Raw genomic sequence first — 71605 nt, 5'->3', positions numbered from 1 at the left:
ATCAACTTATAAATTGAAATTTTGAAACAATACATCGATGAAATTGTTTCATATATTTTAAAATTGAATTAATGTATTGGTACTTCGGTTTCATATAAGGGCATCTGGTTCCATACATGACTTACTTGGATCCATATATCGAAGATCTGGTATCAAATAATGTGATAATCAACTTATATATTGATATTTTGGTTCAACACTTTGATAAAATGGAATCATATATTGTAAAATGAATTTATATATTGATAATTCGGTTTAATATAAGGACACATGGCTCCATATATACATGGCTACTTTGATTCCATATAGTGAAAAAATGCTATCATATTATGTGATAATCAACTGATATATTGCTACTCTGGTTCCATAAATTGATTAAATGTTTTCATATATTGTAAAAATTAATTAATATATTGATAATCAGTTCCATATAAGGACATCTGGTTCAATACATGGTTACTGTAGTACCATATATCGGAGAATTGGAACCATATAATGTAAAATCAACTTATATATTGATACTTTGGTTTCATGCATTGACGACTTGATTTTAAATATTGAAAAATGAATTATTATATTCATAATTCGGATTCATATAAGGATATCTGGTTCCATATATGGCTTCTTTGGAACCATTTATTGAAGAATTGGTATCATATATTGATAAAATAAACTTATATATAGCTACCTTGGTTTCATACACTAGCGGCATTGTTTCATATGTTGTACTTTGGATTTATATAATGGTTTCTGATTTAAAAAGAAGGTGTTTTCAATTCATACATTGTCGAAGTGAACTTATATATTATCCACATGGTTAAATTAATTGAAAAAGAATTATAAAAGACAGCCATGGCTTTCCATAGCCTCACACAGGGTTAAACGGTTGTGGCAATTCTGACTGCGAGCATGAGACATGTTAGAGTTCCCATAATCTCACATGAACAGATTAAATAAGGCCAGTTCAACCATTACTTTCATAATATCCTTTTTTTATTTCCAACTATAACTTCATACGATGGCATAATTTTAAATATTTCAGGTCTACTGGTTTAATCGCTGGTGTCTGTGTAGGTTGTATTGGTGTGATAGTGACCGCAGTTGCTGTAGGTGTGTATGTATGGTTGACGTTAAAGAAGAAGCGTAAGTCAGGAATTGAACCTCAGTCAAATGGCAACGCGAACATAGAACTTCAGTTAAACAACAATCCTGTAGGTCATTCTAGAATAAGTATTAGAAACGTTTCTCCCTGTAAGTATACATTTAAGTATGTATGAGTGTGTAATAAAAATGTTAAGATCACTACAGTGAAACTGTTCAATGATTATGTCTGTTTGAACATTAAATGAGCCGTGTCATGACAAAACCAACATAATGGGTTTGCGACCAGCATGGATCCAGACCAGCCTGCGCATCCGCGCAGTCGGATCAAGATCCATGCTGTTCGCTATCAGTTTCTCTACTTAAGCGAACATCATGGATCCTGATCAGACTGCGCGGATGCGCAGGCTGGTCTGGATCCATGCTGGTCGCAAACCCATTATGTTGGTTTTGTCGTGACGCGGCTCAAATTTTCATCAATCAAAACCTATCAATCTGTTATATGTTTAACAGGACACCAAGTTCATTAACTTAAGGTTTGTGTTGTTAAAAGTTACGCTACAATTTTTTAGGCTAATTGTTTCTTTTATTTTTAACATTGAATACATATAGTTGATTACATGCATATACAGTATGTCCCGAACAATGCGCTGTTAATTTAAAATAATTTACCTTGAATATTTTCATATAACCTAAACATCATATCTGCATGTTTTTTTATATGAGCGAGCATAAACATGTAACAATTTTTGTTTTAAAGCGCTGTCACATAACAGTCATGATATGCCGCCACCGTACAGTCCAAGTTTGACTAGACCAGCACAAGGTCCAGGTTTGAATCCTACAAGACCAGTATCAGGTCACTCCCAAACATCGCAAGTTTCGTGTATAAATGAACCTGACAGAATAGGAAAACCATCTCTACAGCCACCCCCATACAGACAGAATAGGAAAACCATCTCTACAGCCACCCCCATACACTGCACAAACAATGAGGTCACCGGCACGTGCCGGGCGACTAGCTCCGCGTGTATACACGTTTCAACCATCACCGGCAAGAAGTCTTGCACCGTCAAGGGCTTGGTAGATAGTTTATACGAGTATATTATACAAAAGTACCAGTGTGCCTGTAACGGAGTTTATATGACTTTTATCAACAGATTACAGTAATAGAAAACGTCTAATAAATTACTATTTTGTTACAATATGTTAATAGGAAGACCAGGTTTTGGCAATTGCTATAAAACAGTACTAAGAAATCATTTTAAATTTGTTATCATTCAGCTATAGGGAACATCATCCTGACATCATCCTCACAATCCAGTTATACTGTAGTTTCGCCCAACTGTGTGGCAAAGATACTTTCCTATATTAAATGTAATATTTTCCAAAATCAAATGTATGACATTGCCCCTTTACACGGACCTGACTTTATTGGCTGAAGATTTACATATCACCTTGAAAATAAATGCATTTTGAACTCATTTTTGGTTATAAATCGTACTCTATAGTCTGTCTCATCCCTAATGAAAATGAACTTTTTCCTGGTATGAAATAACAAAACGTGGTTGAATGATGGCAAAAACCTATCTTTGTTAACTAAAAAAAGATTGCATTTGTGAAAAAATGCTTTGCCACCGCAATATACAACACTAATTCTGGAACTGTGCATTGTGCATGTAGTAGAAAATTATACATGTAGCTCTTACTACAAAAAGACCCTGGGTCAAAATTAAAATCTAGGTCAAAGTCCAATTTTACATCTGAAACTGTGATATAAGTCCAAATATTATAAGTTAAGCTGTGTTTACAAAATGTATGTCACTTGGTCAAAATCTAGATCAACAAATATTAAAGTTCAGTTGTGCTTCCAGTTCCTTAAAAGTTGTAGATTAAAAATAAAATAGGGATAATGACCCCAGGGAAGTGCGCTTATTCGACCCCACAAATTGTAACACTTGGTAGAGATTTAGTAGACAATATTTCATGTCAATATCTTAGCTCTAGCCCTTGCTGTTGTGGAGGACAATATCTTCGTAAATTTTACTATATGTATAAAACGAAAACGAGGAACCCCAAGGAGGGACATCAGGGCATTATTTCAGCAACCTTGTTAGAGGTCAATTAGTCTATGTCACATGCCAAATATACACGCTTTTGTAGATTTTGAGGAAAAGATTTTTTTTATTTTTACTATAAATATAGATATCACAAAGAGAAAATCCATGAAAAACAAAGGCAGGGTCAATAGTGACAGAGATCCATAAAACAATGTTTCATGCAAAATATCTAAGCCCTAGCCCATACAATTTTGATGGAAAATGTCTTCTAAATGTTCATTATATATACTATAAGGAAAACACGTGACCCCGGGGCAGAGCCTGTCGATCTATTTAGTATTACGCACGAATCTAGGTCCCTGAAATAATATATTTTAGAAGTGCGCATTATGTCAACGTTAGAAAATAATTGCTTTTAATACTTTTGTCTCAACTTTACTCATTCAAGTCTCATTCGATATATTCATGTTATTATATATGTTTAATATAAATAAGTTATAAAAAGACTCGCCAACCATAAATCTTTAGTCATTATCTAACGTCATTGAAAATAAAAGAATTGGGACACAGTATTTGTCATTGTTTATGTTTTCTTTATACTGTAGTGCTATATTTTGTAAATATTCTATTTGACTGTACTATAAGATAAGGTAAAAAATGCTATGGATCTGGGCAGAGATCTTACTCGTAGGGTACAAAATATTCTATACGATTTCAAAATTTCAAATGAATGTAAGATGAAATGAAAGTAAATAAAATACAAATAATGTACTGACAAATAACTAAAAGATGAACTATTAAAAGGTTTACCATGGTTATTTTAGCGTTTGTAATAAATTGGACATTTTCGTATCATGATACGGATTTCTACGAGGTTTTGAGCAATAAACATTGATTATTCAAAGCATAATTCTATTTGAAAGAGGACGGGAATTTTCCAAACAATATCTGTGTGTGTGTTTTAGTTTTTATTTTAGCTCGGCGTCGGAAATTCCATATGTCCGAGATCTCAGCGTCCATGCCGGTCCACTTTAGGGACTTCTTTTTCAAGCCGATCTTCCTTATCCTGTTCTTCGTTCTTTGGAGGAAAAAACAAATACTGGCACAGTATCATGTTCCGTGACGGCAGCATACAGGTGGTTAACATAAAACGGCTCTTGTTAGCGCCACCCTCCCGAGTTAGTCAATCTCTGGTACTTAAGACGACTTGACCTTGACCTGCCGTGTGCCTTCTCCGCGACGTGCACGCCTCGGGAGGGATTTGGAGAAGAAATAATATCTTATATGTATACATGTTATAATATACTTGCATGTTATCACCGCAGGACATTTAGTTTACTTTAAAAGGATCTGTATTGGACGGTATCAATTGAAGTCTAAAGACAGTTCAAACTTACTTACTTAAAAACATTGATAGATCGGATTCCAGATAGAAACAACGAATTAAACATACCTCTCCTGTGATATACATGTACTCAACGAACGTATTTTATTTCTCATCTTCTTTTATTTTCCAATGAATGCATAATAAAGAGAGTTCTGGAAGTAAGTTGCTGGTTCGAATCAGAGAAGCCATTGTACATCGCAAAAGAAAATACAACATTTTTTGTAATAACATTTATGCTCACCTGAGCTCTTTAAGGATCGTTGAATATCCGTCGTCTGTCGTCCGTCCACACTTGTTCGTTAACACTCTAGCGGTCACATTTTTGCCTCAATCATCATTAAAATTTGTCAGGATGCTTGTCTAGGTAATAGCTCGGATGAGTTCGAACATGGGTCATCTTGGATGAAAAACTAGAAAATAGAACATAATTGTTAACACTCTAGTGGTCACATTTTTGACACAATCATCATCAAACTTGGTTAGAATGATTGTCTAGGTAATTGCTCTGATAAAATTGAACATGGGTCATCTTGGATGGAAAACTAGGTCACAGGAGCTAAAAATAGAATAACCTTGTTAACACTCTAGTGATCACACTTTTGATTCAATTATCATCAAACTTGGTCAGGATGCTTGTCTAGGTAATTGCTCGGATGAGTTTGAACATGGGTCATCTCGGATGAAAAACTAGGTCACATTAGCTAAAATCAAGGACACTGAAGCTTAACATAGAAAAACCTTGTTAACATTCTAGTGGTCACATTTGTAACACAATTATCATCAAACTTGGTCAGGATGCTTGTCTAGGTGATTGCTCGCATGAGTTTGAACATGGGTTATCTCGGATGAAAAACTAGGTCACATTAGCTAAAATATAATAACCTTGTTAACACTCTAGTGGTCACATTTTTGACATAATTATCATCAAACTTGGATGCATGTCTAGGTAATTACTCGGAATGAGTTAGAACATGGGTAATCTCGAAAGAAAAACTAGGTGACATGAGCTAAAAAAAGAAAAATCTTGTTAACACTCTAGTGGCTACTGTTTTGATCCAAATATCCTGGAAATTGGTCTGAAAGTTTATTTTGATGATTTCTAGGTCAAGTTCGAACATGGGTCATCTGGGGTCAAAAACTAGGTTACATCGCCCAAATATGGAAAAACCTTGTTAACGCTTTAGTGTCACATTTCTGACTCAATTGTCATTAAACTTGGTCAGGATGCTTGTCTAGGTAATTGCTCGGATAACTTAGAACATGGGTCATCTCGGATGAAGAACTAGGTCACAGGGGCTAAAAATATAAAAATCTTGTTAACACTCTAGTGGCTACTGTTTCAATTCAAATATTCTGGAAATTGGTCTGAAAGTTTTTTTTTGTGATTTATAGTTCAAGTTCGAATTTGGGTTACCTGGGGTCAAAAACTAGGCCACACTGCTCAAATATGGATAATCCTTGTTATCACTCAAGTGGTCATATTTTTGACTAACCTGTCATGAAACTTGGTCAGAATGCTTGTCTAGGGGTAATTGTTTGGATTAGTTCGATGGGTCAGGTGAGAGATCTAGGGCCATTTTGACCCTCTTGTTTTATTTCTTTTTGCGAATAATTTCCATCTTGACTGGGTATAAAAACAATTTAAGAACTTTATATATACATACTATTTGCTCCGACAAAAAGAAAATTGCAAAATTAACACAATTAATATGCACCGACAACGGTTACACGTGTTATGTATCTCCGATATTTCACACAAACATTTGTGTTGTCCTTTGGGTCATATCATAGTGTTGCAAGAGCAAACGACAACGGTTGCATCAAGCAACTATTCGATTAGCAATTGACTGTAATTTAAGCACTCCGTCACCCAGCATATAACATTTGTCCCAGTAATGACGAAGTGTTGTGTGATAGTTGACTCCTGAAATGTGAAACAAAGCACAGCAGAAAAAAGGGTTGCGGAGGATGGAAAACTAAAAACCTAGTTTAAGATTTTTTACAAAAAAAATTAAAATATGATCAGCAGCTTCATTTCTCATAGAGTTCCAGAACGAAAAGTCGAGCTGAACAACCTTAATATTTTAAAAGATTGACTATATTGTATTATAATGCTGAATAACCAATATTTAGGGAAAAATCCGTTTGACACTTACCGCCTTGCCAATCCACTTTCAAAGGAATACCAATTGTGTTATATTATGTAATACATGGGTAATAAAATTTATCTTTAACACCCTGCTGTTTCAATTTAAATTACTGATGAAAAAGTCATTTAATGATACATTGAGCACTTGAACAGAGGATTTTAGGTAAATGAATTATTAGTCTCGCTAATTTTGTGTTATAAATATCAATTCATGTTTCAAGTACTAATCGCTTTAATTCATCCCAAAATTTCTGTTTTCTAAGTGTCATAACTTGTAATCACGTTTTTGAAATCCTTCATTTACGATAAATGTAGTCTATCTTTATTGCGCTTTTGCCTTACGCAAAGCGCATGCGCAAAATGCAACATCGGTTGCTATGGAAAATCGTACTGTAAAAAAGGTCTATAGCAGTAGTATTACTTTCGCAAATAAATGATAGATATGCAGCAGATTTATGAAATAATTAACTAATTTGAAAAGTTTCATAAGTATGTCTGGAATGTTTAGATTAATAGGAATATATAATCAAGTTAATTTACATTCCGTTTCTCCAATGGGAAAATGATTACGTTCAGAATAATTCAATTATAGCATTTATTTTAGGAAATGGGAGAAAAGAACGAATTGCAATAAACGAGTTGAAATAAACGCAATGAAAATCAAAGGGCTGCAAGCTCTGTGGTATTTTCTGATCTTTGTAATCTAAATCGTACTGTATATCTGTGTTTTCCTGTAAAAGTTCATTTTTATGTACTATAATTCATCTTGCAGGGCACCAGAGTTTGATACATACGGAATTTTGCATAACTAGAGTTGCATAAAAAAATCATATATGTTCATTTTTTATGATAGCCACACTTTATCCTTGCAGAGCGTGGCTATTTCCTTAACAAAGACACTAAATAAAGAATTTAAAAAAATGATGACTCGACTGGGATTTGAACTCCAGACCTCTCACACACTAAGCGAGCGCGTTACCCCTGCACCACGGTGAAGTTTTAAAATCAAAGGCTGAATAAAATCAAGTCATTCTAAATTTAGAATTTCCATTGCATTTCGGGTTTTTAAAGCAGCAAAGGCTGAATAAAATCAAGTCATATTAAATTTAGAATTTCCATTGCATTTCGGGTTAGGGTAATGTCGAGGTATTTTGTTCAAGGTGAACCTGTTGTTTAAAATTGAAGTAAATAACTTAGCAAAAATCTTCTCGCCCAAACAGTCCAGCATGTAGAAACTATATATTCAACTACTCGGCAGTCAGATTTATTTGTGTAGTATTCGGTAATCGACATCGCTAAAAATAGCATTTTCATTGATTAAAATCATATTCATCCGCGTAATTTGTGAGTGTGCATTTATTGACAATTCTATAAGCCAACGCTACTTTTAAAGTTTGAATGTGTAGTAATTTGTTGGACACTTGTTACAAAAAATTGTTCTTTCTTTTAAATTGCTGGTTTTTAAGCAGTTTTGAGTGACAACTAATTTGCGTTGTTAGGTCTGTTAGGAAATTTTGTGTTAGATCGTGGATGTTAGCTATGTATTTACTGATCTGCGATCAGAAAATACAAAAATCAAGAAGAAACTACTGTATACTGCGATAGGAAATCTAGAATGTTAGTGTACGAAAGACCGATAGGGGCATTTTAAATAAATGAATTCACGAATACACGATTTCAACTTCAGATATTCGGTATTTGTTTCCTGCAGTTGAAACCAAAATTGTAATCTCCAGAAGTTGAAATTGTGAATTTTGAACATTCGTGAGTTCGGATAGTTTAACTTAAAAATAAAGATCAATTTGTGAAGTTAAAAGCAATAAATCATGAGATGGATATCATGAATACATGAAGCTGAAATATCCCTATCGGTCTTTCATAATAAAATGGAATATGTTTGTTGCATGTAGCATTGTCATCATTAATATGTCACTATAATGTATGACTGGTTGATAAAAAATGCCGTATTTTAATTGTTTCATTTCAATTTATCACCTCAAGTTGTAGCATTGTCATCATTAATAAGTCACTATAATATATGATTGGTTGATTAAAAAATGCCGTATTTTAATTGTTTGATTTCAAATTATCACGTCAAAGTTATTTACGATAAGATTGTTTTATATTTTATCTATCTTTATGGTATATTATGATATTCAAAGAGAAAATTATCCAGAATATAAAAAGAAATGATAAAATAAGCGCATGTTCACTGTTGCACAATAAAATGTCATGATAGACAAGTGTTTATTAAAAAAATAAGTTTATGCATTGTTTATACTCCACTATAAGCATTGCGTTGTTATACTTTACATACCTGTAGGTCTGTTATTCATGGATTCAAGGTAATGCAAATGTGAAAATGATATAATATCTTTTCACTATTTTGTTGTTGTTTTCTCTTTGAAAACACAGGCTAGAAAATACCGTCTTATCTTATTACAGTTGAATGTTTTAATACGATTCATATCTTTACAATTATTTCTGCCTTATCGTAATTATTTTCAAATTCCTGTCAGCTATGCTTTACCCGACTTTAAACTTCAAAAAGTTTCTATTCGCCCCTCCCCCCCCCCCCCCCACCTTTCAATTGTTCAAAAGCATGATTATAGGGCAAATAATTATTATATGATGTGCTTGAAGACAGTTATATTGTGCACGAAAATCGGAGCACACTACAATTCAAAAATTAGATTTATTTTAAATTAAGTATGAAATAACAATTATCCGAGTTTTATTAAAGTATGTGAAACATATTAAGGTAAATGCACATTTGTTATATAAAGTGAAGTATCATTTAAACTGTGTTTGCTTAATTTCACATTTAATATAGTAAAATACCCGATAGAGTATAGAACATTTTACAATAATCGGTTATCACAAACATTATACGTTAGATTTTTATCAATACAAATGTATTTAATTAGATATAAAGCAAAGTAAACTTTGTATTGTATGTACTATTTAAAACATCACGCGGGGGATACGGACAAAACCCTAACACGTCAAACCCCAAACCTCAAAATTTTATAGAGTGGGAAAAAACACACAGCTTTCATTTTATAGAGGGGGCATAACCCCATTTCATTAAGTGGTAAATATGGCAGTTTCCTAATATGGATCATTAATCTCTGCCTACTGGAATGGTCGATTCTCATATGGTATAAAAATTTGAACACCATAAATATTGTAAAATTTCTGTATGTAAAAAAGCAAATTCAGGAAAGGCTGTAGAAAGGTCGGTTTTAGAAGTGTGACTCATTGTCTGTGCATGTTAATTACCAATTAACAGATTTGAGGAAACAGTCCAATGCCCACTGTTTTGTCTACAGAAAGGCAAATCAATTTTACAGACTGATATTTATCAAGAATATGATTTCGAATAATTCAAATATAATAAAGAGACTAATGTGATCCCAACATGTTGTAATCACAGATATTAGAAATTCATTAACACATGTGATTGATATCACCATTGATGATAAGCTATCGGCCGATCAAACATAGCCCCTTGATGTTTGGAAAATCGTTAAATCTCGCACAACATGTGTACAAATTGTTAAGACTAAAATCCTTTATATATTTTTTAATAATTCTCAACGCGAGACAGCCACAATTCAAGGAATGATACAGGTACGAGGGCTAATGAAAATGTTCACCATGTTTATTAAACTTTGGATAGAAACATAACTAGATTTCATGAAATCATTTAATCTTATAAATAAAGTTTAAGGCCCCATCCCCTCCCCCACAACCCCCTGTTTTACAAAGTAGTCCATGTGTAGATTATGTACTTCAAAGAGTAGTTTTTTCATTTTTTATAATTTTATAATAAAAAAATAATATGAAATGCTATTTTCATAAAGAGTTGTTGGAGAATGAATTTCAACTCAGCTGACCTATAAACAGTCGGCTGACACAGCAAAATTATTGTTAAGGTTTGTGGTTAGCTCGTTAAATCAATGTTTACTTCACTTCAGAGTTGATCATAACCTCTGCTTTCTTTTCAAAATTCTAATTTGTTTAGTTCCCTCCCATTGCTTTTTGTTCAAAGCATATGCATTCTTTTGCTTTACTACCATACATCGCTTTTCGTGGAACGATACTAACGTATAACATTGAAGGTTCCATGATAATAGCCGTACGAGTATGACCACATCTGTACATGTCTCATAATTCAAGATTTCACCATTTTCATGTTTAAATGTGAACAAATGATATCAAAGATCAACCCCGACACTTTTTAGCTGCCAAGTCGGTGCTAGGGACGTGAAAGGAAGCTTGCAATTATCACTTCCGTCCATGCGTTCTTTGTATGCCGCCTATCCTTATTTTCTATATTTCCACCATGTTGAACAAAGAGAAAGACAAGTCCACACTCCAGCTAAAGTTATAATGGTTCTTTTAGATGGTGATGATTTGCTTACTTGGAGTTTGTACAAGCTTAGGTAAAAGGTAGGGGAGAATAGAACCAAAATGAATGTAACTCGGATGCAGAAGTGATATGGTATGAAATACTACAAAGTACACCTAATTGGCGATCATAAAGTAAACGGGGCAATAGAAGAGATTCACCGTACAGTATGTGAATGCCAGTTGACGGCAAGACATTTCATAAACGGCAGACACTGATTAGGAGATAAGGAAGACGGCATATATCTGTCAAACTTATCACATTCCTCGAGATGAAACATGTACATGTAAATGACTGGAATTTGCCGGATTAATTTGTAAATTTTATTCTAGCGGAAATTCAAGCTGTCTTCAATTTTGGTCCTTTATTGTTCAATTTATCTCTCACTATTGAAAGTCATTAGATATTGTATAGCTTAGATGAAAGATCGTTTACAATACTATTGGATATTAACACAATCTGTCTGTGATTTTATTGAAACATTATATTCAACTCGTACAAAATACTTTTCATAATAATGTGACTGAAGATAAGGTTATATTAACATTGAAGCAAATGTCGATACAACTGGTGCTATTCAAAAAGTCCGGAAACCCGGAGGCTCTGAAAACAATCGCAGACTGGGTTGGATTGAGTGTAATCATGAGGCTTTAATAGCGGAATTTAGTCTTCAACATGACATCCTGGGATCAATGATCTAAAAGGGCAGCACTGATGTGAAGTAAAGTGCAATTGTTTATAGTCGTAGTAACTAAAAAATAAATAAATAAATTGAATATGTCAATGTGTAGTTATTCTACAAACAGCTCGATTTACTATAATTTCTATGTTAATGTTTTACATACTACGAAAAGGATATTGTACTCGTACACTTGGTTGCTAACTAGTGCCTTAAAATATGTGTTCGGGACGTTTACCTCAACGTTTCCGTTATCGAATAACATCTTTTGAACATTATTATGATTGGAATGCTTTTTTATGTGGTACATGGTAGGAGTTGTTATTATTATAATTGAAGGCATATAATAAGTTATTTTGGTAATCACAAAAACAGGCTCTCTAAATAGATTTTGAGTTTCTTGTATTGGATGTTCTGTTACGTGTGCCAAGAAACAATTATCAGGCAAAGTTACTTAACCAGGATATAGCAATTGCATGATTAAAAGAAAAATACACAATTACATGATCAAAACAATGAAAACAAACTGAAATGTAACAAGAAAGGCTATGTTACCACAAAACCTTTTTATCAACCCTCTTATATCAAAAGACATAGAGCTGTAGAAATTATTCATGATTTGTACTGCATCATAACGGATAGGAAATACGAGTGTAAGATAAAACTCTGGAAATGTAATGAAGGTAAATAGGTTTATACAGCATAATTTATTCATATTTATTAATTTTTTTATATAATTTTTGGACACTTTATTTGTCACTGAAATTTCTATTATTTACATTCATTATTCTTCTGAACTTTTCCAGTTTAAAAACTGTTGAATTATATAATTAATCTTTATTTTTGTCTTTCATGCGTATTGGTTTTCATTTGATAATCTAAATAAGTGTACAGGTAAAAGTAAAAATAATCTTAACATTTGTCGTAATTGTATCATACCAAAAACTCACGTGACTCGCGGGAACTTGTATAAATATCCTACGGAATATACGTATTGATGAGTTAAAAAACATAAATAGAGTGCGGCAGTCGTATTATATTATAGTTCTTTTTATTTTATCCTAAACTTTTTATTTTAAATATTGGTCAGTGACCATTATAATAGAGCATATTTCAATCACAACATACAATGTTCAAATTTCACAAAAAAAAGACATCAAGAAGAGCTAAAAGCCATTACGTTATCCCGCCTTTAGAAATATTATGTTAAAAAACTGAGTTATATAGATGTGACCATGACTACGTATTCGTGTTTATGAAGGTATAATATTTTTCCAGACCATAGATTTGTAAATCATTATAACGATCCTATTAAATATAAATGAATTATAACCGTAGTCTACGAACACGGCACATTTGCCATTCCAATAATGGTCAAATTAGCATAAAATTATCACCCCTTGAGCATCAAGAACAAAATTGCTATCCAGCAGCCGTTTACAATATAAAATAAACACAAGGTATATAACTCGCCGTAGCGTTTTCCCCCGACCACGGTCAACATTTTTCTCTCGTAGATTTTTTTTAAATAAGACATATTTTCATACTTAAACGCGTAAACATAGCGCAATTGATATAATTTTCAGTAACCGTTAACAATTTTGAGCCATCTATCATCATTTACGATAAATGAATTATCAAACGTTAAAAACTACCTTAAAATTCCCAGGTCGACATATTTTGTGCCAACAAAATTCCCAAAATCATCACCAAAGTCAACAAATGTTCAGCTGCTTGCCCATTGTAAGAAAAGTAGTTCATAAACATTCATCGACTAGGATAGGTTTTTATGTGGATAAAGCTCACTGTAGAAGCCGCGGTCCAGAGCATTGTGCGGCGTGTTATGTTGCTCAATCCGCTTTCTTTAAATCACACATTACTTTTATTTCAGAATTCCCACGGTCCTATACCAATGGACAGGAACATAAAGCTGGTGTCAACAAGGGACAATAGGTCGTTGATTTGATTACAGATGATACTAGAAGCACGTTCGACAGCACAACCAACTTGTAAGCGATTATTATTATAATTACACTAATTACACATATGATACGGCTTGTATGTCAAGTGCTTTAGATTTGATCACCATCATACTTTGTGTGTTTGGAATTGTCTGCAAACTGCTTGTCTATCGTATTGGTGGCTAGGATCCATCGGATATTGACTACTCATTTAAAACTGATCATCAGTTTATGTGTTGTCCGATGCACTTATTCTCGTTACGAATTTGTTGAAAACAATATACCTCATGACGAAAGGGTCAAATATTTTGTGCCAACCTTACAGGAAGATTTAATAAATAAGCCCTAGCACTAATTTGCAAACACTTTTAAATCTATTTGGAATCGCATGTGATCATTACTTTGCAATAATAAAACCATTAACGTACAGAGCCAAGATGTCTTCATTTCGTGCTAACTGTTGTATACTTATAATCTGGATTTTAAGTTCTGTTGGAGTTGGAATTGAAGTAGTGCATGGTATTATAATAGACAGGAGGGAACATGAAAACATTGTGGTCACGTTGATAGCTTTCGATGATGTCAATATCGATACTGCCATTGTTATTATTTATTATCCCTTGTCTTGGTTGTAATTTGTTTTATTTACGTCAGAATTTACATTCAAATTCATTTACGTAAATCATTACGTAGCAGACTGAAGCATAATCAGACTGACTCGAGCACTATAAAGGCTCTAATCACGACATCAATATTCGTCGGCACATTCATACTCTTCTGGACGCCTATTGGAATTTTTCAATATAGTCTTGTATAGTCACGTGATAGAAAATCTAGAATTGGATGACATTAGTCAGATTGGTGATATATTATATGTTGTTTTATTATTAAATGCCATCGCAGATCCTATTATATATACCTTTCGTTTGTCCAAAAGAAATGTATGTCCTCTGTTGCCACGCGCGTATCAACAAGAAGAACTAGATCAACTTTTGAGATGATCATATGAAAAAAAACAAACGACAGTTACTCATAGATGTATTGTTTTGTTTCTATACGACTAGTGTTTTCTTAAGATAGATTGAAAACGGTAATTTTATCTGTTACTGCATTTAGGGTAGGTTATTGTAATGTGTATACATAAAGACACCATGTCTTAAAAACCTAATATATTCTAGATCGCTAATGACTGAATGATAGATTTAGGTGTTCAGATTTATTTTCTTAGACCATTTTCTACAATTCTAGATAGTTTTTAGAACAAAATTCAACAAAAGTCGTTTTTATTTATCAGATGTTAAACAAAATGACGTCGTCAATGTGTTGATTTGAAAATACAGAGGAAGGAAATAAGAACGGCGAGTGTATTGTTGGGGAAATTTTAAACACCTGTCGGCCCCTTTTTTGTTTTAAAATTAGTGAAAATTTTTGATAAATATAGAATTTTTATTTTAAAATTTTTAAAAAAAAAAAATGAATTTAAATCGTTTTTTTACTTTATAAATTTTACATGGTGAAAAAAACAGGTTGCCCTTTCCCCGAAATCGAACTGGGACCCCCCAAAATCGTTCTGCCAAAATTCCATCGATTCCACTCCCTCAATGATAAGTAAACAATTATAAACCGTCATTTCTTTATTGTTAATTCGTTCTCGATTTCTGAAGGTTACAGAAAAGACCTCGAAATTACTTTGAAGCTTTGTTCCATCATATCATAATGTCACAAGGACAAGAGAACAGTCCAGCTTGACTGGATATAGAACAAGCCGCCTTGGAATATTGTAGCGCAGCACTACTGACCGAGGTATTTTCTCCAGCAGTTCTTTATTCTGACCATAATATCATTATTATCATCATTTTCAAACTGACTTAATTTTTATTATTTCAATTGAATTACTAGGCTTTAATTAGTTGTGATTAATGCTTCCGAGGGATCACTTTGTTTCCAGAATTTAGTATTATTATTATCATCATAATTATCAATCATCATCCTCAACAAAAGTAATAATAACAAAATTGACACTTGTCTAAAACAGGTGGTATCTAGCAGGAAAACAGCTTAATATTCAAAATGTAATCAATTATGCTGAACAAAATTTACTATTCAGTTCATTTGATAATACATGTACTACAGGAACAGAACAGAGTTTATTATATAACCTGCATGCACATAGGAACATCGTTATTGCAAGCATTTTGAAACACATATTTTACAATATAGGAAAAACAAACACAAAAGAAAACAAATCAATACAATACTGAGCAATGGGATATATAAAACATACAATGCAATACATCACATGTACTGACAAAACTCCATTAATCAATTATGTACATAAAGTTAGTTCCCTATTCCTTATTCCTTATTTCTTTTTCGAATAAGGAATAAGGAATCAGTTCCCTTTTTCCTTTTTTGAAAAGAAAAAAGGGAAAATAGTTTCCCGAAAATTTCCCTTTTTCAAAAACTAAAAAAGGAAAAAGCAAATTAGTATTTATTTAAAATAAAATTTATACCTCATTCAAATCATTGCATAAAGAATCTGCATAAATTATTTTGAAAAAAAATCGAAGAAGGAATAGGGAACCAGTTCCTTATTCCTTATTCAACTCCGAATAAGGAACAGAAGAAAATATGTAAAGAAAGACAGCAGTTGCAGTTATTTTTGATCAATCTGCATAAGGATGGCAAGGATCAATCATTAAAATCATGAAATAAAGCATCTACATAATCTTTTGTTTGTCAAACGTTAAAGTCGAATAAGGAATAGGGAACCAGTTCCTTATTCCTTATTCAACTCCGAATAAGGAACAGAAGAAAATGCGTAAAGAAAGACACCAGTTGCAGTTATTTTTGATAAATCTGCATAAGAATTCCAAGGATCAATCATTAAAATCATGAAATAAAACATTTACATAATTTCTTTTTGAAAAAAAAATTAAAGTCGAATAAGGAATAGGGAACCAGTTCCCTATTCCTAATTCAACTCCGAATAAGGAACAGAAGGAAACACGTAAAGAAAGACAGCAGTTGCATTTATTTTTGATAAATCTGCATAAGAATTGCAAGAATCAATCATTAAAATCATGAAATAAAGCATCTGCATGAAAAAATTATTTTGGAAAAAAAAAATGTTCAGGTTCATTCGATTCCGAATAAGGAACAGAAGTAAATACGTAAAGAAAGACAGCAGTTGCAATTATTATTGATAAATCTGCATAAGAATTGCAAGGATCAATCATTAAAATCATAAAATAAAGCATTTACATAATTTTTTTTGAAAAAATGTTAAAGTCGAATAAAGAAAAGGGAACCAGTTCCTTATTCCTTATTCAACTACGAATAAGGAACATAAGTAAATACGTAAAGAAAGACACAAGTTGGAATTATTTTTGATAAATCTGCATAAGAATTCAAAGGATCAATCATTAAAATCATGAAATAAAGCATCTACATAATTTTTTTGAAAAATATGTTAAAGTCGAATAAGGAATAGGGAACCAGTTCCTTATTCCTTATTCAACTCCGAATAAGGAACAGAAGTTATTACGTAAGGAAAGACAACAGTTGAAGTTATTTTTTATAAATCTGCATTAGAATTGCAAGGATCAATCATAAAAATCATGAAATAAAGCATCTGCATAAAAAGTATTTTGGAAAAAAAATGTTCAGGTTCATTCGACTCCGAATAAGGAGCAGAAGTTATTACGTAAAGAAAGACAGCAGTTGCAGTTATTTTTGATAAATCTGCATAAGAATTGCAAGGATCAATCATTAAAATCATGAAATAAAGCATCTACATATTTTTTTTTTAAATGTTAAAGTCGAATAAGGAATAGGGAACCAGTTCCTTATTCAACTCCGAATAAGGAACAGAAGAAAATATGTAAAGAAAGACAGCAGTTGCAGTTATTTTTGATCAATCTGCATAAGGATGGCAAGGATCAATCATTAAAATCATGAAATAAAGCATCTACATAATTTTTTGTTTGTTAAATGTTAAAGTCGAATAAGGAATAGGGAACCAGTTCCTTATTCCTTATTCAACTCCGAATAAGGAACAGAAGAAAATACGTAAAGAAAGACACCAGTTGCAGTTATTTTTGATAAATCTGCGTAAGAATTGCAAGGATCAATCATTAAAATCATGAAATAAAGCATTTACATAATTTCTTTTTGAAAAAAAATGTTAAAGTCGAATAAGGAATAGGGAACCAGTTCCCTATTCCTTATTCAACTCCGAATGAGGAACAGAAGGAAATACGTAAAGAAAGACACCAGTTGCAGTTATTTTTGATAAATCTGCATAAGAATTGCAAGAATCAATCATTAAAATCATGAAATAAAGCAACTGCATAAAAGGTATTTTGGAAAAAAAATCTTCAGGTTCATTCGACTCCGAATAAGAAACAGACGTTATTACGTAAAGAAAGACAGCAGTTGCAATTATTATTGATAAATCTGCATTAGAATTGCACGGATCAATAATTTAAACAATGAAATAAAGCATCTACATAATTATTTTTGAAAAAAAAAATGTTAATGTCGAATAAGGAATAGGGAACCAGTTCCTTATTCCTTATTCAACTCCGAATAAGGAACAGAAGGAAATACGTAAAGAAAGACACCAGTTGCAGTTATATTTTATAAATCTGCATTAGAATTTCAAGGATCGATCATAAAAATCATGAAATAAAGCATTTGCATGAAAAAAATATTTTGGAAAAAAAAAATGTTCAGGTTCATTCGATTCCGAATAAGGAACAGAAGTAATTACGTAAAGAAAGACAGCAGATGCAATTATTATTGATAAATCTGCATAAGAATTGCAAGGATCAATCATTAAAATCATGAAATAAAGCATTTACATAATTTTTTGGAAAAAAAAGTTAAAGTCGAATAAGGAATAGGGAACCAGATCCTTATTCCTTATTCAACTCCGAATAAGGAACAGAAGTAAATACTTAAAGAAAGACACCAGTTGGAATTATTTTTGATAAATCTGCATAAGAATTCCAAGGACCAATCATTAAAATCATGAAATAAAGCATCTACATAATTTTTTTTGAAAAATATGTTAAAGTCGAATAAGGAATAGGGAACCAGTTCCTTATTCCTTATTCAACTCCGAATAAGGAACAGAAGTTATTACGTAAGGAAAGACACCAGTTGCAGTTATTTTTTATAAATCTGCATTAGAATTGCAAGGATCAATCATAAAAATCATGAAATAAAGCATCTGCATAAAAAGTATTTTGGAAAAAAAATGTTCAGGTTCATTCGACTCCGAATAAGGAGCAGAAGTTATTACGTAAAGAAAGACAGCAGTTGCAGTTATTATTGATAAATCTGCATAAGAATTGCAAGGATCAATCATTAAAATCATGAAATAAAGCATCTACATATTTTTTTTTAAATGTTAAAGTCGAATAAGGAATAGGGAACCAGTTCCTTATTCAACTCCGAATAAGGAACAGAAGAAAATATGTAAAGAAAGACAGCAGTTGCAGTTATTTTTGATCAATCTGCATAAGGATGGCAAGGATCAATCATTAAAATCATGAAATAAAGCATCTACATAATTTTTTGTTTGTTAAATGTTAAAGTCGAATAAGGAACAGGGAACCAGTTCCCTATTCCTTATTCAACTCCGAATGAGGAACAGAAGGAAATACGTAAAGAAAGACACCAGTTGCAGTTATTTTTGATAAATCTGCATAAGAATTGCAAGAATCAATCATTAAAATCATGAAATAAAGCAACTGCATAAAAGGTATTTTGGAAAAAAAATCTTCAGGTTCATTCGACTCCGAATAAGGAACAGACGTTATTACGTAAAGAAAGACAGCAGTTGCAATTTTTATTGATAAATCTGCATTAGAATTGCACGGATCAATCATTTAAACAATGAAATAAAGCATCTACATAATTTTTTTTGAAAAAAAATGTTAATGTCGAATAAGGAATAGGGAACCAGTTCCTTATTCCTTATTCAACTCCGAATAAGGAACAGAAGGAAATACGTAAAGAAAGACACCAGTTGCAGTTATATTTTATAAATCTGCATTAGAATTGCAAGGATCAATCATAAAAATCATGAAATAAAGCATTTGCATGAAAAAAATATTTTGGAAAAAAAAATGTTCAGGTTCATTCGATTCCGAATAAGGAACAGAAGTAATTACGTAAAGAAAGACAGCAGATGCAATTATTATTGATAAATCTGCATAAGAATTGCAAGGATCAATCAATAAAATCATGAAATAAAGCATTTACATAATTTTTTTGAAAAAAATGTTAAAGTCGAATAAGGAATAGGGAACCAGTTCCTTATTCCTTATTCAACTCCGGATAAGGAACAGAAGTAAATACGTAAAGAAAGACACCAGTTGGAATTATTTTTGATAAATCTGCATAAGAATTCCAAGGATCAATCATTAAAATCATGAAATAAAGCATCTACATAATTTTTTTTGAAAAATATGTTAAAGTCGAATAAGGAATAGGGAACCAGTTCCTTATTCCTTATTCAACTCCGAATAAGGAACAGAAGTTATTACGTAAGAAAAGACACCAGTTGCAGTTATTTTTTATAAATCTGCATTAGAATTGCAAGGATCAATCATAAAAATCATGAAATAAAGCATCTGCATAAAAAGTATTTTGGAAAAAAAAATGTTCAGGTTCATTCGACTCCGAATAAGGGGCAGAAGTTATTACGTAAAGAAAGACAGCAGTTGCTGTTATTTTTGATAAATCTGCATAAGAATTGCAAGGATCAATCATTAAAATCATGAAATAAAGCATCTACATACTTTATTTTTTTTAAATGTTAAAGTCGAATAAGGAATAGGGAACCAGTTCCTTATTCCTTATTCAACTCCGAATAAGGAACAGAAGAAAATATGTAAAGAAAGACAGCAGTTGCAGTTGTTTTTGATCAATCTGCATAAGGATGGCAAGGATCAATCATTAAAATCATGAAATAAAGCATAAACATACAAATATTTTGAGAGAAAAAAATGTTCATGTTCATTCGACTCCGAATAAGGAACAGAAGTAATTACGTAAAGAAAGACACCAGTTGCAGTTATTTTTGATAAATCTTTATAAGAATTGCAAGGATCAATCATTAAAATCCTAAAATAAATCATTTACATATTTTTTTTTTGAAAAAAAATGTTAAGTCGAATAAGGAATAGGGAACCAGTTCCTTATTCCTTATTCCACTCCGAATAAGGAACAGAAGGAAATACGTAAAGAAAGACAGCAGTTGCAGTAATGTTTGATAAATCTGCATTAGAATTGCAAGGATCAATCATTAAAATCATTGCAGCATAAACTATTTTGAAAAAAAAATGTTAAGTCGAATAAGGAATAGGGAGCCAGTTCCTTATTCCTTTTTCAACTCCGAATAAGGAAAAGAAGACAATACGCAAATAGAGACACTATTTTCAATTATTTCTGATAAATCTGCATAAGAATTGCATAATTACATAATTTAAATCATTGCATAAAGCAGGCGCGTGTTAACATAATGAAAAAATGGTCAAGTAAAGTAAGAAATAAGAATCAGTTTGTCAGCATAAATGCATATTCTATATGGTTAAAACAACGAGTACTTCTTTCTGCAAAGTTTAAACAAAAAGCTGTATTAGAACTTTGTTGTCGAAAGTTGTAAGTTGGAAATGACCAGGGCATTTAGGGGCGTGTTATTAAAATTTCCTGATTTGTGTTTTTGATCTATTGAAATGATTAATTTTGTTTTCTGAAAACAGTACAAACTCGGAAGAGCATGTCATTTTCGATGACTCCTGTAATAAACTCATTCAACATGATCACTTACGGAAGATCCTGTAATGTTCTTATTCTTTGATTATCAATAATTAATGAACAAACAGTTCTTAGTTCATCTTGGATATTGTAGAATAAGGAAAAGGATATTTTTTCTTAAATGATAGAATAATAACAATAATCAACTTTTTGTAAACCATTTATTCAATACATTTACATTAATTAGAAAAATATGTCATAAAAATATCAAATCATATAAAGTATCATGCACTCACGTTGCAAAAACGCATACTGTAGTTTTGACGTTAATAACTTTATGTGTTCTCGAAGTCAATTTGAAAACAAAAACAAGTGTAAAACACACAAAAAATGGGGTGGGCTATGAGAAGGGAGAGTTGTGCCTACGCAACAAAGAAGTTCATGTGACCAGATCATGGCTGGGGTCCGATGATGGGGTAGAGTATTACCTTCCCATCCCATGTAAGTAAATAGTAAAGTTATAGACTTTGTGTTTCCAATCTATAAGTCTATGCATTACCAAGTGCCCCTAGGGTGCAGCTTATTTTTATCCGAAGTGCATAATATGAACATTCTTGGTAGAGGTCTTCTTGAAGACGCCTCACATCAAATTACAAAGTTCTGTTTAAATCGGTTTTAGAAAAAAATATTTTTCATTTTTTCCTTAATAACTCTATACAAGTCTCAAGGGCGGGGGCCGACTTTAACCTCTGATTTAGATATGAAACATCTTGATCTACACACCAACATATCTAATAAGCCTTACGATTTTTGACTAATCAGAATCATCAACCATTGTATTTTTTCTACGACAACAGGCGTACAATGAAGGTTAGCTAATGCTATCGTTCTTAAACACTGCATTTCTTGCCATTCCCTTCTTTATTCCCATTATTAACTAAATGCATTTAATAGTTTAACAGTTGTGTCTACAGCAAGCAAAATATACTTAGCTGTGAATGTGAGAAAACTAGTCAAGAAGAGTTATGGTTTTATGCACTGCACTGACTCTGAATATCAGTCATCATTTTATGAAATTATAAGTAAATCTCTTCAGTTTTTGAATTATTCTCCGGAAAAAATCTGACAAGCATTAAAAACATAATATAGGGAGATAATTGTAAAATGCGGCAAAGCACAGTTATAATTTTTCAACACTGCACTCCATGTATACACTCTTCACAAATATGTTAAGAATAAACTAAATCCTATACATAAATTTAGAGTTATGCTTTTAAAAAGCATTAAAACATAATAACCCAACTTATAACTAATTAAATGGCACCTAGAGTTATTGCTCTTTAACAACGCACTTTCTGTCATTCACCTCTATTTATGCGCCAAATATCAACTAAATGCTTTCATAGTTAAGGAGATTTGCTCCGGGCAATCAATAATCATGAAACCTATAAACCCATCTGGATGTTTAGGCAAAAGTCAAAAATAACTGCAACTGGTGTCTTTATTTACGTACATGTATTTTCTTCTGTTTCTTATTCGGTGTTAAATAAGGAATAAGGAACTGGTTCCCTATTCCTTATTCAAGTTAAACATTTTCTTCAATACAAAATATGTAGATGCTTTATTTCATGATTTTAATGATTGATCCTTGCAATTCTAATGCAGATTTATCACAAATAATTGCAACTGCTGTCTTTCTTTACGTAATTACTTCTGTTCCTTATTCGGAGTCGATTGAACCTGAACATTTCTTTTCCAAATTCTTTTTATGTAGATGCTTTATTTCATAATTTTTATGATTGATCCTTGCAATTCTAATGCAGATTTATCAAAAATAACTGCAACTGGTGTCTTTCTTTACGTAACAACTTCTGTTCCTTATTCGGAGTTGAATAAGGAATAAGGAACTGGTTCCCTATTCCTTATTCGACTTTAACATTTTTTTTCAAAAAAAAATATGTAGATGCTTTATTTCATGATTTTAATGATTGATTCTTGCATTTCTTATGCATATTTATCAAAAATAACTGCAACTGGGGTCTTTCTTTACGTATTCCCTTCTGTTCCTTATTCGGAGTTGAATAAGGAATAAGGAACTGGTTCCCTATTCCTTATTCGACTTTAACATTTTTTTCAAAAAAAAATTATATAGATGATTTATTTCATGATTTTAATGATTGATCCTTGCAATTATTATGCAGATTTATCAAAAATAACTGCAACTGCTGTCTTTCTTTACGTAATAACTTCTGTTCCTTATTCGGAGTCGAATGAACCTGAACATTTTTTTCTTCCAAATACTTTTTATGCAGATGCTTTATTTCATGACTTTTATTATTGATCCTTGCAATTCTAATGCAGATTTATCAAAAATAACTGCAACTGGTGTCTTTCTTTACGTAATTCCTTCTGTTCCTTATTCGGAGTTGAATAAGGAATAAGGAACTGGTTCCCTATTCCTTATTCGACTTTAACATTTTTTTTTCAAAAAAAATTATGTAGATGCTTTATTTCATGATTTTAATGAATGAACCTATTTCCAAAATACTTTTTATGCAGGTGTTTTATTTCATGATTTTTATGATTGATCTTTGCAATTCTAATGCAGATTTATAAAAAATAACTGCAACTGGTGTCTTTCTTTACGTAATAACTTCTGTTCCTTATTCGGAGTTGAATAAGAAATAAGGAACTGGTTCCCTATTCCTTATTCAACTTTAACATTTTTTCAAAAAAATTATGTAGATGCTTTATTTCATGATTTTAATGAATGAACCTATTTCCAAAATACTTTTTATGCAGGTGTTTTATTTCATGATTTTTATGATTGATCTTTGCAATTCTAATGCAGATTTATAAAAAATAACTGCAACTGGTGTCTTTCTTTACGTAATAACTTCTGTTCCTTATTCGGAGTTGAATAAGAAATAAGGAACTGGTTCCCTATTCCTTATTCAACTTTAACATTTTTTTCAAAAAAAATATGTAGATGCTTTATTTCATGATTTTAATGATTGATCCTTGGAATTCTTATGCAGATTTATCAAAAATAACTGCAACTGCTGTCTTTCTTTACGTAATTACTTCTGTTCCTTATTCGGAATCGAATGAACCTGAACATTTTTTTTTCCAAAATATTTTTCATGCAGATGCTTTATTTCATGATTTTAATGATTGATTCTTGCAATTCTTATGCAGATTTATCAAAAATAACTGCAACTGGTGTCTTTCTTTACGTATTTCCTTCTGTTCCTTATTCGGAGTTGAATAAGGAATAAGGAACTGGTTCCTTATTCCTTATTCGACTTTAACATTTTTTTCAAAAAAAATATGTAGATGCTTAATTTTATGATTTTAATGATTGATCCTTGGAATTCTTATGCAGATTTATCAAAAACAACTGCAACTGCTGTCTTTCTTTACGTAATTACTTCTGTTCCTTATTCGAAATCGAATGAACCTGAACATTTTTTTTTCCAAAATATTTTTCATGCAGATGCTTTATTTCATGATTTTAATGATTGATTCTTGCAATTCTTATGCATATTTATCAAAAATAAATGCAACTGCTGTCTTTCTTTACGTATTTCATTCTGTTCCTTATTCGGAGTTGAATTAGGAATAGGGAACTGGTTCCCTATTCCTTATTCGACTTTAATTTTTTTTTCAAAAAGAAATTATGTAAATGTTTTATTTCATGATTTTAATGATTGATCCTTGCAATTCTTATGCAGATTTATCAAAAATAACTGCAACTGGTGTCTTTCTTTACGTATTTTCTTCTGTTCCTTATTTGGAGTTGAATAAGGAATATGGAACTGGTTCCCTATTCTTTATTCGACTTTAACGTTTGAAAAACAAAAAAATTATGTAGATGCTTTATTTCATGATTTTAATGATTGATCCTTGCCATCCTTATGCAGATTGATAAAAAATAACTGCAACTGCTGTCTTTCTTTACATATTTTCTTCTGTTCCTTATTCGGAGTTGAATAAGGAATAAGGAACTGGTTCCTTATTCCTTATTCGACTTTAACATTTTTTCAGAACTATTTTTATGCAGATGCTTTTTTTTTCATGATTTTTATGATCGATCCTGGCAATTCTAATGCAGATTTTTCAAAAATAATTGCAACTGGTGTCTTTTCTTTACGTATTACCATCTGTTCCTTATTCGGAGTTGAATAAGGAATAAGGAACTGGTTCCCTATTCCTTCTTCGATTTTTTTTCAAAATAATTTATGCAGATTCTTTATGCAATGATTTGAATGAGGTATAAATTTTATTTTAAATAAATACTAATTCTGCTTTTCCTTATTTAGATTTGAATAAGGAATCAGGAACTAGTTCCCTATTCCTTATTCGAAAAAGGAATAAGGAACTGATTCCTTATTCCTTATTCGAAAAAGGAATAAGGAATAAGGAATAGGGAACTAACTTTATGTACATATAAAATCTCACCGAAATAACAGACAAGAGCATTTTAAATTGCATTTCCATCTATGATGCCCTTTATCAACCCTCTTTGCGATTCGTTTGTTTACAGGATGTCTGTCGGTAGGCATGCAGATTTATTGATAAGACTTAATCTATACGATGATTATGGTAATTAATTGATATACATTCGGTAATTTATGGATTTCGGATCAAACAGACCTGATGATGGCATACTACGGAAATAAATAGAATTTATCCTTTATTATTAAGTGCAATAAACGGGATTCTTTAATATATTTTTTATTGATAAACATAATTTTTTAAACTGAATTTCGTTGTGAATGAAAGTTTACAAAATTATCTGTGCTATTTCATGTTTATCGACTTACAAAATAGAATAATATAGTATTGTTTTTATACGATAGTATGAAATACGATGAAAAAGGATTATTTAAGACTTAATCAGAAAATAGCATTGTAATCTTATATAGATTAGTTTGGTCACTGTCTTAATTTACTGACGATTTTTGCACGAAAATCACGAGCCCCCATCCATATGTTAGGAAAACCTAATATCAAAAAAAACATTACAAACACACATTTCATTATCGTTAAAGCATTAAATTCAAATTATGCATATGTTTAGTATATGTTTAATTAATATGTCTACATATTTCGTAGATCAGCTTTAACGGGTTCATATCAAATGTGGAACATGTTTAATACATGTTTGAGTTGATAAATGTTACGCTGAAGCGGAGTTTCAAAATATACTTTCAAAGTAAAATCTGATATCGAATATTACATGTATTTTGGAATTAAAAAAAAAAAAACAACAACAACAAAAGACGAAACAGACGGTCTTATTTTCTTATAATAATGTTAACATATTTAATCTTGTCTGTAGCAAATTCCTATATCATCTGTATCGCTAAAAGCTGTACCGCAGTCTAGCTATGAAAATAAAGAATAACAATAAGCTTTTTCTCCATTCAATCCACTTTACATATACATTTTCTGTATCTTGTGTAGTTTTGTAACTTGATAAATATGTTTAAACCAACGCCTACAAACGCCTACCAAAAAGTAGGCATAACCTGCCGTCAAGGCAGGCACTGCCTGTCGTCTTGAAGTCTGTCTGTCTGTCCGTCCGTCCGTCCGTCTGTCCGCACTCACAGTAGAGTAATTATGTGGCTAGAGGGACAATAGGTAACTGTTCTTTCTCTTTGATGTCATTCATTCCGTAATGCTTTTATGTGGCTATTTTCTTTAGTGTGGCTTAAAAGAACAATAGAGAGAACAATAGAGTAGCCACATTATTACTGTCCTGTGAGAACGTCAGTCCGTCCGTCCGTCACAAAACTTGTCCGGACTACTCCTCATAAACTACTGGTGCAATTTCATCTAAACTTTACAGGAATGATCAGTACCAAGTCTAGTTGTACATATTGTCAGCATTTTCCGGTTCAATGATTTTTGTCAGAGTTATGGCCCTTTAATATTTTTTTAATTTTAAAGTTTGTCCGGACTACTTCTCTTATACCACTAATGCAATTTCAATGAAACTTTACAGGATTGATCTGTAGCTCAAGTCCTTGCGCATATTGCACGGGTTTTCCTGTTGAATGATTTTTGGCCGAGTTATGGCCCTTTGATAAAAAGGTGTTTTTTTCTGTGTGGTGCCAGATACACAAAAGCTTGTCCGGACTACTCCTCATCAACTACTGGTGCAATTTTATCCAAACTTTACATGAATGACCAGTACCAAGTCTTGTTGTGCATATTATCAGCATTTTCTGGTTCAATGATTTTTGTCAGAGTTATGACCCTTTAATAATTTTTATTTTTAAAGTTTGTCCGGAATACTTCTCTTATACCACTAATGCAATTTCAATGAAACTTTACAGGATTGATCTGTAGCTCAAGTCCTTGCGCATATTGCACGGGTTTTTTGGTTGAATGATTTTTGGCCGAGTTATGGCCCTTTGATTAAAAGGTGTTTTTTTTCTGTGTGTTGCCAGATACACAAAAGCTTGTCCGGACTACTCCTCATAAACTACTGGTGCAATTTTATCCAAACTTTACAGGAATGATCAGTACCAAGTCTAGTTGTGCACTGTCCGTCTGTCTGTCCGTCTGTCACAAAATTTGTCCCAACATGAAATTGGCCATCATGAGGAGACACATGTGATTACTGATCGCTCTTGTTACTCATTAAAGGGGAATGGTCTACAATTGGCACATTTTCTATAATTATTAAGAATAGTAATAAACACAATATAAATGTTTATTTCATGCTTTCCAGTGTTTTATTGTAATATATCAGATGATTATTTTCTGATAAACCACTAGTGAAATTTATAAAATATAATTTTCACTGTAGCCGGACTATATCTGAATGCGAATGAAAAGAGAATCATAACTAAATGGAATAACAAGCAGAGATAAATGCTGTCATGCGTAAAATTTGCTTCTATAGGAAAAGAAAGTCGATGTCACCATACATCATGTTAAAATGTAACAGAATTAGAGAAATTTAACAGAACTATATTTCGAAATTGATGATGTGACGTCATGATGTGACGACGTCACAAAGGAGAATGCGCGACGTTACGCGGCAAAATCAGTAGAAAATACTCAATATCACTTAAAAAGCGTGAAATAAAAAGAAAATTTATTTGTTTTACATATAAGATTGAAATATATTTCATTCGTGAACACCAGCTATTATATTTTCACTCGTGGCTACGCCACTCGTGAAAATATTGCATCTGGTGTTCACTCAGTGAAATTATATTTCAATCTTACATGCAAACAAACAAATATCCTCTATATAATTCGGATGTTCTTATAACATAATGCTTGAAACAAATTCTGATAAAGTTCTAATAGATTTAGTATGATCGTTCATAAATATGATGAATACAATTATTTTGTCCTAGAATTTTTTATTATCTGCTATAGAAATGTAAGTTATATCGGATCATGTAATCATGTATCAACATCCATATATAGATCTTTAGTGATTTATTGTTAAGGTTGACGCTTAATACTATCAAAGTCATTATTAATTGTAATAAAGACTTTCCACTCTAGACCAATTTACTTAAAATGAGCATTGCGCTCTTGCAATAACGAAATAACTACTCTGCTTTAATTCATGAAAAAAGCTTGAACGCAAAACAAGCACTGCAAACTTCCACTAAGCCACTGCCTTTGCATTTATGCATTACGAGTGCATTTGCATAATAGAAACTACACTGAGGTCTAAAGTCCTAAAACATTTATTTAAAAATCTTCCAAAGATCAAGTCTTAGAATCTGTGAAATACACTCAGAATTGAACTAAAACGTTTTTTATGCAAGTGTTACCGGATTTGATTGAAAAATGTTTTTCATTTTTTGATTATTTTGCGCAATAAAAATGATTATTCTGGAAAAAATGGGGTGAGGAAATGACCTGAAACTTTGCACACAAATTATTGTTTCACATCTACATTAAATGGTGTATAAATCTTGGGAAAATATTCCCAGTTCCGTCATGTCAAATGAAGCACGTACTGTCGCCTTCCCATTATTCTATTGAATAAGCACTGCCCCCTTTGCAGTCGTCTTTTAATATCATAATGCAAATATCATGCAAATATTTCAATGTATCCTTTAAGCATCATTGCCAACAACATGGAGCTGATTTAGTAATGATTGAAAGTAAGGATGAAAATCTTTTTATCAGAAGTTTACTTGAACGAATGTATAGAACACGTAAGTAGTATTCGTCTATATTCAAAATGTGTGTGCTAAATTGTCTAGAAATGTGTTTTCATTTTTTAAATTATGACCCCTTGTTTTTCTCGGGACTTGTACCTCGAACTGCCTGTTCTAAAAAAAGTTTTAAAAAATCACAAAAGAACACTGGTAGTCTTCGATTTCCCTCCATATGGATCAATACCTTCTTAGATTTCTATACATGTACTTGTTATGTAAACCGTAGACATTTTGTATGATTCAGATAAATATTCTCAAGGACAACAATTATGTATTTATAGTCCTTAATTTTTGAAGTGTTTGTAAATCCATAATGTTAAAAAACTGGATATTTTTTAACTCATAAGCCATATTCATTAAGCTTCACAGCACTCAGATCAAGAGTTTTGGAAATGTGCTAATGACGAGATGATCGAGGGTTTATGGGTGTGGTACAAGGGAGATAAACCTCTTAATTTTACAGGATGGTATGTTATATTTTCCTTTATTACATATAAGAAATCCATTAATTTCCCCTTTGGCCTCAGGCTAATATGACAGTCTTCAGCCCAATAACAATGTCATTATGAAAACACTTGATTATTAACATTATAATATAATATTTCTTTGGCGGAAAGGGGACATCTTTTTGTAATTCATCACGTATGAAAGTAATACTTGCGTAAAAGTAATAGTTTCGGATTAGAATTATATAAGATTTCATATATTTCGTTCTAATCCATTTCAACATTGTATATATTGAATGAATGTATAATTATTATGTACTGTGTATGATTATGAATAAAATATGTTAAAACTAATAGATGCGCACTTAAAACGTCACACATGATAAACAAGGAGTATCTTTCAAAAAGATACTCGGCCGAAGTAATACTGGTTAACATGCTAAGTTATGTTTTTTTTAAGTTTGAAGTATATTCTTTTAGCAATGCTTGCATAACAATGACATAATAATTATTTCTTGTAGCAAAGAAAATACCCATTTTAAAAGCATTGAAATTAAATTATAGTATATTGATAGTAATGATTTTTCAAAGTAAGACTTTAGGATGTCCCCTTTACTTGTTCTATGTTTGACTTTATAAAATTTGTAATCATTTAAAAATAAACCTAAAAGTTAAAGAACTATTCTCTTTCCTGTACATTTTATTTAAGTACTAGTTCATAGTGGCAAAACTATCCTTTACATTTTATCTTAGAGCTATCTTAAAAATTTTGTTTTAGAATGGCCAGAACTATCCTTAGCATTTTATTTTATAATGGTTAGAACTGTCCATTACATTTTATTTTAGAATGACCAATGAGATTTATCGATTTCAGTTTGAAATTTTGAAATGACCAATAAAAATTCTTTTTATATACAGTCCTTCCCTGTTAATTTTACAGGAAGTCAAACTGATAACAGACGGACTTCGTCCGAAAAATTCCGGTGTGCCATCTGTACTATTGTACCTCTTTGCAGTCGTAATTTATATCTCTCGTACATTCAAATACACATACAGTCAGTGGGTTGTGGCCTATAAATATTTTATCTGGGATATATGAACATACATTTATCTCAAATTCATTCTGTTTTAAATGTTCAATCATCCGAGGCAATTTTTAGGTATCCCGGGCAACCAGGAAGCGAGGGTGACGAAGACTGTGCCGTGTTTGCAAGCAGGACTGACGTATTTAACGGCTGGCATGACGCTCCGTGTGCTGCCTCACACCACCCTATAGACCCTTTCATTTAAGACTGGATTCAAGTTGTCACCCTTGGATGACGTCATTGGGAGATACGGCGGACATTTGCCGATACGATTAAGTACATTAACAGAGGAATATAACGATCTTAATCCTTACTTTTGTAATATGGGCAGATTGAAATTGCCAAAATATTGTGAAATTGAATGCGATATTACATAAAAAAGATGAATAAAAATGTTTACCATGATAAGGTTAACGATTTGTTTCAATACTAGACCATATGGCTGGGTAATTGATCATGGCAACTATTTTTGTTTTATTCTTAATAATGAAAATTAAATTGTCGCGCCGTGTTTTACCAGACAGTTAAATCATACTAACTTGGTAAAAACCAGAGATGTAGATAATATATCTATGTCTCTGCTAATACACAGTACCCGAGAGATATTTTGAGTTTCAAAAATGTAAGAATTCTGTAGTTTTGAAAAAAAACGGCTGCGTAATAATTAATTGCAAGATACTGGTTGAATAGATATTATTGTGTTTTAAGTTTTACTGAGACAAAGAAAAACAATAATATAAATCTATTTAATTTTCCACAAAAAAAATGTGCATAAAAGTAGCAATTCTTTTGAATGTACATGACTGTATAATATTTGTGTCGGCAAAAAAGGCACTCTCAAAAAATCGTACATTACGCCAAATGAATGCACTGCATTGTTGTACTTATAAGAGCCGACAAAAAGCCAAAATTTCGCTCAAAACGGTGGTCAAGCCATCATTTTCACGAATGGTCTCGAAATGTAAACAATGTCGTGGAAATAATCTTGATGAGGGATGAAGAGTTATGTCTTCGCAGCCGTATGCGGCTATTGATTATTTTCAGTTCGGTTAAAAAAAAATATTTTGGCCAGTTTACTTACCGCGTTGAAATCCTGTACGGTATCCGCCATTTATTGCACAATTCTGCGTTACTTATTGCACGAATCGTGCGTTATTTTCACATTCCGGCGTTACTGGATGTACACGGTGAATTCTTTATTTTACTTGTGTTCACACAAAGGTAAAACTTTATTTAAAGCGAAAAATAAATCAAAATAGAGTAGTAAAAATAATAAATCAAATGTTAGATTTATGTTCCGTATTTGCTCCCGTAGAATAAAATCGTCCACAACCGAAATAACAAATATTAATTCATTCTATTTGTTTCGTATAAATAAAAAAGAAATGACGAAACGCAAAATAAAGAATATACGTCTAGGTGTATATTTGCATGTATTTTCAAAGCTTTTTTATAATTAGTATTACATGTACTTTTTACAATGACGCAAGCATGGAATAGTCGCCGATTTCTTTATTGTTTAAGCGTTATCGTCGAAAGATCTGTGATATAAACATATGAAAAAATATTAAGTTAATTTAAACCTTAAAAAATGTTCCTAGATTTTGAGAAAAAAAGGAAACATTGTACTTTACCTCAAACTGTTCAGAAACTCCAAAACGCAGATTGTTTGCAGCCGTTATAGATTATAGATTCAATATGGGTGCCGCCATACAATTTGATAAACAAGATTAACAAGGAAAGGCGGTGTTCAATGAACGCAACCCACACACGACCTAGGAACAAGAACCAGCGGCAAGGACCCCAGGAGGACCCCAGACATATATAAATCTAGTAACCGATAAGGAAATCAAAATAAAAGAAAACAAATAAATGATTGATTAATAGGCCCATTAAGCAAGAGGGCACAGGGGAAGGGGTATAGGAAATTCGGGGAGGGGGCGAAATAAAGAAACAAAAAAAGGGAAGATACTTACCGTAGACGAGAAAACAACAAGGGACACAAACAAAAGTGTCACCAAAACTTTATGAAACAACAAGACATACATCAGAGGAACACAGACGGGCACCCCCTTGGAATGGTCAGCAGCATAAGTACTACTGGGGAGTTTAACCCGGTTAATGGTGCAACAAACCCCACTCTTAGTCCCACCATGTTCCTATAAACGAGACAGTGTAAAATAAAATGAATCCCCGCCAAGTGAAATTTTAACAGTTGTTATGGTTACAAAAAGTTAAATAAATAATCATGTAGAAACATATAAAAGAAAACCCATCGACCATAACAAAAGTACTCAATGTCTTAAAGGAAGAAGAGCAACAAGAAAATCAGCTACAAGGGCCAGATTAAGTAAGACAAAAGACTGTCAGTCCAAACGGGCTTTAAGAATTGTCCATCATAGAGTCTCCCACTTGGTCCGTCTGATGTAATCAAAAGAGGAAACCGTAGAGTCCAGCTGTAATGGGGATGAACACTAAGCATGCAGTATGTGTTAAAAAAAGTAGGGTCTTTTAATAAAACGTTTAATGATTTTAGTTAAAACAGCGGAAAAATACTTTGACCCAAAATCTTACGAAGTTTGTAAATCACATCGCCATAAAACCAGGCTGGATAATCCATTGTCGCAGAAGTGTTTTAAATCACTGTTAAATTTTGAAATTAAATAAAACATTTACGTAATTTATGATAGCGGTAGCCCTGCTGGTAATGAAAATATTCCGCTCGTTGAAATCCTTGCGTTACTACACGCTCTAGCGAATCATATTAGCTGAGAAACATATACCCCGTAAGATGTTGCATGGGGTACGTCTCCGTCTAAATGTGGATAATTAACTATACGAAAGTCAAATTCATCTCTTTTATCATAAATTTTTTTGTGTGAATAGAATTGTTGTTGACATCCAAAAATGATGTACTAAAATTTCAACTGTTCGTTTTATTAAGTAGAAGTTCATGGGGATAAATATCAGACATCATTTGATCAAAATAAGAATTACCTAAATTAAAAATGACATCAAGGTATCTGGAAGTGTTATTAAATGCTACAATCACATAAAGTCTCATAAAGGTTTATTTTCCGTGGCGTTACAAACAATGCGCGTGAAATCTACAGGTGCGGTAGAGTAATCGGATTGTTTTAAAATGGAAAAAATCACTGTAGAAAACCGCTTTTATCTTTTTAAATGCAAACGCAAAAATTTAGGGACTTTTTATGCTAAGCACTTTAGATTAAGTTCTTTCGTGAGGTGTTGATAAAAAGTTTGCAATTAGTTCTAAGTTTATCGCACATGTAACCCCTGACATGATATAAAAAATAATTCTTCCACCATAGGTCGCACATTTGATCCCTGATTATAATTGTATTCTGATTTTTATAGATGTACCACAAGAGGTCGCAAATGTGATCTCGGTTATTGCACAGGTGGCAGTATCAGTGTTTGGACATCCCACCCCTTTCTGCCCCTGAACTCCTACTACAACCCTGAAAAAAGAAATTCAACACACTAAGGCTAACTGTAAGGTATCAAATACAAAACCACCGATAAAATTATTTATAAAAAAAAAAAATATCCACTATCAAAATTATAGTTACAGAAAGGTGAAAAGCCTACAATATGTTCATTTGCCAAAGAATGTGGAACACGGGAAATCGTCGTTTCGGCGACTGGGGCGCATTCCGGCGGCATTTCGCTGCATCATTCATTAACATCAATAAAAAGAAATAGAATTCCGCAGCTTACCTAATACAAGTCCAACAAATATCAAAATCATTCCGATTTTTTTCTGTTTCACGGTATTTTTTGACTTGTCGTAGCCATTTTGCAGTCTGATACCTTGGTTATAATACGCAATCTGATTGGACGAGCCAAATTGGACGTCCAATCAGATCGCGTATATCACACAGGTATCAGAATCCAAAATGGCAGCGACAAGTCAAATTTACCGTGAAACAGAAAAAAAGCGATAGAATATTGATATACGTTGGACTTGAATTAGGTAAGCTGTGGAATTCTAGTTCTTTTTTTTGATGTTAATGAATGATGCAGCGAAATGCCGCCGGAATGCGCCCCAGTCGCTGAAACGACGATTTCCCGTGTTCCACATTCTTTGGCAAATGAACATATAGTAGGCTTTTCAGCTTTCTGTAACTATAATTTTGATAGTGGAAAAAAAAATTTATAAATAATTTTATCGGTGGTTTTGTATTTGATACCTTACAGTTAGCCTTAGTGTGTTGAATTTCTTTTTTCAGGGTTGTAGTAGGGGTTCAGGGGCAGAAAGGGGTGGCGGTGTCCAAACACTGATACTGCCACCTGTGGGTTATTGTAGTACAACCGTACCCAAATGTTTCTGTGTGAAAGGATGACTTTATTTGAATAAAACCTGTATAAATGCCGATTTACCCTTTTGGTGTTTCAAATGGTCTGGTATTATGTGAAGTAAATAGTACATGTATTTTTAAATATCTGGGAGATGAAAATATTTCCAACCTGTAGCGTAATAACCTAATTTATGTGTGTGCTTTTGTTAGGGTATACATTCAGATGTCGTTAAGTACAGATAGTTACGTCGTTAGACAATAAAATGTCAAAGGACAATATCTTCTATTTTAAAAATCGTAATGTTCATGTTATTTTCATTGAATAAGTGACGGTGTTGAAGTAAAGATATCAAAATGAAGTCGTCAGTTTCGGCTTTTGCCGTTGTTGCAGTAATGTTAACGGGTAAGTTTTATTATTGTTATTATTATTATTATTTTTTTATTATTATTATTATTTATTTCTTCGCATGGTATTTTTAATAATTAATTTTACTTTATGCTTTTCAGTGAATTACTAATTTATCCGTGAAAATTATATTTGATAATTTCACAGTGAAAATTATCAAAATATAATTTCACACTTTTCAATGACGAAACTACTTTTTTAAGATTTTCCCCATGTGGTACCTCGATTTTATTTTTACTGACAATTCTAACAATGTCAGGCTGTTAAAGAAAAAGCAAAGATGAAATCGATAAATAACTTAAATGTCAAAAGTAATAAAAAGATTTTAAAGTTCACGAGATGAAATAGAATTACATCTTACACAACAAACAAACAAATTTTCTTTTCATTTTATGCTTAAAAACAAGTTAAAACGAAATTTCCATAATATTACCGTCAATATTAAAATCTGTTTTCCCCATTGAGAGCCCCATTTAGTCGGAATTTCTCATTAAATACAAGAAGTCTTGAGCTGAAAAATAGTTCGACAACCAACGTTAAATGACGGTGATGTTATTCATTTTATTAAAAAAAATGAATGATCGCTTGTTTTAATAATAAATAGAGGATATTTGTTTGTTTGTGTGTAAGATGAAATTTTATTTTATCGAGTGGGCTTTAAAAACAGTATTCTCACGAGTGGCATAGCCACGAGTGAGAATACTGTTTTTAAAGTTCACGAGATGAAATAAAATTACATCTTACACAACAAACAAACAAATGTTCTTTTTATTTTATGCTTAAAAACAAGTAAAAACGAAATTTCCATAATTTTAACGTTAATATTAAAATCTGTTTTCCCCATTGAGAGCCCCATTTAGTCGGAATTTCTCATTAAAAACAAGAAGTCTTGAGCTGAAAAATAAGTCCGCCAATCAACGTTAAATGACGGTGATATTTATTCATTTTATTAAAAAAATATGAATGATCGCTTGTTTTAATAATAAAAACGAACAATTCTTGTAGGAGAAAAAGTCCAACCATCCATCCATATTTCTGTTACTTACTGCGAATTTATTTTAGACCTGGCTTTGTAAAATGTAAACGGCAGTCATTTTTTAAAGTTGTGTATTTCATGGGAGGAAAATAATTGTGTAAGATTCAGAGGGATATAATTTGGATTTGTTTGTCATACACCATTTAAAAGAAAGAAAACTTATTTGAGGATTGTAACAGACAAAAAATAAGTGTTGACAGATGTGAAAACATTCAAAAAAGGCGCTAGGAATATGACAAACTTGGAAGCTTGCTCATGGAACGCTGGGTTATTTTACTTATTTTTCGAGTGATGGCTGTCAATGCTTTTCAAATTTTCATAAAGCATACGGCAGTTATTGCTCGTAGGATACTTTAATATACCCAAATGTCATCAAGAGCAGTTTTGCATGGGGAAGGAATGGATTTTTCAGACTGTAAAAATGAAACTAAAAAATTTAGAGACGAAATTTGGTGATTGGAATTTGAATGAATAGAAGTAAGTTTTCTTCTTTTTATTACTTTTGACATTAAAGTGATTTCTCAATTTCAGCTTTGCCTTTTCTTTACACAGCCTGACATTGTCAGAATTGTCAGCAAAAATAAAATTGAGATATCACATGGGGAAAATCTTAAAAAAGTAGTTTCGTCATTGAAAAGTGTGAAATTATATTTTGATAATTTTCACTGTGAAATTATCAAATATAATTTTCACGGATAAATCAGTAATCCACTGAAAAGCAAAAAATAAAAACAAACAATTCTTGTAGGAGAAAAAGTCCAACCATCCATCCATAATTCTGTTACTTACTGCGAATTTATATAAGACCTGGCTAAGCGGCAGCCATTTTTTAAAGTTGTGTATTTTACGGGAGGAAAATAATTGTGTTTGATTCATAGGGATATCATTTGGATTTGTTAGTCATACACCTTTTTAAAAGAAAGAAAACTTATTTGAGGATTGTAACAGACAAAAAATAAGTGTTGGCAGATGTGAAATCATTCAAAAAGCAGCAAGGAAAATGGAAAACTTCAAAGGCTGGCTCAGAAACGCTGGGTTGTTTAATTATTCTTCGAGTGATGGCTGTCATTGCTTTTCAAGTTTTTATAAAAACATACGGCAGTTATTGCTCGTAGGATACTTTAATATACCCAAATGTCATCAACAGCAGTTTTGCATGTGGAAGGAATGTATTTTTAGACTGTAAAAATGAAACTAAAAAATTAGAGACGCAATTTGGTGATTAGAATTTGAATGAATTGAAGTAAGTTTTCTTCTTTTTATTACTTTTGACATTTAAGTTATTTATCAATTTCAGCTTTGCTTTTCTTTAAACAGCCTGATATTGTCAGAATTGTCAGCAAAAATAAAATTGAGGTACCACATGGAGAAAATCTTTAAAAAGTAGTTTCGTCATTGAAAAGTGTGAAATTATATTTTGATAATTTTTACTGTGAAATTATCAAATATAATTTTCACGGATAAATCAGTAATCCACTCAAAGGTATAAAATAAAAAGTTTTAAAAAGTAATCAATGATTCTCACTTTACTTTTAGTTTGGTTCGCCAACGTAGAATGTGTGCCATGTACGACAAATGATCAATGTAACAATTCTACATCGTGTTCTGGAGCAAACACTCCCATCTGTGAACATCCGGACCTCACCGACGTTAACGAGAATGGTGGATTGTGCACATGCAGTGTTGGATGTATGTAATGGTTTAAACACAGATTGTAAAATAGTAAATAATGGAAAGTGGACTCCCAAATTCCTCAATTTAAATGCCTCACTTGGGTTTGTAAAAAAGACTTTGTATTTCAATTTGAATCCCCTTAAGTCTCAATACATTGTTTTTTAAGATTAACCGTCGTTTATGATAACTCATTCTAAATGTGGGAAAACAGATTGTGCAGGGTTCAGGGTTCATTCTTCAAACTATTATTGTTTTGTGATAACCAACCCATGGCCATTTTTTTTAAAAGCCACTAAGTACACAAGAATGTATAAAGAAACAAAATATAAAATATTGTTCCTATGCGTATATTCAAACGAAGTAAATATCTGTATGTTAGGGTTATAAGTGGATCTATGAATAAACGTTGTCACGATGTCTTTGAAAGTTTATGTCAAAATATTATGTCAAAATTTTATGTCAAACAAACTAGCATATTAAGCCTCATTTGCATTCGGAACATCTCGGCTATTAAACAAAGTAACCTCGGACTTAATACGTATTTGAAAGTAATGTAGTTATACCCCGTGGTTATAGATGTAAACAAAAAAGGTGTACTCTTTGATAATGTATAACGAATGTAAATAGTTGACATAAAGTCTGTTATAGTAAAAATATGATTGAACATTTGTCTGACAATCATAATCAATTTAAAATGCTTACTGATGTACAATTATATCCAAATCCGAATAAATGTCAACATATAGACGTTTCAACAACCATAGCAATAAATATATATACAAGTTTGTTTCTTAATAAAGAAGATTCGAGAGGTCTTTTTGTAGCTGTGGCAGATTTGTTTATTTCGAAAATATTTGGAGATTATTGTTTTGCATATAAGGCACAATAAATGTTTATAATTCACAATGATTTAACAAAATATAATTCATAATATATATTAAATATAGTATCATAATGAAAGTTTGTTTTTCACTTTATTTTTTTATGTTTTGAAAGATTATATGCAGGAGAAATATACATTCTTGGTGCATTAGGGATATTTTTTATACAAAGGAAACAATTTATGTTGTCAAGCTAATTTTAGAATAAATGAGCTATATTAAAAGTAGTATCAAAATAAAAGTTCTCGTGTAAAATTCAATTATCAAATTTTCGATTTATGTTGAAGTAAGTACTCTGCAACAGAGATTTTCCAAAAAGGACATAAGTATGTTAATCAAAATATTTACATAAAAAATGTTATATCATTTGATTTGAATAAACAGTATATAAAGCTGCATGCCTACAACCACAATATTTGAAGAAAATCAAACTTGAGAAAAAATTGTGCCATTTGCGCCAAAAAATCTCCGTTGCGTAATTTAGTCATACCGGTTCAAAAGTTGAAAGAGCAGCAAAATTTTGGTACACGGTTCGCTCGGTCATATAATAGTGCATGGTGATATTGTAGTTATAATGTTCACTGTTACATTTTTTCGTAACATGAAATAGTAAAACGCTTTTCAGACAATAATCGATTTATACAGTTTTAAGGATTTAAACGGAACGGACCATTCCTCGTAGTGTTTAGTAAAGTAAATGATATTTTCCGATTTTTTTTTGTACCGATTTGTTCTCTTCGATTATAATTTTTCGTTAAAGTTTAGTCGTATTTTGAAGTGGAGCACGCATAACAATTTTTGTAGACTGGCTTTAATGAATGCGATGTATTAGCTTTAATTTGATACCGCCAGCACTCATTCTGAACACTGTGGAGAGTTCCGATGTTCTCTCGAATAATGTACTGTTTACTACGAAGGACCGTTGGGAACATATCAACTTCGTGAATTCCCGATTTCATCTTCGTGAATTCATACGGAATTTTCAGCTTCATGAATTCACGATTTCAACTTCAAATCATTCATTATTTTACTTTAATGAAATCACGATTTCAACTATTTCAACTTCACGAATTAAACCTTAAGAATAGAAGATTTCAACATCACAAATTCACGATTTCAGCTTCACGAATTCACGATTTTAACTTTATGAATTCGTGAAGTTGAAATCGTGAATTCAATAAGTTGAAATAGTGAATTTTTTGAAGTTGAGTTCATGAAATTGAAAAAGAGATTTCGTGAAGTGTAAATAGTGAATTCGTGAAATTCAAATCGTGAATTCATGAAGTTCAAATCGGGAATTCATGAAGCTGAAATGTCCATACCGGTCTTTCGTAGTTTACTGTCATATCTGTAAATTTACTAAACTAAGGTAGACTTTTAATCTCTAGATTGGTATCATTTTGTCTTCAACTCCTATAATTAAATTACTATTTGTTTACATGTTTAAATTCTTAGCGCAGGTTAGACCTAAATACAGTATCCGTTCTGTGTATGCTCTTGTGTTCGAGGTTCTTATTCAAGGGCCAAGATGATGCGATTGCGTCATTTGTTGTTAAAAGACGAGTTTCATTGACGGATTAGGAACAGAAGACAATACTTTTTTCATTTCCCGAGTTTCTTAACATGAACACACACGACACGTCATCAAAAATGGCGATCTGACCGAAGTTACCAACTTATTAAGTAAATAAAAGATAAATGCTTAGTCGCTGTACGATTTTTCTGTAACAGAGTGTGTTCACTTTCTTGTCTTCTCTGATCTCGGTATTAAATAAACAAAAACCTCCATCCGAATATTCCCAGGTTATATTTTTTTATACATGTTTGTTGATACCTAAATGTATTTCATTATTTATAGTGAACGAATCGTTTTGTGTTTTACAGTTTGTAACTACCCTGCTGAGTGTAAAGTACCAGAAGTAGTTCTTGAATGCCCGTATGACGACCGCCATTGTTATGACAACAGATGTATCTGCTCTCGTTTTCCAGTGTTTCCCGGAAGAAAATAACATGTTCTTCTAATGGTTGTACATTAACATTCAATTGAATTATTCACTCGAAATAAATTTGAAAAGGATACACCATATTTTTTTGTTTGTGTTAATTTATTTATTTATTAAAACAATTAAGGTTGATTTTCTTCTATATCGCTTGCCTTATTTTTCTTTATTTTCCATGATTATTGATGGAAAATTATTTTATTACAAAACAAACACGCTTCACCTTTTTGCAAGACGGTCTATTGTGAAATTTACTATTTGGGTATAAAAAATGAAGACGATGAATAACAATAAAACTTTTACCAGTGCATCGCCTTGAGCGCATGTTACCATGGTAATTCAAAAGCAGAACAACGCGCGAATACCTATATAATAATAACAATTAATTCATTTACTTAAAAAAACGAAAGGAATCTTAAAATGCAAGGTGACCATTTTATTTATGAACAACCCTCGTACATGTTATGCACGGTATTTAAATAGACTGGCAATACCTTGCAGTTGTAGAGAGAATGCCAGCCCACATGGCTCAATCGGTAGAAGTGCGAGACTTGTAATCTCGACATTGTGGGTTCGATTCAAGGGCTGGCCAACTAAAATTACGAATCAGTCTTTCGGATGAGACTTTAAATCGAGGTCCCGTGTAGGGTGCTTAAACACTTGGCACGCTAAATTTCTGGAATTTGGGCATCTTTCTGTATCTGTATCTTGCACTATTTTTCCAAAAAATCTAAACTGATGAACACTTTTCTGGAGGACTTGCCCATATTGGACAACCGGTGGCGAGTATAAATAAGCTCAAAAACACACACGAGCAGTTGTAGGGCTTGAAAACCCATCATACATGTACCGTCAAATTCACAGGACTGTGTTCGAGATATTGATTGGTCACTACTTAAAGGGACTCAAATAAGGTTTAAAATCCAAAAAACAAAACATATGAATTTCTTACATAAATGAGCTAGGTTTAAACGCTTTTCATTTTGGGTCATTTTCTTACAATTTGAATAATTGTTCTGGAAAAACGAAGTGCGCGAATAATCTGAAATTTTGCATTAAGATTAGTGGTCTAAACCTACTTCAAATAGTACATTTATCTGGAAAAATATTTTTAGTCCCATCATGTCAAACAAACAAAAAACCTCAGTGGAGTCCCTTAAAAACAAGTTATAAATTATACTAAATATATATGTAACTTCTGGTTTTGTTTTATCTTTTATGTTTTTGCTTTTTGGAGTGACCAATCAAACACCTGTAGTCATATTCTGTAATTACAAGACACTTAAAGTGTCCATAAAATGCCACATTTTTTTGTTTCACACAACATAATGCATTTCTGACTAGAATTGCACGGGCCCTTTCCGTCAAACCTCGGATATGGACGATTAGAATGGCTCGGGGTACTTGATACGCGAAAATCAACGTCTTCTTTCAGCATTGTCAGCATTATACCAAAAGAAAATTTCTGCATAAATGCATCATTACAGTATGGACGCACAAAATTGACGGGTCTATGACAAACTTTAAAACTGTTGCTTTGTAGGTAACAAAATATGAAACAGTAAAAGTACCATAAACTATAGGCGTGCAGCAACAAGCTCGTTATATTCTGTAGTCTTGTAACTCAGGTGACTTCAAACCACTTGCTCCTTACCGCTGTGGGTTCGAATCCGGCCTGAGACTTTGGACTCTTTTATGGTTCTACTCAAGAGTCCGCCTGTGCATAAAATAATGCACGGAGAGGCTCCTGAGACCGCATTCAACTAAACACGGCCAAATGAAAATGAGTGTAAGTCCTACTTAAAGCCTAGCCAACCAATCACCAACCAACCCAATCAACCAACCAAAACAAACAAACTAGGATCCACGTTCTTCTTGCGCGTATGACTGATCAATATACCGGTATAAGCATTGGGTCAGTAGAATAAAATAGTAAAACAGAATAGTTAAAAAGGGAGACATTATAAACACTTGTTATATGTCGCAACGCCGCTAAATGTCGCACTTACCGCTAATTGTCGTACCATTGCCGCTAAATCTCGCAACCACTGCTAAATGTAGCAAAATCGTTTGCCGTTAAATGTCGCACGATTATCCCTTACCGTTAAATGTCGCAACACTGCCGCCAAATGTCGCAACATGGAATTCATGCAAAACAAAATTGACTACCGTTAAATGTCGCAAGATGTATGTGGCGCCGTTATATGTCGCAACGCCGCTAAATGTCACACTTACCACTTAATGTTGCACCATTACCCCTAAATGTTGCATCAGCCGCTAAATGTCGCAAAATCGTTTGCCGTTAAATGTCGCAAAATTTTAATTCATGTAAAACAATAAGTTGTTGGTATTATGATAATAAATTTTATCATTATGTGTGTAATCTTGAGGCAAGTATCTATCATGTAGGAAATGATTAGCTACAAATTTTAAAATTAATTGTTTAAACGAAGTCATCTTAGTCGGTGACCACAATTCATGCCAAAAGTCCCTAGGTGATTAAACACATTTGTATACATTTTTTGTCTCAAGCCTTTTTTAAAGTAAAATAGAGATATGTACAAAGGCTCCGTCCGTCTGTCTAGTCCGTAACTCATCTATTTATCAAGGGATTTTGAAATAACATATGTTCACCAAATTACGACCTGTCATGCGAAACAACCAGAACTCCACGGTGGTCCCACTTGGAGATCAAAGGTCAACATTGTCTGATGGATGGTACAATTCGTGTTCGGTTTATAACTTTTTTGTCCATTAAGGTATTTGAAATAACTTGGCACACATGCTCACTATTTAAGACAACGTGCTTGCGAGACACAGTCAACATTGTTTGATTCGGATACCAATCCATAACCTTTTAATTACATGAAGGATTTTGAAATAATATGGCACACACGTTTATCAGAATAAGATCACATGTCATACACAACAACCAGAATCCTAACTCCAAGGTCAAGATCACACTTAGAGGTCAAAGCTTTAAGTGGTCTGTTATAATGCCTTTTTGTGTCAGATCCATAACTTTTTACACGCATCAAAGTATTTTGTAATGAATTTGCACAAATATTCACCATATTAAGACAATGAGTCATGCGCGACACTCTGACCCCTACCAAGGTCAAGGTCACACTAAGAGGCCAAAGCTATATTTTCCTTGTCAAGAGATAATCTGCGAAAGTAGAGCTATTAGAGATTCCAGTGAAACTTTAAATAAAAATAGATAACAGCGGGAGGGAGTGAACTGTAACTCCATCTTGAATATTTTTAATAGTTTCCCTGTATGTAATTATTTTCGAAATGAGTTCGTGTTTTCAACATTGTTCTTTCGACCTCTCACCATCATTAACGGTGATCCACCTGAAAAGGTATCTAGTGCAGTAAAATCCTGTATTCCGTTTCTGATAGTTTGGTGCCTTTGAAATAAATGCACAATATGCAGAAAAGTAGTCCAAGGGGGTGTCCCTCAGAAGCTATGATACATGAAAATTGCAGACTCCGTTTTGATTGAGTCTGTACAATTATAACATCTCTCACGCCCTAGCTTAGGTAAGCAGTACTCAGTTTTTAACACTTAAAAGTGCTGGAATCAACTATCAGTGATTGCATTTTTGGCGGCTTATATACATAAACATAAGACATATCACAGCAGCGTGTATATTGACATCATTAGAAATTATTAGAAATTTCAGTTTTTCAAATGTATATTACTAATAAAAGTGACATGTGTGACAAAACAATAGTATGAATGCTTTGAAATATAACATTTAAAGCAAACAAGTTTGATTGCCAGCGAAACACTGTCTATTTAAGAACCTTTTAAAACATTTTTTGTTTCATGTGACAGCTATCAGAATACTTGCTAAAACAGCCAAAGATTTCCATTCATGTTGGTTATTCATGCTCTTCTGGTGTGAATGACCACCTTATTATCATTCAACGAGTTCATAACACTTCGCTGGTTGCAAATTAAGTGCGTGCTTTGGCTGTACTAACAAACATTTAGTAAACAAACTAACAATATTCAAATAATATAATGACTGACATGTTGTATAAACATCAGCCCGTCAGATTATATCAACAAGAAACGTGAGTCCAAATCGCGGTCTTTCTATAAAAATGCGATTTGAGTGATGCCAGGGGAGGATGCCTTTAGCATCACAACTTCTTCACTTATTGCAGTTACACTAAGGGGTGGGAGGCTAGGCCTCCGTTAGAGCAATGCTGTGCCAGTAGATACTGATTCGATTATACTTTTCTATATGTCAATTAAAGATATTAAATCATAATACAAGCGTTCTATAATCTGAATATCAACTTAATTATTTTTAGGTTATACGAATTTATTTTAGTAAATTTGAATTGGAAGCTCTAGGCGTATTTAAACACTGGAACTAGAATCAACCAGTACTAAGCAACGAGTATAAAGTTGTTTGCTTACGGTAAAAAAGTCTTGCACATAACTGGGTTTGAACCCACGCGGCCATCTTGACGAGTTACTCTCTTGGCCATACCGCATCTAACTTGATTTTGTTTAACAGAAATCTCGTACGCACATTCAATATGTTCGATGAGTTCAAGACCAAATAAAACTGTTTATAATTTTAATTCGGTCATCTTCGCAGCATATGCGCTTGTGAGTGCGTGAGTGTGAGTTTGTGTATAATTGTCTTTGTCACCAGCAAAAACATCACTTCCATTTATTTCTGCAGGCCCTGTCATTATACCAGGACCAGCCCCTATTTCGTTAGCATTTCATACTGAAAAACGCAATAGAATATAACCTAAAACTCCGTGACCATCTACATAGTTAACCAGGTTTGAACTCCATCTATATACCTAATAACCAAATGGCTCAAAAATGATATTAATGTCGGTCATTACAGATGTTTGTGATTAATGGACTTCAATGTTTAAAATAAAATATTTGATAAAGATTTGCTACGAAACATACATAGTTTACCTACATCTTGCATACCTATCATTTTACCTACCACGCGAGATATTCAGGCGATACCAAAGTATAGATATACCTTTACTTACCACGCGACAAATTCAGGCAATACCTTGAGATTTTTTTCTAAAACACATGACTACATATCGGCAAAGTCTTGCTTTTTTCAACGGCATCAAACTACCAGAAATAGGATACATGATATAACCAGCGGAGATTTTCTATCTATACTCTAGAACCGTTTAAAACAAGGTTTGTTTGTTTGTTTTACATTGAAGTGCTAATGGAACCCGTACTAAAACAATCGAAAATGCGATTGAATTTGGTTGTGTTGACTGGTCTATTAACGATATCCTATTTCATCGTTTGTTGCCATTTCAAAAATGCGAATCAAAGTAACTCAAATAATATAATTTTTATCATGTATACACTTGTATGATAATCACAAAGACAGATATTATAGCAAACCATTTCCTATCTGAAAGATAGCCGGCCCCTAGATCACTTACATAACTTTAATATTGGCATAATACCAGGTTTTGTACATGAATTTAGATATTGTGAAATTTAACGATGGTGTTTCGACATTTAACGGTAAGGCAAAAAATCCTGCGACATTTGACGTTACAGTTGACATTTAACGGTAGATGATTTTGCGACATTTAGCGTTGGTTGCGACATTTAACGGCGGTTGCGACATATAAAGGTGCCACACTTGTAACGCGAGTAATGAGTGAGTATTTGTACGCCTAAAAAGTGAATTCAGTCGGTTAAATCGTTGATTGGTATAGCTTGGATGAAATGTTTGCCCAGTCATTGCACTTTTACTTCTTATCATATACGACGAACCTTAGTTGTTAAAATTTCATTTTAGCTGATAAAGTATACGCTAACCCCGTGCTATCTTGATGTGCGTCTCGTTTATTAACCTAGATCATAAAATGAAAACATGGCTATTTTGTAAGTTTGTTGGATTTTTCTTTTTTTACACCGATGTGAACATATTATTTGGTAGTATCTCGGCGGTTGATCCACCTAACCGGCTTTCCAGGATAACTAATCAGTAATTACCAATTACTCCGCTTGTGACAGACTACTAATCCCACATGAATTCTGTAATTGGTATGTACCCCGATTGTTCCTGGTCGTTCCCGGATTACTACAGTCTCACTGACATCCCGGCAGAGCCCCGGCAGAACCCTGGTGGACGTCCGGGTTCATGACAATTTGCGATTATTGCACTTGTTTGTATTAACACCCTTCCCATTTCCCTTCTATCCAGTCTTGCATAAGGATTTTTCAAAAAATCATCATGAATTACTAAGCTGTAGCAATAGATATTATATTAAATAAAAAAATGTATAAATGTAATCATTTTCACGCGTTTTCAACCAACCGGAGTTCTACCGGGGCTCAGCCTGGATCGTCCTGGGCTCTGCCGGGGCTCTGCCTGGATCGACCGGGGCTCTGCCTGGGTCAACCGGCATGAACCGTAGCTTCACCTGGGTATTGCTTTGATGATCTGGAGCGCATCCTGAGTGGTTAGTTGGGAATTACCGTAGTGCTGCCAGGGTTAGTGTGACCGCAGCAATAATTCACCCCGGATCGTCCCGGAACTTACCGGGATGGTCCTGGGCTCTGCCGGGAGTAAGTGAGACCCCAGCTTTAGACTCAATGTCCAAGATTAATTTTACCGGAGTAATTACACCTTGTACGAAGATCGAGAAGCGCCCCCTATTTCTTATCCATGCTCGACCTTATGAACTCAGCGGCGGACCCCTTTTTTAAAGTAAGAATGACTTGATAGTGTCTAAATTGCGATCTTTTTTCTGAAGTTACTTCTTAATTCGCGGAACTGTGAACTACCAATTAGTTCATTTGTCGAATAAGATTTACATACATAATTCTACAAAAATAATGTAGTTGGTATAATTTGGTTTATTGAAACATGTTCGACTCTCATTTCTTTTCTTTTCTTTTCTTTTCTTTTCTCTTCTTTACTTTTCCTTTCCTTCTATTACAGACAGTTCAGCTATGCTATTCCGTACCTTTCTAATCCGTATAAATACATGTTTATATTTTATTTTTGTTACGTAATCGTGTTAAATGCATAGTTCGGATATAAACCAGACATTTTAACTGTCTGTCAAGTTTTATAAATAACCACACAGCTGCATTACCCAAAAAGTAAACAAAAGATAAATAAAGCCTGGTGATTGTGATATGTCCAAAACAGATCAACATACATGTTTCATAAAATGCTTAACCACATTTACAAAGATAACATGTGCAGAGTTTTATTATTTGACGGCTAGCTAGCTTTAAATCTCAAAACATTATTAAACTCTACCAACTCGGTATTAAGTATTATTTCATATCAGTGTACCTTAATTATCCCTAGACCAAATACTGAATAATTTCAAAAGTCATTTGTTATTTATTCTTGATGTTGTAACTGGAACGACCTTCATCATTATATCAATGCTGCTACATCAGATTCTGTAAACCATTTTAAAACCTTACACTTGAGATATTTTCATACAACGGTGTAAGCTCTGGCTCTGTAAGTATCAATTTCATACGACAAAATGTTTGTTACATTATGTATTTTGATAGCAATTTATATTGTCCTCATGGAAGATTGATATGAGAGACATCATCATCATTATCATCATCATCGTCGTCGTCATCATCATCATCATCATCATCATCATCATCATCATTATTATTATTATTATTATTATTATTATTATTATTATTATTAAAGATATACTATGCTCATGTTAGAGTAAATATTTTTATCCCAGAAATTAATTGAAATCTATGTAATTCTTTCTGAATATGTCTAATTTTAATAAAATATTGTACAAACTGTACGTAGCAAGCTGCATATCCTATTACAGGTCAAGTAAAGTTGGTCCTTTCTTAAAAAAACTGCCAGTTTTTTAATGACACTAAATATTCTTATTGTGTCCACCTATAGTATGTAGGGTTAAAAACACAAGATATCTACTTTGTGTGTCGTCAAAACATGTTTATTTTATATCTACAAAGAGATTGTGTAGCAATTGTCAATATTTAAAAATATAAAATTTGAGCATAGTTTATCAAATGTAAGTACTTATCACAGACCGTGTCATTATCTTCCTCTTTATTTAACCGTTGGTCAATTTTAGGTCCCGTTCTCTTTCATTTGTATGCTCTGGTTAAAATCAAGATATCTTGTCAGAATTTTTTTTATCATTAATTAATTACCTATTGTCTATAGTGCCCTTCCCTGATTAAGCTTCCATGACCGTTTAAGCTTTCAAGAAGACGATCGATGCGGTTTTTAATAAGGTATAAATTGCTACCACATATCGATGGACATAAAGCTTTTAGCAATAAAATTGACCTTATTTGCTTAACATAGATATGTCAATGAAGATAATAACCTACTTGTAGTAATCATTAAATTTTAGATTTATGTCATCACTGCAGCAATCTGTCATCACTGCAGCAATCTGTCATCACTGCAGCAATCTGTCATCACTGCAGCAATCTGTCATCACTGCAGCAATGTATCCTCATTGCAACGATATGTCATCATTGCAGCAATCTGTCATCACTGCAGCAATCTGTCATCACTGCAGCAATCTGTCATCACTGCAGCAATCTGACATCACTGGCGCAATCTGTCATCAATGCAGCAATCTGTCATCCATCACTGCAGCAATCTGTCATCCATCACTGCAGCAATCTGTCATCACTGGCGCAATCTGTCATCACTGCAGCAATCAGTCATCACTGCAGCAATCTGTCATCACTGCAGCAATCTGTCATCACTGGCGCAATCAGTCATCACTGGCGCAATCAGTCATTACTGCAGCAATTTGTCATCACTGCAGCAATATGTCATCACTGTAGCAATCTGTCATCACTGCAGCAATCTGTCATCCATCACTGCAGCAATCTTTCATCCATCACTGCAGCAATCTGTCATCACTGCAGCAATCTGTCATCACTGCAGCAATCTGTCATCATTGGCGCCGGTAATACAGTGTGTTAATTAGTTATTGTTTGTTTTAGATGCGATGATGATGATAATGAAGGTTTCACATGGACAGCAGTGTGAATGTCCGGCATCACAGTGCCCGGATGCTTGGATAACATTCCGAGGTTCCTGTTACTATATCAGTGACAACATCAGCTGCGACTGGACAGAAGCTATTGTAAGATTCTGCTTGATTGAATTTAAAAGTAAATAAAAGAAAAGATATGTGAAACAAACTATTACCGAGTACATATCTTATAAAACTATTTATAGGAATCTCTCTGTGTAGCATTTCTTGTACATGTTGTATACACGTGTATTACCGTCTTGGGCTTAAACAAGTCGACGTGTCTCCTTTTTACTCATTAAAGGGGAATGGTCTACAATTGGCACATTTTCCATAATCATTAAGAATAGTTATAAACACAATATAAATGTATAATTCGGATGTTCTTATAACATATTGCTTGAAACAAATTCTGATAAAGTTCTAATAGATTTAGTATGATCGTTCATAAATATGATGAATACAATTATTTTGTCCTAGAATTTTTTATTATCTGCTATAGAAATGTAAGTTATATCGGATCATGTAATCATGTATCAACATCCATATATAGATCTTTAGTGATTTGTTGTTAAGGTTGACGCTTAATACTATCAAAGTCATTATTAATTGTAATAAAGACTTTCCACTCTAGACCAATTAACTTAAAATGAGCATTGCGCTCTTGCAATAACGAAATAACTACTCGGCTTTAATTCATGAAAAAAGCTTGAACGCAAAACAAGCACTGCAAACTTTATCCACTTAAGCCACTGCCTTTGCATTTATGCATTACGAGTGCATTTGCATAATAGAAACTACACTGAGGTCTAAAAGTCCTAAAACATTTATTTAAAAATCTTCCAAAGATCAAGTCTTAGAATCTGTGAAATACACTCAGAATTGAACTAAAACGTTTTTTATGCAAGTGTTACCGGGATTTGATTGAAAAAATGTTTTTTCATTTTTTGATTATTTTGCGCAATAAAAATGATTATTCTGGAAAAAATGGGGTGAGGAAATGACCTGAAACTTTGCACACAAATTATTGTTTCACATCTACATTAAATGGTGTATAAATCTTGGAAAATATTCCCAGTTCCGTCATGTCAAATGAAGCACGTACTGTCGCCTTCCCATTATTCTATTGAATAAGCACTGCCCCCTTTGCAAGTCGTCTTTTAATATCATAATGCAAATATCATGCAAATATTTCAATGTATCCTTTAAGCATCATTGCCAACAACATGGAGCTGATTTAGTAATGATTGAAAGTAAGGATGAAGATCTTTTTATCAGAAGTTTACTTGAACGAATGTATAGAACACGTAAGTAGTATTCGTCTATATTCAAAATGTGTGATAAATTGTCTAGAAATGTGTTTTCATTTTTTAAATTATGACCCCTTGTTTTTCTCGGGACTTGTACCTCGAACTGCCTGTTCTAAAAAAGTTTTAAAAAATCACAAAAGAACACTGGTAGTCTTCGATTTCCCTCCATATGGATCAATACCTTCTTAAATTTCATCACGTATGAAAGTAATACTTGCGTAAAAGTAATAGTTTCGGATTAGAATTATATAAGATTTCATATATTTCGTTCTAATCCATTTCAACATTGTATATATTGAATGAATGTATAATTATTATGTACTGTGTATGATTATGAATAAAATATGTTAAAACTAATAGATGCGCACTTAAAACGTCACACATAATAAACAAGGAGTATCTTTCAAAAGATACTCGGCCGAAGTAATACTGGTTAAACATGCTAAGTTATGTTTTTTTTTAAGTTTGAAGTATATTCTTTTAGCAATGCTTGCATAACAATGACATAATAATTATTTCTTGTAGCAAAGAAAATACCCATTTTAAAAGCATTGAAATTAAATTATAGTATATTGATAGTAATGATTTTTCAAAGTAAGACTTTAGGATGTCCCCTTTACTTGTTCTATGTTTGACTTTATAAAATTAATATTCATTTAAAAATAAACCTAAAAGTTAAAGAACTATTCTCTTTCCTGTACATTTTATTTAAGTACTAGTTCATAGTGGCAGAACTATCCTTTACATTTTATCTTAGAGCTATCTTAAAAATTTTGTTTTAGAATGGCAAGAACTATCCTTAGCATTTTATTTTATAATGGTTAGAACTGTCCATTACATTTTATTTTAGAATGACCAATGAGATTTACCGATTTCAGTTTGAAATTTTGAAATGACCAATAAAAATTCTTTTTATATTCAGTCCTGCCTTGTTAATTTTACAGGAAGTCAAACTGATAACAGACGGACTTCGTCCGAAAAATTCCGGTGTGCCATCTGTACTATTGTACCTCTTTGCAGTCGTAATTTATATCTCTCGTACATTCAAATACACATACAGTCAGTGGGTTGTGGCCTATAAATATTTTATCTGGGATATATGAACATACATTCTGTTTTAAATGTTCAATCATCCGAGGCAATTTTTAGGTATCCCGGGCAACCAGGAAGCGAGGGTGACGAAGACTGTGCCGTGTTTGCAAGCAGGACTGACGTATTTAACGGCTGGCATGACGCTCCGTGTGCTGCCTCACACCACCCTATAGACCCTTTCATTTAAGACTGGATTCAAGTTGTCACCCTTGGATGACGTCATTGGGAGATACGGCGGACATTTGCCGATACGATTAAGTACATTAACAGAGGAATATAACGATCTTAATCCTTACTTTTGTAATATGGGCAGATTGAAATTGCCAAAATATTGTGAAATTGAATGCGATATTACATAAAAAAGATGAATAAAAATGTTTACCATGATAAGGTTATCGATTTGTTTCAATACTAGACCATATGGCTGGGTAATTGATCATGGCAACTATTTTTGTTTTATTCTTAATAATGAAAATTAATTGTCGCGCCGTGTTTTACCAGACAGTTAAAATCATACTATCTTGGTAAAAACCAGAGATGTAGATAATATATCTATGTCTCTGCTAATACACAGTACCCGAGAGATATTTTGAGTTTCAAAAATGTAAGAATTCTGTAGTTTTGAAAAAAAAGGCTGCGTAATAATTAATTGCAAGATACTGGTTGAATAGATATTATTGTGTTTTAAGTTTTACTGAGACAAAGAAAAACAATAATATAAATCTATTTAATTTTCAAAAAAAAATAATGTTAAAGCATAAAAGTAGCAATTCTTTTGAATGTACATGACTGTATAATATTTGTGTCGGCAAAAAAGGCACTCTCAAAAAATCGTACATTACGCCAAATGAATGCACTGCATTGTTGTACTTATAAGAGCCGACAAAAAGCCAAAATTTCGCTCAAAACGGTAGTCAAGCCATCATTTTCACGAATGGTCTCGAAAAGTAAACAATTTCTTGGAAATAATCTTGATGAGGGATGAAGAGTTATGTCTTCGCAGCCGTATGCGGCTATTGATTATTTTCAGTTCGGTTAAATAAAAAATATATTGGCCAGTTTACTTATCACATTGAAATCCTGTACGGTATCCGCTATTTATTGCACAATTCTGCGTTACTTATTGCACGAATCGTGCGTTATTTTCACATTCCGGCGTTACTGGATGTACACGGTGAATTCTTTATTTTACTTGTGTTCACACAAAGGTAAAACTTTATTTAAAGCGAAAAATAAATCAAAATAGAGTAGTAAAAATAATAAATCAAATGTTAGATTTATGTTCCGTATTTGCTCCCGTAGAATAAAATCGTCCACAACCGATATAACAAATATTAATTCATTCTATTTGTTTCGTATAAATAATAAAGAAATGACGAAACGCAAAATAAAGAATATACGTCTAGGTGTATATTTGCATGTATTTTCAAAGCTTTTTTATAATTAGTATTACATGTACTTTTTTACAATGACGCAAGCATGGACTAGTCGCCGATTTCTTTATTGTTTAAACGTTATCGTCGAAAGATCTGTGATATAAACATATGAAAAAATATTAGGTTAATTTAAACCTTAAAAAGTTCCTAGATTTTGAGAAAAAAAAGGAAGCATTGTACTTTACCTCAAACTTTTCAGAAACTCCAAAACGCAGGTTGTTTGCAGCCGTTATAGATTATAGATTCAATATGGGTGCCGCCATACAATTTGATAAACAAGATTAACAAGGAAAGGCGTTGTTCAATGAACGCAACCCACACACGACCTAGGAACAAGAACCAGCGACAAGGACCCCAGGAGGACCCCAAACATATATAAATCTAGTAACCGATAAGGAAATCAAAATAAAAAAAAACAAATAAAGATTGATTAATAGGCCCATTAAGCAAGAGGGCACAGGGGAAGGGGTATAGGAAATTCGGGGAGGGGGCGAAATAAAGAAACAAAAAAAGGGAAGATACTTACCGTAGACGAGAAAACAACAAGGGACACAAACAAAAGTGTCACCAAAACTTTATGAAACAACAAGACATACATCAGAGGAACACAGACGTTCACCGCCTTGGAATGGTCAGCAGCATAAGTACTACTGGGAAGTTTAACCCGGTTAATGGTGCAACAAACCTCACTCTTAGCCCCACCATATTCCTATAAACGAGACAGTGTAAATAAAATGAATCCCCGCCAAGTGAAATTTTAACAGTTGTTATGGTTACAAAAAGTTAAATAAATAATCATGTAGAAACATATAAAAGAAAACCCATCGACCATAACAAAAGTACTCAATGTCTTAAAGGAAGAAGAGCAACAAGAAAATCAGCTACAAGGGCCAGATTAAGTAAGACAAAAGACTGTCAGTCCAAACGGGCTTTAAGAATTGTCCATCATAGAGTCTCCCACTTGGTCCGTCTGATGTAATCAAAAGAGGAAACCGTAGTGTCCAGCTGTAATGGGGATGAACACTAAGCATGCAGTATGTGTTAAAAAAGTAGGGTCTTTTAATAAAACGTTTAATGATTTTAGTTAAAACAGCGGAAAAATACTTTGACCCAAAATCTTACGAAGTTTGTAAATCACATCGCCATAAAACCAGGCTGGATAATCCATTGTCGCAGAAGTGTTTTAAGTCACTGTTGAATTTTGAAATTAAATAAAACATTTACGTAATTTATGATAGCGGTAGCCCTGTTTTAGAAGCTTGCTGGTAATGAAAATATTCCGCTCGTTGAAATCCTTGCGTTACTACACGCTCTAGCGAATCATATTAGCTGAGAAACATATACCCCGTAAGATGTTGCATGGGGTACGTCTCCGTCTAAATGTGGATAATTAACTATACAAAAATCAAAGTCATCTCTTTTATCATAAATTTTTTGTGTGAATAGAATTGTTGTTGACATCCAAAAATGATGTACTAAAATTTCAACTGTTCGTTTTATTAAGTAGAAGTTCATGGGGATAAATATCAGACATCATTTGATCAAAATAAGAATTACCTAAATTAAAAATGACATCAAGGTATCTGGAAGTGTTATTAAATGCTACAATCACATAAAGTCTCATAAAGGTTTATTTTCCGTGACGTTACAAACAATGCGCGTGAAATCTACAGGTGCGGTAGCGTAATCGGATTAAGTTTTAAAATGGAAAAAATCACTGTAGAAAACCGCTTTTATCTTTTTAAATGCAAACGCAAAATTTACTTTTTATGGTAAGCACTTAAGATTAAGTTCTTTCGTGAGGTGTTGATAAAAAATATTTTGCAATTAGTTCTAGGTTTTAACTTTATGCCTACCGAGGTCGCACATGTAACCCCTGGCATGATATAAAAAAAATAATTCTTCCACCGGAGGTCGCACATTTGATCCCTGATCATAATTGTAGAACTGATTTTTTTATACATGTACCACAAGAGGTCGCAAATGCGATCTCGGTTATTGTAGTACAACCGTACCCAAATGTTTCTGTGTGAAAGGATGACTTTATTTGAATAAAACCTGTATAAATGCCGATTTACCTTTTTGGTGTTTCAAATGGTCTGGTATTATGTGAAGTAAATAGTATTTTTAAATATCTGGGAGATGAAAATATTTTCAACCTGTAGCGTAATAACCTAATTTATGTGTGTGCTTTTGTTAGGGTATATATTCAGGTGTCGTTAAGTACAGATTGTTACGTCGTTAGACAATAAAATGTCAAAGGACAATATCTTCTATTTTAGAAATCGTTATGTTCATTTAATTCTCATTGAATAAGTGACGGTGTTGAAGTAAAGATATCAAAATGAAGTCGTCAGTTTCGGCTTTTGCCGTTGTTGCGGTAATGTTAACGGGTAAGTTTTATTATTGTTATTATTATAATTATAATTATTTTATTTTTTTTATTTCTCCGCATGGTATTTTTAATAATAAATTTTACTTTATGCTTTTCAGTGAATTACTGATTTATCCGTGAAAATATATTTGATAATTTCACAGTGAAAATTATCAAAATATAATTTCACACTTTTCAATGACGAAACTACTTTTTTAAGATTTTCCCCATGTGGTACCTCGATTTTATTTTTACTGACAATTCTAACAATGTCAGGCTGTTAAAGAAAAAGCAAAGCTGAAATCGATAAATAACTTAAATGTCAAAAGTAATAAAAAGATTTTAAAGTTCACGAGATGAAATAAAATTACATCTTACACAACAAACAAACAAATTTTCTTTTCATTTTATGCTTAAAAACAAGTTAAACGAAATTTCCATGATATTACCGTCAATATTAAAATCTGTTTTCCCCATTGAGAGCCCCATTTAGTCGGAATTTCTTATTAAATACAAGAAGTCTTGAGCTGAAAAATAGCTCGACAATCAACGTTAAATGACGGTGATATTATTCATTTTATTAAAAAAATTTGAATGATCGCTTGTTTTAATAATAAAAACAAACAATTCTTGTAGGAGAAAAAGTCCAACCATCCATCCATAATTCTGTTACTTACTGCGAATTTATATAAGACCTGGCTTTGTTAAATGTAAGCGGCAGCCATTTTTTAAAGTTGTGTATTTTACGGGAGGTAAATAATTGTGTTTGATTCAGATATCATTTGGATTTGTTAGTCATACACCTTTTTAAAAGAAAGAAAACTTATTTGAAGATTGTAACAGACAAAACATAAGTGTTGGCAGATGTGAAATCATTCAAAAAGCAGCAAGGAAAATGGAAAACTTCAAAGGCTGGCTCAGAACGCTGGGTTGTTTAATTAATCTTCGAGTTATGGCTGTCATTGCTTTTCAAGTTTTCATAAAGCATACGGCAGTTATTGCTCGTAGGATACTTTAATATGCCCAAATGTCATCAAGAGCAGTTTTGCATGTGGAAGGAATGTATTTTTCAGACTGTAAACATGAAACAAAAAAAAATAGTAGAGACGAAATTTGGTGATTGGAATTTGAATGAATAGAAGTAAGTTTTCTTCTTTTTATTACTTTTGACATTTAAGTTATTTATCAATTTCAGCTTTGCTTTTCTTTAACAGCCTGACATTGTCAGAATTGTCAGCAAAAATAAAATTGAGGTACCGCATGGAGAAAATCTTTAAAAAGTAGTTTCGTCATTGAAAAGTGTGATATTATCAAATATAATTTTCACGGATAAATCAGTAATCCACTCAAAGGCATAAAATAAAAAGTTTTAAAAAGTAATCAATGATTCTAACTTTATTTTTAGTTTGGTTCGCCAACGTAGAATGTGTGCCATGTACGACAAATAATCAATGTAACAATTCTACATCGTGTTCTGGAGCAAACACTCCCATCTGTGAACATCCGGATCTCACCGACGTTAACGAGAATGGTGGATTGTGCACATGCAGTGTTGGATGTATGTAATGGTTCAAACACAGATTGTAAAATAGTAAATAATGGAAAGTGGACTCCCAAATTCCCCAATTTAAATGCCTCACTTGGGTTTGTAAAAAATACTTTGTATTTCAATTTGAATCCCCTTAAGTCTCAATACATTGTTTTTAAGATTAACCGTCGTTTATGATAACTCATTCTAAATGTGGGAAAACAGATTGTGCAGGGTTCAGGGTTCATTCTTCAGACCATTTTTGTTTTGTGATAACCAACCCATGGCCATTTTTTGAAGAAAAAAAAGCCACTAAGTACATAAAAGTGTATAATGAAACAAAATATAATTACTATTTTTTACATGTTTAGATTCTTAGCGTAGGTTAGACCTAAATACAGTATCCGTTCTGTGTATAATATTGTGTTTGAGGTTCATATTCAAGGGCCGAGATTATGCGATTGCCTCATTTGTTGTTAAATGGCGAGTTTCATTGACAGATTAAGAACAGAAGACGATACTTTTTTCATTTCCCGAATTTCTTAACATGAACACACACGACACTTCATCAAAAATGGCGATCTGACCTAAATTATCAACTTATTAAGTAAATAAAAGATAAATACTTGGTCGCTGTACGATTTTTTCTGTAACAGAGTGTGTTCACTTTCTTGTCTTCTCTGATCTCGGTATTAAATAAACAAAAACCTCCATCCGAATATTCCCAGGTTATATTTTTTATACATGTATGTTGATACCTAAATGTATTTCATTATTTATAATGAACGAATCGTGTTTGTGTTTTACAGTGTGTAACTACCCTGCTGAGTGTCAAGTACCGGAAGTAGATCTTGAATGCCCGTATGACGACCGCCATTGTTATGACAACAAATGTATCTGCTCTCGATTTCCAGTGTTTCCCGGATGAAAGTAACAAGTTCTTCTAATGTTTGTACATTAACATTCAATACAATTATTCACTCGAAATAAATTTGAAAAGGATACACAATATTCTTTGTTTGTTAATTTATTTATTCAGTAAAACAATTAAGGTTGATTTTCTTCCATATCGCTTGCTTTATTTTTCTTTCTTTTCCATGATAATTGATGGAAAATTATTTTCCTTATTCCAAATGTTACAAAATAAACACGCTTCATCTTTTTTGCATGACGGTTGATCGTGAAATTGATTATTTGAGTATGAAGAAATGAAGACGATCAATAAACGATGAAACTATTTCCAGTGCACCGCCTTGGGCGCGTGTTACAATGGTAATGCAAAAGCAGAACAACGCGCGAATACCTATATTATATAATTAATTCATTTATTAAAAAAACGAAAGGAAACTTAAAATGCAAGGTGACCATTTTATTTATGAACAACCCTCGTACATGTTATGCACGGTATTTAAATCGACTGGCAATACCTTGCAGTTGTAGAGAGAATGCCAGCCCGCATAGCTCAATCGGAAGAGCGCATGACTTGTAATCTCGACATTGTGGGTTCGATTAAAGGGCTAACCAACTTAAATTACGAATCAGTCTTTCGGGTGTATGTGAGAAATTAGCAGTGAACAGTGAGCTAAGCAAAAAGACATTTCAATTTATATAGGGAAGTCAATGATCTGCTGAAATGCTCAGCTGTTTTGGGCATCTAGCAGGGCATTCCTAAATATAGTGTAAAAATGCTCTGCTGCAATACTCAGCTGTCTTGGCAATCTAGCAGAGCATTCCAAGCTTAAGTGAAAAATGCTCTGCTGGCTAGGCAATCTAGCAGTGCATTACTAAATATAGTGTTAAAATTAGGGATGTCATTCGGAGTCCGGATATCCGAACGTTCGGATAACGATTCGGTGTCCGGAGCCGATTTTCTGATCCGGATGTTCGTATAAAGTATTTTAAAATATTGAGAAAATGTGATATGCGTTGAGATAATCGTAGACATGGTGTTGACACCATATTGTATATTGTATCTTAGTTTGACAATACACATCATAACCTCTGCAGTCCACAAAAAAAATCAATTATTACTATAATATTTACGAGTCAATTATGACACATGTTGTTAATCAAATTTAAGTTTTGTAAGATTCTAAGTCCCGTGCGACTGTCATCGGCAACGATATTACATTTTTTATGTCCAAATTTAAATATTTAATTAGGTTATTATTTTTATATATATTTCGGCTTACCGACCCGTCGACTCCTTATTTTTAGACATTGAAAAATCTGCAGAAATAAAATAAGCAAATAAAGAAATTCACTTACGAATTATATGTTAATTATCAAAGCTTTTTATTGAAATGATACGAAAATTATCCGACAAAAAACTTTTCTCCTTTAGTATTAATCAAACATGTGCATTTTTTTTAAAACATTTTTTTTTCACATTTCTTTTTCACTTATGAACACTTAAAATGTGTGTAATTCATGTAAGTTTCGGCACTTTCTTTGATGATTCGAATCAAACAGCCAGGGCTACATGATGGTAAACATCAAAGATTGGCAGATTCTTTTGAAAAGCCGGCTACACGCGTGTCAAAGGTCATCGTGTGTAAATTGTATGCGTGTTATTGAACAATGGAAACATTATATTTAATTTTTACGGGTATTATTTTGTTTTCACAAATGTGAGCGAATTTTATTGCGTACTATAGCGCTAATTGAGGAATTCAGACAATCGGTGGCGATTTTCGTTTCCATTTCATTTGAAATCGTAAGTACCACACGCACTAAATTTATTAATAAAAGCTAGTGGTATTCTATATAGAAGAAATACAATCAATAACGGAAGATTTTTGATATGTATCATTCAATTAAAAAGGAAGAAAAACGAAATACTACACTTTGAAAAAGGTCGCGAAGAAATGGTTACGTCATATCAGACATCTAAGAATATAACAACGATCCGAACATCCGGATGTATCCGGATGTTTGATTCGGATATCCGGATGGCCGTTTCGGCTCCAGATGACATCCCTAGTTAAAATGCTCTGCTGGAATGCTCAGCTGGCTAGCTAAGCTGGCTAGGCAATATAGCAGGGCATTAATAAATATAGTGTAAAAATGCTCTGCTGGAATGCTAAGCTGGCTAGGCAATCTAGCAGGGCATTCCAGAATTTAGTGTAAATATAGTGTTAAAATGCTCTGCTGGAATGCTTAGCTGGCTAGGCAATCTAGCAGGGCGTTACTAAATATAGTGTTAAAATGCTCTGCTGGAATGCTAAGCTGGCTAAGCAATCTAGCAGGACATTCATAAATATAGTGAAAAATGCTCTGATGGAATGCTAAGCTGGCTAGGCAATCTAGCAGGACATTCCTAAATATAGTGAAAAATGCTCTGGTGGAATGCTAAGCTGGCTAAGCAATCTAGCAGGACATTCCTAAATATAGTGAAAAATGCTCTGGTGGAATGCTAAGCTGGCTAGGCAATCTAGCAGGGCATTACTAAATATAGTGTTAAAATGCTCTACTGGAATGCTAAGCTGGCTAAGCAATCTAGCAGGGCATTCCTAAATAAAGTGTAAAATTGCTCTGCTGCAATATTCAGCTATCTTGGCAATCTAGCAGAGCATTACTAAATATAGGGTAAAAATGCTCTGCTGGAATGCTAAGTTGGCTAGGCAACCTAGCAGAACATTCTGAAAAATAGTGTGAAAATGCTGTGTTGGATAAACAATCTTGCGGTGCATTCTGAATTATAGTAATAATAAGCTCTGCTGGAATGCTCAGCTGGCAGACTGATTCTGAGTTCTAGGATTTATTGTTGCCAACGTTTTATTGACTTCTAGGCACTTCTGAGGCACTCGCAGACTTTCAAGAATTTTTGGTGCCAATAGAAATAATGATATTTTTGACTTCTAAGGACCTTTAAGAGACTATTTCATTGTCCTGCGACTTTTTGATGGACACTCGCAGACTTTCAGGAATTTTGAAGCCAATGCTGATATTGACAATTTAGACTTCTCGGGACCCTCAAGAGTCCATTTTGTTGGTCTGCGACTGATTCTCGGACACTCGCAGACTTTCAGGAATGGTTGGTGCCAATGGAAATAATCATATATTTGACTTCTTGGGACCTTTAAGAGTACATTTCATTGGCCTGCAGCGTATTGTTGGACACTCACAGACTTTCAGGAAAGTTTGGTGCCAATAGGGATGGCAATTTTTATTTCTAGGGACCCGCCAGAGTCCATTTTTATGGTCTGCGACTGATTCTGGGACATTCGCAGACTTTCAGGAATCTGTGGTGCCAATGGAGATAATGACAATTTCGACTTCTAGCGACCCACCAGAGTTAATTTCGCTGGTCTGCGACTGATTTTGGGAAACTTGCAGACTTAAAGGAATTTTGATGCCAATGGAGATAATGACATTTCTGACTTCTTGGGAACCGCCAGAGTACATTTCTTGGGTCTGCAACTGATTCTTTGAGACTCGCAGACTTTCAGGATGTTTAGTGCCATTGCATATCATGCCATTTTTTTACTTTTAATGACTCCTTAGTCATAAGCAGAGCATTTTTACACTAAAATGTCATTATCTGCATTAGCGCCAAAAATTCCTGAAAGTCTGCAAGTGCCCAATAATCAGTCGCAGACCAACGAAATAGACTCTGGATGGTCAAAAATGTCAAAATTGTAATTATCTCTATTGGCACCAAAAATTCCTGAAAGTCTGTGACTGTCCAAGAATAAGTCGCAGACCAAGAAAATGGACCCTGGATGGTCCTTAGAAGTACAAATGTCATTATCTGCCTTAACATCGAAAGTTCCTGAAGTCTGTGAGTGCCTCAGAATCAGTCGCAGACCAAAAAATGGATTAAGGAAGGTCCCAATAAGTCAGAAATATCATTTTCTGCATTGACACCAAAATTCCTAAAAGTCTGCGAGTAACTCAGAATCAGTCGCAGACCAACGAAATAGATTCAGGAGGGTTCTTTTGAAGTAAAAATGTCATTATCTCCATTTTACACCGAAAATTTCTGAAAGTCTGAGAGTGTTCCAGAAACATTCGCAGACCAACGAAATGGACTTTGGATGGTCCTAAAAATACACAAATGACATTATCTGCATTAACACCAAAAATTCCTTATAGTCTGCGATCGTCCCAGAATCAGTCGGAGACCAAAGAAATAGACACTTGGGGGTCCCGTAGTAGTCAAAAATGTCATTATCTGCATTGGCACGTAATATTTCAGAAAGTCTACGAGTTGCAGACCAACGAAAATTATATACTTTATTTAAGAATGCCTTGCTAGTTTGCCTAGACAGCTCACCATTCCGGCAGAACTTTTTTACACTAATTTTCAGAATGCTTTGCTGGATTGCCTAGCCAGCTTAGCAATTTTAACACTATATTTAGGAATGCCCTGCTAGATTGCTAAGCCAGCTGAGCTTACCAGCAAAGCATTTTTATACTATATTTAGGAGTGCCCTTCTAGATTGCCTAGCCAGCTGAGCAATTCAGCAGAGCATTTTACACTATATTTTGGAATGCCCTGCTAGATTGCCTAGCCAGCTGAGCATACCAGCAGATCATGTTTACACTATATTTTGGAATGCCCCGCTTGATTGTTAAGCCAGCTGAGCATAACAGCAGAGCAGTTTTACATTATATTTTTATATGCTCCGCTAGATCGCTTAGCCAGCTGAGCATAACAGCAGAGCATTTTTACATAATATTTTGATATGCTCCGCTAGATCGCTTAGCCAGCTGAGCATAACAGCAGAGCATTTTTACACTATATTTTGGAATGCCCCGCTAGATTGCTTAGCCAGCTGAACATAATAGCAGAGCTTTTCACACTATATTTTGGAATGCCCCACTAGATTGCTTAGCCAGCTGAGTATAACAGCTGAATATTTATTTACACTATATTTAGGAATGCCCTGCTAGATTGCCTAGCCAGCTGAGCATACCAGCAGATCATTTTGTACACTATATTTTGGAATGCCCAGCTTGATTGCTTAGCCAGCTGAGCATACCATCAGAGCATTTTTTGCACTATATTTTGGAATGCTCCGCTAGATTGCTTAGCCAGTGAGCATACCAGCAGAGCATTTTTACGTCATATTTTGGAACGGCCCGCTAGATTGCCTTGCCAGCTGGGCATACCAGCAGAGCATTTTTACACAATATTTAGGAATGGCCTACTAGATTGCTTAGCCAGCTGAGCATACCAGCAAATCATTTCTACACTTTATTTTTGAATGCTCTGCTAGATTGCTTACCCAGCTGAGCATAACAGCTGATCATTGATTTCCCTATATAAATCCTTTTTGCTTAGCTCACTGTTAACTGCTAACTTCTCACATACCTTTCGGGTGAGACTTTAAATCGAGGTTCCGTGCATGGTGCTTAAACACTTGGCACGCTTAACTTCTGGAATTGGGGCATCTTTCTGTATCTGTATCTTGCACTATCTTCCAACAAATCCAAACTGATTAACAGTTTTCTGGAGGACTTGCTCATATTGGCAACCGGTGGCGAGTATAAATAAACCCAAATACACACACACACACACGCAGTTGTAGGGCTTGAAAACCCATCATTGAACTTATGTATACATGTACCGTCAAATTCACAGGTGTTCGAGGTGTTGATTGGTCACTACTTAAAGGGACTCCACTGAGGTTCAAAAGCCCAAAACATAACATTTGAATTTCTTACATAAATGAGTTGGGAAAAATATGCCAATATAGTTAAGAAATATACTTTGAAATAAATTGAAAATCATATGCTTATTCTTGTCTTAGCCCGATTTGAGTAAAAAGAATTTAAACGCTTTTCATTTTGGGTCATTTTCTTACAATTTGAAACATTGTTCTGGAAAAACGAAGTGCGTGAATGATTTGAAATTTTGCACTAAGATTAGTGGTCTATACCTTCATCAAATGGTACATTTATCTGGAAAAATTATTTTCAGTCCCATCATGTAAAAAACCCAAAGTGGAGTCCCTTTAAAACAAGTTATTAATTTTACTAAATATATATGTAACTCGTTGTTTTGTTTTATATTTTTTTGTTGTTTTTTCCCTTTTGGAGGAGTGACCAATCAAACGCCTGTAGTCATATTCTGTAATTACAAAAATGAAGATCAGGACACATATGCCATAAATTGCCACAGTTTTTGTTTCACACTACATAATGCATTACTGGCTAGAATTGCACGGGCCCTTTCCGTCAAAGGGGCGATTAGAATGGCTCGGGGTACTTGATACGCGAAACGCAACGTGTTCTTTCAGCATTGTCAGCATTATACCAAAAGAAAACTTCTGCATGAATGCATCATAACAGTATGGACGCACAAAATTGGCGGGTCTATGACAAACTTTAAAATTGTTGCTTTATAGGTAACAAAATATGAAACAGTAAAAGTACCATGAAATATAGGCGTGCAGCAACAAGCTCGTTATATCCTGTAGTCTTGGAACTCGAGTGACTAGGACGTCCGTGGCTGAGTGTTGAAGATCTTTAAACTTCAAATCACTTGCTCCTCACCGCTGTGGGTTCGCATCCGGCCTGAGACTTTGGACTCTTCCGTGGTTCTACTCAAGAGTCCGCTTGTGCATGAAATAATGCACGGAGTGGCTCCTGAGATCGCACTCAACTAAAACATCGCCAAATGAATTTTAGAGTGTAAGTCCTATTTAAAGCCTAGCCAACCAGTCACCAACCAACCAACCCAATCAACCAAATAACCAAAACAACAAACAAACTAGGATCCACGGTCTACTTGCGCGCATGACTGATCAATAAACCGGTATAAGCATTGGTTCGGCAGAATAAAATAGAAAAAAAAATAATTAAAAAGGGATACAGCATAAACACATGTTACCCGGGTAATGGTAGTGTGACAATTACGAAAAAACTAACCTAATTATGGGGTCTACCCGGACACATTTTTAACAAGACATGTCATATACAAAAATGTTCCAAAATATTTGTAGTTTCCAAACCTGCCGGCATAAATTTGCATAAATGGTTGCGAACAGAGAAATCCAAGATGGCGTCCAAGATGGCCGCCAAAATTATGAAAAGTACCAATTAGTCACTTTTACTTATTTTTAAGCAGTTAAAACAGATGCTTTTGTTTTTTATTGCATCCCTGTATCAAAGTCATGTCAGGAATAACGTTTTATTACCTAGTTTTAATGTAAAAGTCTAGTTAAAGGTAAAAAGCAGATAACATTTGACGAAAAAGGTACAAAAATGCTAGTATTGAAAGATGTCATGTTCATTTCCCCTTTTCGCGCAGTTTACATATACAATACGTAAACTGTTTCATTATGTCTTATATATTAGGAAACAAACTTTTTTATAAGAAAAATTTTACTGAGTGATTCTATTATATAGTTTTTTTAGAACAATGTGTATTTCTGAGTGGGTGTGGTAAAATAACAAATTTGTCTTTATCACAAATTAATTGTAAGTAACTTTGTATTAAACTAATCTAATAAACGGCTTTATTAGCTCTTTTATTTTTAACAATTTATTAATTGTTGAATAGAATATGCAAATTTTTTCAACATTATGAAGAGAAAATTGTTTAAATTAAAGAAACACCTATATTTTGATATAATCTATTTGCACTTTCTCATTTTCTTCCCTTTTAATGGCTTTTTACATAGACTGGTACATGCACTTGTGTCATTTTTGTAAGCATACAACTTTATCAAATAGATTGTAGCTTTTCATATTGATGTTTTCTACATTTTACCATGTGCATATGAGTGGGTGGGGAACATAATTACTGTTTACAATGTTGTACACTTAAAGGATTAAATAATCAAAGGGCTGCAAGCTCTTGGGTATTTTCTGATCTTGCAATCTAGTTCGTACTGTATATCTGTATGTATTTTCCTGTATAAGTTTATTTTTATATACTATAATTCGTCTAACAGGGCACCGCGATGCAGATGTAGATTTTTTACTATATCAGTCTGAGTTTGATACATACGGAATTTTGCATGACTAGAGTTGCATCAAAAATTATTTATGTTCATTTTTTATGACAGCCACACTTTATCCTTGCATATCGCGGCTACTTCTTTAAAAAAGACACTAAAAAGAAAAATAGTTGCTTCTATTGGCATTTGAACTCCAGACCTCTCACACCCTAAGCGAGCGCGTCACAACTGCACCACGGGGAAGTTATGCGAAGAAAGCCTAAATAAAATCAAACAATTCTAAATTTAGAATTTCCATTTGGGTTTTGTAATCCTTATTATTGTCCAACAATATTGACCTGGCACTTCATTAACTTTCGTAAAGGTCATATAAATAAACACTGACCAGTATCTATCGAATATATCGATATATTTGCTAACCTCAATCGTCAGTGATGTGTGGTATAGATGTCGGACTACCGATCTGATGGTCTCTGGTTCGATTCCTTACCAACACCACGTTATATTTTTTTAATTTACTTGCAAGAATTAATTTGAAATCGTTTTACTCAGAACACCTGGCTTTAGAATACCTTTTATGTGGTGTTTTATATAAAGTTATATTTTTATTTCATTACCGTATCTTTTTGTGACATTATGCAAGCGTTTACATATATGCTTTAGCGCATGCACGCTAAAAAGGCATATATTAAAATGCTACATAGATAGAACACACAAAAAAGGGTTTGCAATAGGTTTCAGAAAATGGCAATTTTAAAATAAAAATAAAATGAAAAATAAATCGGTGAAATTGGGTTCGAACCTACCAGTTGACGTCTACATTCTTCAAGTGAACCCATTTACCAACTGCGCTAGAGATATTTTTAATTAACACCATTTTAACAATTAGATATTTACATTCATATCAATTTACAAGTAGATCGTAACGTTTACGGCATATACCGACTACAGGGTCAAATGCAAGAGTACCAGGTCAATGTTGTTGGACAATGATTGCGAGGTATTTTGTTCACGATAAACCTGTTGTTTAACAATGATGTAAATAATTTAGTGAAAATCTTCTCAGTCCGACATGTATATATTCCACTATTCGACAGTCAGATTTATTTGTGTACTACGCTCTATCGACATCGCTAAAAATAGCATTTTCATTGACTAAAATGATATTCATCCGCGTAATTTGTGATTGTGCATTTATTGACACTTCTATAAACCAATGCTACTTTTAAACGTTGAATGCGTTGTAATTTGTTGCATACTTGTAACAAAACAAAAATATTTCTTTCTTTTACATCGTTAATTTTAAGCTGTTTTGAGAACTACTTGTTGTTAGGTTTGTCGTGAAATTCTGTGTCAGAGGTTGAATGTTAGCATTGTATTTCCTGATCTGCGATCAGAAAAAGCTGATATCATTTTTTATTATTTTGCGTCATTGAATCAAATATATTTCAGATGTTTATGTTTACCGTAAGAAACAAAAGTTTTTCATGGTCAAAATAGGAAAGCATAGTCGTATAACACTTAAAATCTTATGTACACTTAACTCTGTAGACAATTGATTTTAAGCAGTTTACTTGTAACAACCAATTTTTATTTCACTTTTTCATATTGAATGTGCATGTACCTAAATTAACATTTCAGAATTCAGTTCAATTCACTTTCAATGTAGAAATATTTATCTTAAACTTTGTCTTAAACAAAAATGAAAATAAGTTGAACTATTACTAACTAATGCTTATTATTCTTGAATTTCGGTAAATTTTAGAATCTTTTTTTGTAACATATAAATGAATCATTATCGTTTCCACAGAAGAGAAAATGTTACAGAAAATTAAACGCAAAAGAATGTTTCATATAATGATTGTTTCTAGTAGACTACTACATTTATAATTTTCATATATCAAGTGTAAAATTTTAAAAACCTCATACTTTCAATAACTCAATGTAAGGTAGAACACGACACATTCAAACGTTCTAGAAGCGTCTGCAAATTTATTTTGAAAGGTTGACAGATTCTGTTGATTATTTTCCAATTGTTTCAGCCATATTTTGAATACTTGACATCGAAGTTGACCCTCAAAGCCTGTTTTCAAATATAGCGTTGCTGCGTATCCTTGGCAACTGTTATGGGTACTACGACGCTACCGGCTAACAAAATATCTTAAGTTTTATACTATTCGCCAAAAAACGAACTTACAATATTCTCATTTACAGATGCAATAAAGTTTCATTTCTAATTTGATAGCAATGTATCTTCATTACTCAATTTATACGTAACTATCGCCAGTAATAAGTAGTTACGCCAAATCTTTGTAATATACTGGCCTTTACAAACAACACAGTAAGTAAAACAAACAATATATAACAAATTAAATTGAAAGAAATTAATAACTGTATAAGGCTGCTAAGGCATTATACATGTATTCATTGAACCTACAACACAAATGTTCCCTGGAAAGTGTTAAGAATGACAACCAGACTATTATATTGAAGGCTAAATATCGACGTTAATAATTGGTGTAATTATAATACAGTATTGCTTTTAATTTTAGGTATAACTGAGACATTGTCGATCATCTACTGGTATCATATAACACTCAACAGCAACATACATTGTGTGATTCAGGCACTTTTTTCATAAAGTTGCATGTACTGTTAAGGTGCATAATTCCTAAATATGGCATTACCTTATAGAAAGTGACTCGAACACATGATGTCTGCTTATTTTAAAACTATATAATATGAGAAGTTTAGAAAATAGCTTTATATTTATAGCGAAAATAAAACAACAGTTATTTGTATGATAGTTTGGGGACCTTTCTGTTGAAAATGTGACAGAGTTAAATCGTATACATAAACATGCACAGTGCGTTAACTGGAATGCAGGTATTAGTTACCCGCACACCAGAGCATGGTTTGGTTCATTTTGTCCGGGGTATACATATTGTGACGACAGAGAAAGGGAAAGCGATGGAAATATCATATTCAGATGCTCGTTCATTGGTTTCTTTTTTGTGGGGTTTCATATTGTGGTATCAGGGAACGTGTTTTTATGTTTGACTATAATACAAAAGAGAAAGAACATCAAAACACTCGGCAATCTGATTTATACTCGGGGGCTACGTTCCCTCGTACAAATCAGATAGCCTCTCGTTTCGATGCTCTTTCTATTACATAATGCATGTATCTGTTTTACTGCAATTATAATCACTGTCGAATTCGCTATGGAAGCCAGGTTGATATTCTCACGTCAGTGATCTTGAAAAGCAAATGTTTTCCTGATTTTCTTTTGAATGTAGTTTAAAATTTAATGTTATAAAATGTGTTAACTTTAAGATATGATGATATAATTAATGTGCTGCTCGTTGCGGCCAAATATTGCACATAATAGGCGTGACTAATGCCCATTTCATAAGTTATTTTCACATTCCTGCTTTTCGGGTATACATAGTATGAAACGAATAAATAAAACTGTCACAAGATATATAGCTGTCAATCGGGTCCAAACTATGAATTCAGTTAACCAGATGGCAAATTTAATTTCTAAGTACATTTTAATTTAGACAATTTCCAGATGGTCGCAGGGTTTTGGACTGTTGACATAAAACTGGAGATGTGGCTCTCTTTTAATCGCTCTTCTGTCTTTATATATATACATTGTACATGTATATTAATGTAATCTCCCTTTTGCTTTATACTTCAGTTGTTTCTCTGTTTGGATATTTAACTTTTATTATTACTTTTCAATGACTTTAATTTTTTTCTCTACTGTTTTTGGAATTTTATTTGTATGACAGGTACTTTACCGGTGTAAATAGTCATTTTGCCAGAAAAAAAAACGGATTAATCATTATTAATGAATTAATTATTATTAATGAATAAATTAGTGCATAGCTCGCTGATTATCATTATAAGCAAATGAGTGAATACATAACATTAGTACATGAAAACATTAGAAATCATTTTGTCTGAAACTTCCAGACATGGGTAGTTGAAATATAGTCTAATTTAATCTCTACATTGACTTTGCAAAAACCAGTAATTGACCCTTTGGTTTACAGTAGGGTGAACGTGTCAGTTTACACGCAAAACGCACGTTACACGCTATACGAACGCACGTTACACGCTATACGAACGCACGTTATACGCACGCAAAACGAAACGAAATACGCAGACGCACGCAAAACGATATACGCTAAACGAAATACGCTAAACGATATACGCACGCTAAAACGCACGCAAAATGAAAACGTTTCTAAACCTTTATTAAAACATCGTAATCATTTTAAGTTTTTAACAACTTTAGCTACATGTAGAATGTTTTAAACGA

The 71605-nt window shown here is 33.1% G+C and overlaps 4 protein-coding genes across 4 annotated transcripts; all 4 read left to right on the top strand.

The window, feature by feature from the left end:
- Positions 1–1042: 1042 nt before the first annotated feature.
- LOC132740657 (uncharacterized) lies at positions 1043–2271 on the top strand (the record flags this gene model as incomplete). The annotated part of the gene is made up of 2 exons (XM_060728600.1): positions 1043–1251; positions 1862–2271. Coding segments are annotated over 2 exons (619 nt in total), but the record flags the coding sequence as incomplete, so codon positions are not given.
- A 26721-nt stretch (positions 2272–28992) lies between these two features.
- LOC132740655 (perlucin-like) lies at positions 28993–31864 on the top strand. The gene is made up of 3 exons (XM_060728598.1): positions 28993–29719; positions 30084–30189; positions 31329–31864. Exons 1-3 carry the CDS (start codon positions 29584–29586, stop codon positions 31456–31458), a joined length of 372 nt encoding a protein of 123 aa, XP_060584581.1. The 5' UTR covers positions 28993–29583; the 3' UTR covers positions 31459–31864.
- A 3953-nt stretch (positions 31865–35817) lies between these two features.
- On the top strand, positions 35818–41658 carry LOC132740656 (uncharacterized). Its single transcript, XM_060728599.1, has 3 exons — positions 35818–35978; positions 38554–38706; positions 41457–41658. Exons 1-3 carry the CDS (start codon positions 35930–35932, stop codon positions 41579–41581), a joined length of 327 nt encoding a protein of 108 aa, XP_060584582.1. The 5' UTR covers positions 35818–35929; the 3' UTR covers positions 41582–41658.
- A 15037-nt stretch (positions 41659–56695) lies between these two features.
- Positions 56696–59374, top strand: LOC132740654 (uncharacterized). Its single transcript, XM_060728597.1, has 3 exons — positions 56696–56854; positions 58241–58393; positions 59173–59374. Exons 1-3 carry the CDS (start codon positions 56806–56808, stop codon positions 59289–59291), a joined length of 321 nt encoding a protein of 106 aa, XP_060584580.1. The 5' UTR covers positions 56696–56805; the 3' UTR covers positions 59292–59374.
- The last annotated feature ends 12231 nt before the right edge of the window (positions 59375–71605 follow it).

This window comes from Ruditapes philippinarum, unplaced genomic scaffold (genome assembly GCF_026571515.1).
Source record: "Ruditapes philippinarum isolate M1 unplaced genomic scaffold, ASM2657151v2 ctg4034_1_1_1_1, whole genome shotgun sequence".
In the NCBI taxonomy this organism is placed as follows: domain Eukaryota; kingdom Metazoa; phylum Mollusca; class Bivalvia; order Venerida; family Veneridae; genus Ruditapes; species Ruditapes philippinarum.
Note: the sequence above shows the minus strand (reverse complement) of the source record. Positions and strands in the feature narration are given on the sequence as shown.

What these genes read in the sequence shown, in the direction of transcription:
- LOC132740655 (XM_060728598.1), top strand. Translation starts at nt 29,584, where the DNA reads ATGCAAATATCATGCAAATATTTCAATGTATCCTTTAAGCATCATTGC. An exon ending in TGAACGAATGTATAGAACAC is followed by an intron (nt 29,720 to 30,083) that starts GTAAGTAGTATT and finishes ATATTCATTAAG; the next exon opens with CTTCACAGCACTCAGATCAA. An exon ending in CCTCTTAATTTTACAGGATG is followed by an intron (nt 30,190 to 31,328) that starts GTATGTTATATT and finishes GGCAATTTTTAG; the next exon opens with GTATCCCGGGCAACCAGGAA.
- LOC132740656 (XM_060728599.1), top strand. Translation starts at nt 35,930, where the DNA reads ATGAAGTCGTCAGTTTCGGCTTTTGCCGTTGTTGCAGTAATGTTAACG. An exon ending in TGTTGCAGTAATGTTAACGG is followed by an intron (nt 35,979 to 38,553) that starts GTAAGTTTTATT and finishes CTTTACTTTTAG; the next exon opens with TTTGGTTCGCCAACGTAGAA. An exon ending in GTGCACATGCAGTGTTGGAT is followed by an intron (nt 38,707 to 41,456) that starts GTATGTAATGGT and finishes TGTGTTTTACAG; the next exon opens with TTTGTAACTACCCTGCTGAG.
- LOC132740654 (XM_060728597.1), top strand. Translation starts at nt 56,806, where the DNA reads ATGAAGTCGTCAGTTTCGGCTTTTGCCGTTGTTGCGGTAATGTTAACG. An exon ending in TGTTGCGGTAATGTTAACGG is followed by an intron (nt 56,855 to 58,240) that starts GTAAGTTTTATT and finishes CTTTATTTTTAG; the next exon opens with TTTGGTTCGCCAACGTAGAA. An exon ending in GTGCACATGCAGTGTTGGAT is followed by an intron (nt 58,394 to 59,172) that starts GTATGTAATGGT and finishes TGTGTTTTACAG; the next exon opens with TGTGTAACTACCCTGCTGAG.